This window comes from Lycium barbarum, chromosome 9 (genome assembly GCF_019175385.1).
Source record: "Lycium barbarum isolate Lr01 chromosome 9, ASM1917538v2, whole genome shotgun sequence".
NCBI lineage: Eukaryota > Viridiplantae > Streptophyta > Magnoliopsida > Solanales > Solanaceae > Lycium > Lycium barbarum.
Genome location: NC_083345.1, coordinates 105,977,372 through 106,048,374, shown reverse-complemented (window position 1 = coordinate 106,048,374; position 71,003 = coordinate 105,977,372). Strand labels below are relative to the sequence as shown.

Below are 71,003 nucleotides of genomic sequence, written 5' to 3'. Positions count from 1 at the left end.
TTGTTTTATACTGACCTGCACTTGTTGTTCCTTTATGAATGCAGAGTATCAGGTTGGATCTGTTTCTGTTACACGTGGCTGATAGTCGTTTCAGCATTATCCTCGAGTATCCATGGTCGTTCGCTGCCTTGAAGACTTTTCTATCTTTATGTCCTATTCTATTCATAGACATAGACACTTTATGTATTATTGTTCCAGACTTGTATTATTTCCCTCTTAGATTGCTCTTGTATTATTCAGACTAGACCTTGGGGGTTTTATTATTATTCCGTACTATTCTATATATATATATATATATATATATATATATCGTGAGACTTACGTATTTATTCTATTTCGTTGCTTGATTTAATTATTATTTCTTAATTGTAGTTGGGTTAAGGGTTCGCTTATCGAGGTGGGAGAGGTAAGTGCCCGCGCGGCTTATGCCAAAATTAGGTCGTGACAGGTTTGTATTGGGCCCTAGGTTGCCCGGTCTATAATACAAGAGCGTCTCGTGGACCGGTACGATGAGCTCCGTACTTATTTGCGAGAGGCTATAGGACATTTAGAAAATCTCACCTTCTTTCATTCTTTCGTGCTACTTTATTCCAATTGGTATCTGACTCTTATCCCTTCTCTCACAGATGGTAAGGACTCGAGCTACGGCTCGAGATCAGCTGCCAGAGCCCGCAGCTACGGCTGGCACCCGAGAGCGAGCGACAGCTAGAGGGCATGGTAGAGTGAGAGGCTGTGGGGCTACCCCAGCTTGGGGCATAGCTTTTGTGGTGGGACAGCGGCGAGAGAGGTCTCCATCTCCCGGGCCATAGTATCAGCTGGATCGAGACTAGGCCGCAAAGGATGGTATGACCCCAGCACGGACATAGCCTGAGGTTACTTCGGATCAGGCCATGCATAACACTACGACCAGGATTCTACTTCATCTTGATGCCTAGCAGGCAGTAGCTAGTGTTACTACTCCCGGCGGGGGTTCAGAGACCAGAGTTGGGACGCAGACCCCTGAGCAGGGACCTATGAAGGTAGCACATCCCGCCGCAGCTATGGCTCCTTGCATTGATGCGATACCCACTCCTGGTGATGATATTAGGCCTATGGAGGGCGCTGTTATAACTGCTTCTGATCAGGACCTTGTTGGAAGATTCAGGAAGTTAAAGCCGCTGACGTTTGCTGGTACTCCTTCTGAGGATGCTTATTCTTGATATGCACGAGTTGCTGCACCGTATGGGGATCGTGGAGACCCACGGGGTTGATTATGACTCCTACCAGTTTCGTGGCGACGCGAAGATGTGGTGAAGGTATTTCATGGCTTGCATACCTGAGGGTTCCCCTCCTTTAACTTGGACTCAGTTTTACGGAGCCTTCCGTGAGAAGTGTGTGCCTCGGTCTTTGCGAAAGGCGCGTAGGGAGGAGTTTTTGCAACTTGAGCAGAAGGGCATGTCTTTGGAGTCCTATGTGACCCGTTTTCTATATTTGGCCTGTTATTCTACTCCTTTGATCCCTACTGAGGCCGATAGGATCAGGCGTTTTGTTAGGGAACTAGTGGGCTCTCTACAGGTTCCTTGTCTTCCGATGGACTCATAGGGGATTTCTTCTAGTCCATTATCGACCATGCTTCTATGGTTGGGGGCGCTAACGCCCGTGCTTTTGGTGGTAGTGACAAAAGATAGCGTCAGACTGCTAGTTTTGGGGATTCTGGTTCGAGGGGCGCCGGTCATTTTTCGAGGCCACCTCAGCCATATTCCGGTTGTCTAGTGCATTCAGCGTTACAGGTTTCCCCTAGTGAGCCACCCAGGCGGAAGGCTCCTGAGAGTTCGTTCTCCAAACCAGTGGACAGGGCTGCGTCATCCGGGTCTTCAGTTTCTGCGTATCAGCATTCGACTCTTATTACCTGTTTTTCTTATGGAGAGGTTGGGCATGTTGTTAGGAGATGTCCCTGACTCAGGCAGAATTATCAGCCGCCGAGGACTCCAACATCATCTGGTGGTCGAGGTGGGGTTTCTCAGAGGGACAGCGCTCAGTTAAGCTGCGGTGCTTGTCATGGTTCTAGACGTGGTTCTCAGAGTGTGAGAGGGGGATCTCATACTGGGCGTAGTGGAGCCCATTGTTACTCATTTTCGGATAGGCCCGAGGCGAAGGCCTCAGTGCTGTGATTTCATGTACCATTTATGTCCGTCATAGAGCAGCATCTGTGTTATTTGATCCTGGATCCACCTATTCGTATGTATCTGTATTTCATGCTGTTTGTTGGCATTTGCCTTGTGATAGCATAGATATACCTGTTCATGTGTCTACTCTAGTCGGAGATTATGTGATTGTTGATCGAGTCTACCAATCTTATTTGGTTACTTTTATGGGGTACGACACTTGAGTAGATTTGATGATTCTCGATATGGTGGACTTCAATGTTATATTAGGTATGTCTTGGCTTTCTCCTTATCACGCGATCTTGGACTGTCACGCCAACACAGTCATCTTAGCTATGCCGAGCATTCCTAGGCTTCAGTGGAGGGATGCTCCTACTCTCGCTCCAAAGAAGATCGTTTTCTTCCTTTAGGCGAAGAATTTAGTTAGTAAGGGGTGTTTGGCTTACTTAGCTCATGCTTGTGATACGATGGTAGCATCTCCACGCCTTGAGTCTATCCCTATTGTGAGCAAGTTGGCGAAGGTATTTCCGTCGGATCTGTCGGGTATGCCACCCGATCGTGACATTGATTTCTGTATTGACTTGGATCCGGGCACTCGCCCTATCTCTATTCCGCCATATCAGATGACACCTGCCGAGTTGAGGAAGCTTAAGGAGCAGTTACAGGATTAATTGAGCAAAGGGTTCATTAGACCGACTGTCTCCCCTTGGGGTGTTCCTATGTTATTTGTGAAGAAGAAAGATGGGACCATGAGGATGTGTATTGATTATCGCCAGTTGAACAAGTCACTATTCGGAACAAGTGCCTTATGTCTCATATTAATGATCTGTTTGACCAGCTTCAGGGTGCTTCGGTGTTTTCGAAGATTGATTTGCGTTTCGGCTATCACCAGTTGAAGATCAGGGCGGAGGATATTCCGAAGACAACTTTTCGGACGAGATATGGCCATTATGAGTTTCTACTGATGTCTTTTGGGCTTACCAATGCCCCGACTGCATTTATGACTTTGATAAATGGCAACTTTAGGCCATTCCTTGATTCCTTCGTGATTGTATTCATTGATGACATCTTGGTGTATTCCAAGAGTAGGGAGGAGCATGAAAGCCATCTTTGTTCTGTTCTTGGTTTGTTGAAGAAATATAGCCTGTTCGCTAAGTTTTCTAAGTGTGAGTTCTGGTTAGAATCTGTAGCATTCTTAGGCCATGTTGTGTCTAAGGATGGGATTATGATTGATCCACAAAAGATTGAGGCTGTAAGGGGTTGGGCGAGGCCCACTACTGTTACTGAGATTCGTAGTTTTGTGGGTTCGCTAGTTATTACCGTCGCTTTGTGAAGGGTTTTGCTGCTACTGTTTCATCCTTGACCAGATTGACTCAGAAGGATGTTCTCTTCCAGTGGACGAATGATTGTAAGGAGAGCTTTCAAAATCTCAAGCTTCTTTTAACTACAGCTCCGATCTTAGCATTTTCCGTGGAGGGTAAGGATTTCACGGTCTATTGTGATGTCTCCCGTATGGGCTTGGGTACAGTGTTGATACAGGGTAGAGTAATAGCTTATGCTTTCCGTCAGTTGAAGGTTCATGAGAAGAATTACCCTACCCATGATTTGAAGTTATTGGTCGTGGTCTTCGCGTTGAAGATTTGGAGGCATTATTTGTACGGCGTTCATTGTGAGGTTTTCACTGATCATCGTAGTCTTCAACATGTGTTTACCCAAAGAGATCTTAATTCCAGACAACGCCAATGGATGGAGCTCCTGAAGGACTATGACATCTTTATTTTGTATCATCCCGGAAAAGCCAATATGGTGGTTGATGCCTTGATTCGCAAGGCAGTGAGTATGCGGAGTTTAGCTCGATTGATTGTTTCCGAGCATCCATTGGCCATGAAGGTTCAGACTCTAGCTAACAGTTTCGTCCGCCCTGATATTTCAGCTCGGGGCAGGGTTTTGGCTTGTATAGAGGTGAGGTCGTCTTTATTGGATCGGATCGGATCAGGACTCATCAGTTTGAGGACGCTCAGTTAAGCAAGATCCGAGATAGAGTTTTGAGGGGTGAGGCCAAGGAGGTCGTGTTTGATTCTGAGGGCATTTTGAGGATTAGAGGACGCGTGTGCGTTCCTCGTGTTGGTGATTTGATTCAGATGATCTTGTCTGAGGCTCATAGCTCTCGCTATTCCATTCATCCGGGGGCGAATAAGATGTACTGTGACTTGAGACAGCACTATTGGTGGCGTCGGATGAAAAGAGACATAGTTGATTTTGTAGCTAAGTGTGGTAATTATCAGCTGGTAAAGTATGAGCACCAGCGACCCGGTGGGGTGCTTCAGAGGATGCCCATTCCCGAGTGGAAGTGGGAGAGGATTACTATGGATTTTTTCACGGATCTTCCGAGTGGAAAGTTTAACTCCATTTGGGTGATAGTTGATCAGTTGACTAAGTCCGCTCACTTTGTTCCAGTTCAGGATTCCTACACCGCAGAGAAGTTAGCCAAAATGTACATTTGGGATATCGTGAGGTTGCATGGGGTTCCTATCTCTGTTGTATCGGATAGGGGTACTATCTTCAATTCCCGTTTTTGGATGGCGTTTCATGAGGAGTTGGGTACCCGATTGGATCTTAGTACAGCTTTTCATCCCCAGACTGATAGCCAGTCCGAGCGGACCATTCAGGTGCTCGAGGACATATTGAGAGCGTGTGTTATTGATTTAGTGGTCATTGGGATCAGCACTTGTCCTTGGTGGAGTTTGCGTACAATAACAATTATAATTCGAGTATTAGCATGTCGACTTTTGAGGCCTTGTATGGTAGGAGGTGTAGATCTCCGGTTTGTTGGTTTGATATGTTTGAGGCTCGGCCTTGGAGTACATATCTGTTGAGAGAGTCCCTTGATAGAGTGAGAGTTATTCAGGCCAAGTTTTTGGCAGCTCAGATTCGGTAAAAGATGTATGCGGACCTGAAGATCCGGGATTTGAAGTTTGCTATGGGTGACCAAGTACTATTGAAGGTTTCACCCATGAAGGGTGTTATGAGGTTTGGTAAGAGGGGAAAGTTGAGCCCCCAGTATATTGGTCCATTTGAGATTGTTGACCGTATCGGTGGTGTAGCTTATGAGTTGGCATTGCCGCCAGGATTGGCGGAGTTCATTCGATTTTTTATGTTTCGATGCTGAAGAAGTATCATGCCGACGGTACCTACATTGTTCGTTGGGATTCTATATTGCTTGATGAGAATTTGACCTATGAGAAGGAGCCTATTGCAATTTTGGATAGGCAGGTTCGAAAGTTGAGGTCGAAAGATATTGCTTCGGTGAAGGTGCAATGGAAGCACCGTCTTGTGGAGAAGGCTACTTGGGAGACCGAGTCCGACATGCATAGCTGATATCTTCAGTTGTTCACTAATTCAGGTGTTCCCCGCTCCTTTTTTGTTCTTCGCTCAAGGACGAGCGAAGGTTCAATTAGTATCTGATGTAACGACCTGTTTGGTCGTTATAGTCTTTTCGGCATTTTTTCCCTTTACTAAGCATTAATTAGCTCATTTTTTACCCGAGGGGACCGTTGGCATGCTTCATGAGGTGCCTATACCGGATTCAGGCAACTTTTGTGAAATATAGGCTTAAAGTGAAAAATGGTTGACCCAAAGTTGACTTTTCGATAAACGAACCTTTTTGAAATTCCGTTAATTTTGAGAGGTCTAGATGGTCGTTTAGTACTTGTGTGTGTATTTAGTTCGGTTCTCAATGCACTCGGATGCATTTTAGGACTTGGGTTGGAAATTAGAATTAAGATATCGGGAGTTGACTCGGTCAACGAGACCTCTGTTGGAAATTACGAGGCCACGGACGCGTTCGTAGCGTGTTTTTATGTGTGTCTATGTGTATGGTATGTGAGCAGATGACCTCGAGAATTAGTCGAAAAATTGGATCATATTGTGAAACTTGGGGTAAGTTTCTGGTGTCTAGTGTCCGCTTTGGCGGCACCAGCACCGCGGCAGCGGTGCCACTAGAGCGGTAACCCTGCCGCTGGAGCGGTCCAAGCATTTTAGGCTTGGCCGCTGAAGAGGTTCCGCTAGAGCAGTCCCACTGTCGCCAAAGCAAGTGACGGGCAGTGTGTATAATTAATGAAGCGTTAAAAGCCTTTAGACCCTCATTTATTTCCATTTCGAAATTAGAGCTTTTAGGGACTGTTTTTGGAGACATTTTGGGAATACTCTTGGAGGTAAATCTTTCTATCCCTCTTCTATTAGATTAATCCTAATCATCATAGATTCTCTCTTTCCTTTAATAATCCCTTAGTAATGGAAGATGAAAGTGGGTTTTGATGAACATTTTGTCTAGGCTTATTAATGACGAAATTGATGGTGTTTATGTTAGATTTTGATGGATCTAAGCTTGTTAATCATATATCTTCCATTTCTAGTGTTGACTTTCGGAATCAAAGAGTTAGGGTTTATAACCAAATTGGGGGTTTTTTGCGTCAAATTCAAAATTAGGTAATCTCTGAGTTAATTTAGCAATTAGTGGTTGGATTATGATCACCTAGTACTTAATTTGATATTTTGCTTCCGAATTTGCCTCGTTTCCCCAATTTCTAGGGTTAGATTGACCTAAATTGGATAGTAGCAATATTAGTTATCATTCTTCATGATTTCTAATCTAGATTTCGAATATGTCTAGACTACTTTGGTTCTAAGGCTCAGCGGAAAGGCAAGGCGATAGAGTGAGTTGTTGATGTTTGTGGTTCGACTATCCAGGTAGGTTATGGCTTACCTTTGGTGAGACTTCGTATAGCAAAGCACATATTTTAGATTATATTGTCGGAGGCAGCATGTGAACCTTCGGGTATGAAGTTGGGTTGGATATTGCCTTAGGTTGGGCCCTGTTATGTGTTTGGGGCTAGCCACCTTGTTGTGTTGTGATTTGATTGTTCTATTGTATTAGCTTGATTCCATGAGTTGTTGATAGATATTGGGTTATGTTTTACCATCTTGATTACGATGTTGTTGGCGTACCCACTGTTGGTACTTGGGATTCAGTTATATTGTTGGTACACCCACTGTTGGTATTTGTGATTCGGACATATTGTTGGCATACCCATTGCTGGTATTTGTGATATTGAGCATGATTATTGATATTGATACATGCATTGCACGCACTCTTATTTTTCATGATACACTGGAGATACTGATGATACTTGATGAAACACTTTGATGAGCTGGTCTCGATTTTACTTGAGTGACGTGAGATGGCTGATATTCGATATTAGTTCCGGAATCGTTGATTGAGTGAGTGTATGGACTCCGCGGGTCCCCAGAGTTGTGCCGGTGAGAACCCCCCGTGGGAAAAGATCCGGGGTCCCGTCTGTCTGTTGGGCAAAGATCCGGGACGGGTGGCACTTAGACTTCGCGAGTCACACTGGGTTGTGCTACTGAGATGTCGAAATTTTCGTCCGGAGTACATGTGTACACACCATTTGCATGGCGTTGCATTGCATTCATACGCTATTGCATTGCATTGCATTATGGCTTGATTTTGAGATGTTTGGTGTTGTACTTGTGATGTTGGATTTGGACTTGATATGTTCAGACTTGGTACAATTGAGATTAGATGCTTTACTTAGGCGATGACGTGTACTTGGATTCGATTACATTTGATTTATACTTGTTGATTTGTTTGCTTATCTGCTTTATTATTTGAATTGTGTTAGCTATGCCTAGTCGGCCGAAGATGCCTACCAGTACTGTTGTTTTTGTTACACCTCGGAAAATCCCCCGTACATGTACAGTGAACAGGCTAACAGAGGGCCTAGGGTATACGATGTTTTGATGAGTAAGAAGAAGTATTAGATGGCCCTCAACGAGGTTTCAAAAGCGTACGATGCAAGGAAAGAAAGTTGCCAAGTAAAATGAACCATCTATTGCGAATCGGACAAAGAATAATGAGTAACAAATTGGCGATGGTATAGTGATGCCTTAGAAAAGTGTAATTATGTCCCTAAGATTGATATTGAGGTGTTAAACAAGTGCCAAGAAGGTGCCATAAGGATCGGAGATCAAATGAGTCAACGAAAACAAATTTCGAAGGACTGGACAACATACGGCCAGACATACTGGCCGTATAATATATACGGACCGTATGTCTAGCCCGTATATCCAGCCCAGAACAACAAGGCTCACTGGACCAAATATACGGTCCCAACATACGGTCAGTAAATATTATACGGACCGTATGTTGGTCCGTATAAAGTGTCTTGCCCAGCTTTATATTTTTAATACAATGATCCATTTCATTTCATTTTTCATTCCATTCTCCTCTCTCTCTCTCTCTCTCTAGAACACTCTAGATTATTCTCCAAACACTTCAAACACAAGAATACCAAGGAAATCAAGGATCATTAACACAAAATCTATGAATCAAAGTGTATGAAACTTCATTGGAAGTCATCCAAACCAAGAAATCCAAGGAAGGTTGAAGTAGGGTTTTGGTGCTATAGAGGTATTCTCTTCCAAGGCTTGTTCAACCATCATTCAAGGTGAGTTTCATGATCATTCCATGTTTTTTAAGGTATTGGAGAGCTTAGATGCTTGAAATGTAGAGGAATATAGAAAATGGGTCAATATTGAGTGAATAGTGACATAATTGAATGATAGTGGAAGTGAATCATGAATGTTGGAATGTTGAAATTATGAATATGTTGTAAATGACTTGTAGACCATAAGATGAGTGTGAAGTATGCCAAATTATGATGATGAGCTATAAACCATAATTGTGAGTTAATTAGAAGAAAATGGTGGATTTTGCTAAAAGTACATAAATGACGATTGTTGATTGTGATATTGTGAGTGGGATTGTGAATGTTGGGAGTTGACATAGAACATGGGAAAAGTAGTATAAACAAGGAAGTGCTGCCCAATTTTTCCTAGAACTAGCGACGCGTTCTTATAGTTAATTAGCTAATGTACTTCGCATTCTTTAATGAAGGTGACGACGTGACATCGGAGGGGAACGAGTGACCGATAGCTTAGCTAAACGACAAAGGTATGTGAGGCTAGTCCTTTCCTTCTAATGGCATGAATCTCTTAGCTTTAATCCCTATTCCTTTCCTGAGCTCTCACCTTCTAAGAAGTTAAAATCTTATGCCTATGAATGTCTATATGAGATAAGCTATACAATATAAGGATGTTATTCCTTGCCTACACTCACCTTATGTACTAGTCCTTTCAAGGTGAGGCAGAATGTCCATAATGGTTCCATAATGTAACCGGGGGATTACGACCTTACGTCACCCCGATAGGATAAAGTTGATCTTGAGCCTTATATACATATCATTATAAGATGAGTATTTTATGATGACCATATTATTATGAGTATTTTGCATTAAGCATGTCATGAGCATTTTACACCGTGCCTAGTTGGCCGGGCAGTCACCGCCAAGGCGGGCAGCTATACGGAGACACCATGACCTCCGGGCATGGGCAGACACCACTAGTGGGCGGCATGAGATGGTACCCCGGACGCGGGAGGCCTGGACGCGGGCTACTATTATTGATTATCACACCGTTCCGATATGAACGGGCAGTTGTGTATGATGCATATATGTCATGATGATGAGTATGAGTAAGACAACATGCATTATTTCTTTTATGATCAGTAGTCAGATCCAGATGTTTATGTTGATGCTTCTCTATATTATTGATGTATTCTTTCACTGTAAATGCCTCCCATACTCAGTACAATGTTCGTACTGACGTCCTTTTTCTTTGGACGCTGTGTTCATGCCCACAGGTAGACAGGGAGGAGACATTGCTCCAGATTCTTAGAGTTGTCGGTTGATTGAGAGCCCTCCATTGCTCCGGAGGTGCCCATGATGATATTTTGTGTGTAATTGTATATGTCGTTCCATAGAGGCTCGTAGATACTCGTTGTGGGTTGTATGGTCTCATGGCAGGGTTGATGCAATGTACGATCACACATATATTATTTTTGCTAGTCCAAGGAACTCATGTATATATAGTATTTTGTTTATAAATGAAAGATGGTTTTCTTTATAAATTAAGCATGATTTGGAGATTGATTAGTAATGAGACTAAGGAATAGTAAGATGAGCGGTGCTCGGTAGTTAGCCTGGGTACCCGTCGCGGCCCCTAGTTGGGTCGTGACAGTTTTGTACTGACCTGCACTTGTTGTTCCTTTATTAATGCAGAGTATCAGGTTTGATCCGTTTCTGTTACACGTGGCTGATAGTCACTTCAGCATTATCCTCGAGTATCCAGGGTGAGCCTGGTCGTTCGCTACCTTAAAGACTTTTCTAGCTTTATGTCCTATTCTATTCAAAGACATAGACACTTTATGTATTATTGTTCCACACTTTTATTATTTCCCTCTTAGATTGCTCTTGTATTATTCAGACTAGACCCTGAGGGTATTATTATTGTTCCGCACTATTCCACTATATATATATATATATATATATATATATATATATATATATATATATATATATATATATATCGTGAGGCTTACGTATTTATTCTATTTCATTGCTTGATTTAATTATTATTTCTTAATTGTAGTTGGGTTAAGAGTTCGCTTACCGAGGTGGGAGAGGTAAGTGCCCGCACGGCTTATGCCAAAATTAGGTCGTGACAGGTCAGTTCCGGAGCAAGTGGTACATGGACACTATAGGTCCCCTGCAGGTCATGACTAATGAGCGAAGATAGCCGTTGGCATGTGTGTACGGTTGAGATACTATCATTGGTTCCATTGCATTGGATATCTTATTTTTGTGATGCATTGTTTATTTGTTGATGATTGACTCTTGATACTGTTGTGTTGTTGTGCCTACCTGGCTATTCTGTTGGTTTTATGATAGTATGCATGATACTAACCTTAGTCGGCCTATGATATCTACTGGTACATAGTGTTTGCACTGATATTACCTTGTTGCACCCTTTTTGAGTGCAGATTGTGTGCCGGAGATTGCGTGCCGGAGACTTCTTCCAGACCTCACATTTAGTCTGAGGCCATTTCCCGTTCAGATCAGAAGGTGAGCTCCTATCCATACAATGCCGCCTAAAGATCTTTCCTACCCTGAAGTCTACTTCATTTTAGACATTTATGTTATTTCAGACATCTATTATTTCTTAGACAGCTTTATGTTGTAGAGTCCTTGTACGATGACTTTTGAATTTTGGGGTTGTAATAGTTAGACTTCCGCATTTTTATTTTATTTATGGCATGACTAGACTGTTTTATGGTTTTATTTCTTGTTATGGATTTATAATTAGTTAAATGAATATATAGTTAAGGGGATGGTTCTCCCACCTGGGGGTTAGTGTGGGTGTCATCACAACGAGTTGGGTCGTGACACCATGCCACTTGAAGATCTTCCTTTATTGATGTCTATTTCTCTTCCAGACATTTATGATATTTATAGATAGATATTAAATCTTTAGATAGTTTTATGTTTTAGAGTCCTTGTACAATGACTTTCGGATTTTGGGGTTATAACAATTAGGATTCCGCGCTTTTATTTTATTATGGTATGACTAGTCAGTTTTATAATTATATGCTTGCCATTGATATATTAATGGTTGAACGAATGAGAATTTGGTTAAGGGGATGGTTCGCCCACCTGGGGTTTTGTGTAGGTGCCATCACGACGGGTTGGGTCGTGACAACTTTGGTATTTTAGTGTAGTTAAGAGATTGTTTTATCTGTTTGAGGTCACCATATGAAAGTTAGGGTTGTTAGCTTATTTCATAACTAACTAGGTTCTATTATTAAGCCTGAATATTGGCACAAGTTTAATGTGAACTAAGAGTGCCTATTTTGACTATGCGGTGAACATGTGTAGTCTCTGTACTCATGTAGTGTCTTCCCTGAGAGAAGTTCAGTAAATAGTGGCTGTTAAGTAATCTACAATGTCTTGTTCCACTTTGTTTCTAACTATAAAATGTTTTACATACACCTTGAATACTCTTTATGTTCCACACCTGAGCATGATTGTTAGTATTGGACCCTTAGGGGAAGTTCATGTATCTAAATGAGCATGTATGCTTATGTAAGACCTTGCGATGCCTATCCAGAGTAAAATGGCTACTTGTATGTTCATTATAGCTCATACCTTGCAACTGTACATTTCACTTTGCCTCTTTGATAGCATGAATGTGAAATAAGGACCATGCCCCTTTGCTAAACATGTCTATGATCAGTTATGACCATGTATATCCCAAATGATTATTTAGTTTGCCTGTTTATTTTATTTGAAAAATGACAATCTTTGTTGGCCTCAACCTGAATCTTGCATAAAGCCATGTATAGATCACCAACTCAACTGCTATAGCACTTGCTCTTTTCTCATACTTGTTTGCACAATTGTATTGACACTGCCTTTTTGAGTAAAGCATGTTGACTGCTGAGTTTTGTTTGTAGTAATGGTCATATTGAAGTTGATTTACTGAGGATATTGGTTGAATGATAAATCCTTGTATATCTTATCCCCTCAGTCCTTTTTGATGTTGTGTGTTGTCTATGAGAATTCAAATAGTACATGATATGTGTTTCCTACCTTGACATTTAACTATCTGTCCCAGAATTGAAGTTTGAATTTGATGTTTATTCTATTTGCTATGATGTTGGGACAAACTGTGCCAAGGATTAATTTGACATGTACAAGACTAGTTATTGCTTGTTTTTCCTTCTCTTCTATGTCAATGTTAAAAGAAAATAGCCTGAACAGTTATGTTTAAATGGAATCTGGGCATATTGGTTAGGTACTGTTGGCATAAAATGAGTGTATTGGCTCCTTTTTGAATACGATGTTGCATCTTTCGTTTATCTTGCTTCAAAGTTGTGCTTCTACCCTTTGTTAATTTTGTCTTGTGAAATCGCTATATATGATATATATATATATATATACACAGGTATACTGAATGTATTTAGCCTTTATATGATTTGGTATATATCTATTGGTATATCAGGTATACCCTTGGTGTATCTCACTATGACTTTGGAATAAAAGTGCTATGCTGATTAAGATTGGGTTTAACTCTTGGATGTTATCCTTAGTTACTACATTGGGCCCTTTTTTTATGGTTAGTGTATAGTAAAACTTACATAAATAGCTACCTTTTAGTAGCTTGTAACAAGAAATAGCTATAAAATTGTTATTTACTAAGCGTAGCTGATTTTTTAGTTGAAACGCGTGTATTTCATTTTTTTGAAATATAGTGAAATACACAGAACGTCCGACACTGCTGAGTAAAATTAGGCCGTATTTATGGAAATTTTTTTTTTTTTTTAATTCAGGGATTCAGTTAAAATCTGCCCATTAATCACGCGTAATGAATGTTCTTCCATAACAGATTACGTATCTCTCTCCACCTTTATCACAATCAAAACTTTTTGAATTCAAAAAAATACTGAAGATCTAAAAAGATCCAACTACAGAAGAATCTCTTTGAGCTCTGTTTTCTACATTCGAATTCTTCAAAATCAAGTTGAAATACACTCAATAAGATAAGGACGAGTGTATATATGGAATTTTAGTGAAGATCAAATTTGTATTTCAGATTCTACAAAAGGTATGTTTCAAATTTTCAATGATTTGTGTGATTTTTTTTTATTCAATTTTCTGTGATTGGAACGATGATTTTTTTTTCCAATGCAGTCACTGTTCTTCTAGTTTTGTTGAATTATCAAAACGAAACATGTCAAGCATAACAACAATGATCAGACACTCCGGTTTTTGGAATGAACAGAATTGCTTTGTTGATTACAAACTAGACGCAGTTGTCTTCAAAGATTATTGTTCATACGGTGATTTGGTTGAAACTATAGCAATTCAGTTATGTGTTGATATTAGCAGGAAAACGATATCAATAAAATATGTTGTTGAAGGAGACAACATGCCAATTGAAATACGCAACAATATGGGAGTAAGGGTTTATGTTGAGCTTAAGAGAGAAAACAGGGGATTTGAAGCATATCCGTCGTGTGTTAGCATAACTGATAATGATCTTGAGAATTTTATGTCCGGCGAATCTGCAGTTGGAGACGATATGTTTCAACTTGAATTTAATGATTATATGTATGCTATAAACGTAGTTGATTCAAATGATTTGGATGCGTCAGATTGTGCTAAGGCTGTTGTTTTATTTCAAAACAACGATGACTTGATAATTTCGAACAAGGAACATAAAGATGTTTTTGTTGATCAAATCTACAAAGATAAGGACACTCTGAAGAATGTTATGGCGAATTATGCAATTCGCAAAAGATTCAATTTCAGGACAGAGAGGTCGAATGCCGTAAGGTATGTTAGTCACCTAAAAATATGAAATACATTGAAATATACTATGAAATATATATGAAATATAGTGAAATATACTAAGAAATGCATTGAAATACAGTGACGTAAATTGTTGTATTGCCATTACATTTCAGTTGGATTTAATTAAATACAGTGAAATACGAACTGTTTGAATTATTTAATTCCATTATCTAACCATTTCAGTATATATAGACAATGTATTTAGGATGTTGTATGTGTTTGAAACTTCAATCTGGTTGTTCTTTTCTTGTATTGGTTTATGTAGTTACACTCTGGTATGTTGTTCAACTGATTGTCGTTGGAAATTTAGAGCTTCAAGTATAGCGAACTCTGAAATGTTCAGAGTGAGATCTTTTCATGACGAGCATACGTGTCCATTGAAGGACAAAGTGTATTCCCAAAGGCAAGCAACAAGTTGGTTGATTGGTGCGTCAGTTGTTAAGCCAAAAATAGCAAATCACAAGAGGAAATATACACCTGGTGATATAGTAGACGACGTAAAAAATGAGTATGGCGTTGATGTTTCTTATATGACGGCCGGGAGGGCTAGAGAAAAGGCAATGAATGAATTAAGAGGGGAACCAACAGAATCATACAGAAAGTTACCGGGATATGTCTACATATTGGATAAAACATACCCTGGATCACATGTGAGAATGCACAAATCACAACAAAACGAGTTCTTGTATTTGTTTATAGCACTTAAAGCGTTCATAAAAGGCTTCGAGTGTTGTAGACCAATAGTTGTAGTAGATGGTTCCCACCTTAAAACTACATATAACAGTACTTTTGTATCAGCCAGCACGTTGGATGGTGCAGGTAGATGCCAAAATGTTTAAATACATTTTTTTCTGTTTTTGGTATATTTCGTTGTATTTCATTATATTTCTAATGTAGTTCCAATATGCTTTATGCTATATTTCACTGTAATAATACACAAAAACATGTATGTGCAAGTAATATTCTACCATTGGCGTATGGTGTGATAGATTCAGAGAACGATAAGTCTTGGACCTGGTTCTTTGAGCAGTTCAAACAAGCTTATGGGAATAGGGATAACATGTGTGTTGTATCAAACAGACATGAGAGCATCATTAAGGCGGTGAGTAGAGTGTATCCAACTGTGCCACATTTGGCGTGCATATGGCATTTATGGAAAAATGTGACCACGAAATACAAGTCGAATGGTGAAGTATTGAGTACTGTATTCTATGCACTTGCAAAAGCATACACACAGGCTGAGTTTGATAAGCTGATAGAGAAGATTGAGAAGGTTGATTTTCGGGTAAAAGAGTACTTGGAGGATGCTGGAAGGGAAAAGTGGGCTCGACTGTATTCACCCGTTAACAGAGGATGGACAATGACGTCAAATATAGCCGAATGTATTAATGGAAAATTGGTAGCAGCAAGAGAGTTGCCGGTTTTCGATTTTCTTGAAGAAGTGAGGAAGATGTTTGGGAGATGGAATTGCACTAATATGAGGAACGGTACATACACATTCACAACACTTGGGAAAGCATTCCAGCAATTATTATCAATAAACGAATGTAAATCTCTACGTATGACGGTATGTTACTATTTATTTTGTTGAAGTCTGCCTACATATATTTCAATATATTTCAGCATATTTAGAAGGTACTTAAGTAATTCTGTTTGGATTGTATATTTCCATGTATTTCATATTAAGTAATTCTGTTTGGATTGTATATTTCCATGTATTTCATATTACTTATTGTTGTTAATATTCAATGTATTATGGTCTGACACATTTCATCTTGATTAGGTTGAACCATCAACTGAATATGTGTATACCGTAAATGATGAGGCAAGGCGATTCATAATTGATCTTAAAAAGAAAACATGCAGTTGTCGGATGTTCCAAATGGACGAGATACCATGTCCACATGCATGGGCTGTATTGAAGAGTAAAAGTCTTATGCCTGATGAATATTGTTCAGACCTATTCAAAACCAAAGACAGTGATTAAGACGTATGATGTGCCTGTGGATCCTCTGTCTGACGAGAGTGAGTGGAATATTCCCAAACACATAAGTGATGAAGTTGCTTTGCCACCAAGATACAAGAGACCCCCGGGAAGGCCAAAGAAAAAGCGAGATAAACCATTAATGGAGACGATGATTGGTAAACGTAGGAATGCTTGTAGTACTTGTGGACGTCTTGGTCACAATAGACGTTCTTGTTCCAATGAGCCACGTAAGAAGTAGATGTTTAGATTGTAATTGTTTTTTTTTTTAAATACCTTATCCCCAAAAATATTAAATAAAGAAATTTTTGGTTCATCGTTGTATTCTGTAATTTTTGTCCTATATTTTCATAATAATATTGCATACAATTCGGTGTTAACGGACATTAAAATGAAAAATAAGTGAAATGTTTAAGAAATATTAAGTTGCATTAAGACTGGAATAACCAGAAGCAGGTGCTGGAATACAACACTGATTTTTTGTATTTCACTATATTTCGGTGTATTTCCTTTTGCATTTTCACTATATTTTTTTTACATTTTACTATATTTCTGTGTATTTCTCTGTATTTCAGTGTTCAAAATGAAAGAGTATTCCAGTTGTAAGAGTATTCCAGTTCACCTGGAATAATTTGTCGAATTGAAGAGTGGGTATATAACATTGGAATATATTGAAAATACACCAGAGGCTGTTTTCATTAAACGATAAATAAAAATATGGGAGACTTAAACAAAAAAATAGTCGTGAAAGAAATTAGTTAAGTCATTGATGAAAAAACACTGCCATTTGTCAATTCTTTACAAAACAACACAACAAAATGTAGAAAAATGGTCAGCAAAACAGTATTGTGAAAAACGATTGAACATTAAAACCTAGTGGACTAATTAACAACTACTGTGTCGACCGCATTGTAATCTATGGCAGGCCTAACTGGTCTTGGCGGCAGTTCATTGTCACTGAAGGCATTCAAATCAGCCTTTTGCCATCCGTATTCCCATAGTAATGCCCCGTATCTATTACGTAGTGTTTCTGCATCAATTTCAGATGGAACGCCTCGTCCAGAACAAAAGTATTCAGCAAATGCGGCAACATACACACCACAATCCCTGAAAAAATAAAAAATAAAAATGATTATTGGTTGAGAATTTTGAAAAAAAAAATGGAACTCTGATGTTGAAAGACATACATGCTGCCAGAGGCTTGTTATGGCAGGTCGTTCACATACATGACATGAAAGTCATCAGTCTGTTGTTTGCCCTTGTATGATGGGTGGTTAATCCAATCGATGCCTTTTTTTTCTAATAAAATCCAGACAAATGTAGATGATGTGGCAATAGGGTAGCTATCTTGTGTATTTCTCTTCTAACAACAGCATCATGACCAACAACTCGGTATGAGTTGTAGATGTACAGACGCCTGCACGTAAAAGAATATTACATCAGCTCGGTTAACAGGTTGGTAAATTAAATTTCATACGGACCTTGTAGGATAGAAATACGAGGAACATACAGGGAGATATGCAGATTTAATGAATTTTTTTTAAAAAAAAAAGTAGAAATACCTGTCAGTGAATGGCATTATAATCAAGATCCAGTGATTTTCCTCTTTGATGTTGACAGGGATGAGAACACAATCAACTGTATGCCATGGCACATTAGCCAGCATCCTATGCCCGTTAATGTACTCGCATATTTCGTTCTCTGAACTGGCAACACTACTGTTCCCCTCCGGATTAGCATATGCACGATGAATTTCATCAATTTTGGAGAAGAACATACAGTCAACAGTTGTGAATTTGAATCTGTTATCCTTGTCGTACTTGCCTTTCGTCCGCAAGTAGTAAAAATTTACATCAATATGCTGTAAAAAAAACTGAAATTAGTCTAATGGATACTGGTTAAAAAAATGAAATAAGCTTCTGCAGAAAAATATGCAGTCAAGATGCAGGAAATATAGAGAAATACACATAAGGAATATCGAGAAATATGGGAAATATAGAGAAATATGGGAAAAGAGGGAATGGGAAATATAGCACCTCATCATTCCAAGACTGTCCATTCATCGATAAGAGATAGAACCAGTTTTTGTCGTCAACATGTAACACACCAAAATTGAAGCCAAAATTGATGTCATCTGGATCCAAAGCTTGCTTATTGTTTTTGTAACGGCTTTCCTTACCCTTTCTAAATAACAACAATCAGTTATTTTCATTTTGAACAGTTTACTTTGCTGAAAGAATGAATATATAAATTAAAAAGGTAAATACGTTCAAACTTACTTTTTATCATGCCTTAGAAGTAGATCCTGTTCAAGCCAATTCTAGTATTGTTGAATAAGCGAAGTATTTCGCGGGCCATTAATTGGATCTTCAACAAATGGATGCTTCTTTTCAAATATGGAAGGTGTGGGGTCTTGAACAGAAGCTTCTGCAGAGCCGTAATTGGTCATGTAAGGTGAACTGAAGTATTTACTAGGTTTGACTATCCTAGTTGGAATAACATCTAGTTGAGCAATTACAACTTCCGCATTAATCACTGGCTGTTGTATTCCTTTATCAGCAGACATTACTGGCATAACAAATCCTTTGTGACCAGTTTGATGAAACACAGATAATCTTGACGAACCTATTTGGCTTGGTAACATTTCGTCAGGGATCAACCATTGTGACTTAGTAATGTTCTCATCGAACCTGTGTGGAGTCTCTAAAATTGAATGATCAGTGATGTCCCCGGGTTGTATTCCCGCACCTGCTTCTGGTACACGAGTTTCTAGAGGCAACTCAATGAGCATCTCTGCGACCATTCCCTAAAAAAAAGGAGATTTAATAAATGTTAAGTATAGCAGTATCTTGAAAAGATCTATAAGATTGAATGTAAAATTTACCTCTGTTGAATTGAAAGATCCTTCGTCCGCCCGATTAATCTCTTCAGATGAAGCTTTACGTGTATCTGCTCTTAAATTTCCGGCGGTTACTACAATTTTCGGAACTTCCTCATGTAACTTTGGTCCAACACCCTTTTGAATAAGAAAAAATCAAAATTTAAAACAAAATCATAACATAAAAATATAAGGTTGGAGAATTACTAAATACACAGAAATAGGGCCAGGATTAGATTGATTCTGTGGGGGTGGAAATACATAGAAATACAAAAAAAAAAAAAAACGTTTGTAAAATAGACAATTGTACCAGTGAAATACAAACGAAACGCCATAAAATACGAAAGTTTGTAAAATAGAAAATACCGAGGAAAACATAACTTTAAAATTTAATACTGGAACATGGCAACCATATACTTTTTTGTGCATACAATGCACAACAACATAACTTTAAAAGATGGATTTCACGTCACAAACTCATTTTACCTTAATTGACTCATCATCATGTTTCGGAGGAGATGTTTGAATGGTAGAATCATGTCGTAAGTTTTCTTCAGGCGTTAACTGTAGCCCAGCATCAGTTTGATGCTCCGGCGCCTCACTATCGGCAGCCTTCACATAAAAAAATGAATTAATATAAATTGTATTTCGCAATAAGAGTCTAAAAATGTTAGTTCAATTTCTATTTCACACGTTTACCTTGTCCGCAGAATTGTTCACCTTGATTGCTTCAAATAGCTTCTTGAAGTTGTCATCCATGAAAGTTCGAAGCTTGGACAACTCACTTGTGAACTCACCAACGACCTAATATTTAAACAAAAATAGTATTTCAATTTGTTTAGAAACAGTAAATTAAATACACCAAAATATTTTTTGTTTCGTAACTAAAAACACTTACTGATTCCTTGAAAACTTGAAAATCTTTCCTTAGCAATTGCATTTCCTCTTTCATGGAACTAGTAGGGACATCACGTAGGACTGTGGTGTTTTGGGGTCTATTCATTTGTTCATTCAACTTTGGTGAAGCAGACTTCTGTAAAATAGGTTTTTGAGCAACCTTTTGATCCTTGTGATTCTTCTTCACAGTTGTCTGTGGTTCGGTGTGGATTTGTTGTTTCTTAGATGTGGAAGCTGTTGTATGAAGTTGTCTGCGTCTCTTTGAAGGTGGAGAATCTGTCTGATTCGTCCGTTGTTGCTGTTTGCCCTTAGAAAGGTGGGGGGGAGTAGTACTGAAATCATCAAAGTCATCCACTGGCATAGCTGTGACTTGGGTACCTTCATTGGCATCAACTAAGACATTTTTTTCTACTGTATCTCGACAGACAACAACATCGGGCAATTGGAGGCTCTCCAACTCACTGCTAGTGGGGATTGTATTTGCAAATGTATAGCTCTGAAGAAGAAAGAAATAAATATTTAATTAGTGTGTTATAAAACTATTCACACTTACATTTTGAACACTGAAAAATATAGAAATACACAGAAATATAGTGAAATTTAAAAAGTATGGTGAAAATGCAAAAGGAAATACACCGAAATATAGTGAAATACAAAAAACCAGGAAAAAAAACCAGCAGAAAAGCAATAATACGACAGTAGAACAGTGGAGTACAAACTAAAATCAGTATTTAATTAGTGTGAAATAAATATTTAATTAGTGTGTTATAAAACTATTCACACTTACATTTTGAACACTGAAAAACATGGAAATACAAAGAAATATAGTGAAATTTAAAAAGTATGGTGAAAATGCAAAAGGAAATACACCGAAATATAGTGAAATACAAAAAACCAGGAAAAAAACCAGCAGAAAAGCAATAAATACGACAGTAGAACAGTGGAGTACAAACTAAAATCAGTAAGGCATAATTGCAAAATAAAATGCTATGAAAAAACATAAAAATAAGTTAGAGTGTTCGAATATTACCGACTGTTTGCCGTCTCTAAAAATGCCTTCCATCAAAATATTATATTTGGGCTGACTGTCGATGGACCTCCAATTCAACATTCTTGGAATGGAATTTCCGGATTTAATAGCGAGATACGATGGAACTCTTGAACAACACTCATAAAGCCAAACTTGCATAGCCAGTGGCATCCCATGGATCCTATAATACTGTGTTGTGGCAGAATACTTCTTGCTGATGCTTCTAATCAACTCGTTAAAAGCTTCTTTGCCCCATGGATAATCTACATACCTTCCATCCTCAACCACTTCAAAATGAACCCTTGGTATATTCGTTTTCCGAGGCTCACCGCAAAAGATGTATGTATTTATAAAAAACAAAATTGCAAACTTAACAGCGTCCTCATCATTATCTCCCCAACACTTATTCTTAAAGCAATCAATGAACTCCAATCTTTTTACTTTACTCCTAGTTCCACCAAAATAATCATCCATAATCCTATTCGATTTTTCCTCATCGTATGTAAATTCACCTTCATCGGCTACACAATTTAGCCCGCTCATAAGGGCAAATTCTCTCATGGTAAATCTCAATACGGTACCATTTATATCAATTGTAAAGCAATCAGAAGTGCTCTCCTTGAGCTCTCTTACCATGAAGCACCTAAAAATTTGTGCTTGAACCTCCAGGTGCTGCATTCCGAGGAATTTCCCAAATATTGTCTTGGAAAAGATCTCTAACTGTGCAACAGTTAGCTTACTCTTGATATCTTTGAACACCTCGATATTAGTGTACCGTTGCATCGATGGAGCCTCTTCAGGATGACTCCTAACATAGAATTTAGGATCCTAAAATAAAAATGCAACACTAAGTTAAGGCTGAAACAATTGTATAAAACATAGACACACACAAGAAATATACTGAATTGCATATCCAAGAAAAATATACACACAAAAAAAAATTGCATAACACAACTAACACATCTTTTAAAATCAATAAGTACAGAATAGTAAACATATGTACTTGTGAAAATACATAGAAATATAATGAAATACAATTAACCACGAAAAACAACTTCCACAGTTATGTTGTATATGATGTAAATTACAGTTGATGCACATATAGATTTTATTAAATACACGGAAATATACTGAATTGCATATCCAATTATGTCGAAATATACAGAAATATAGTGAAATACAAAACAACAAAATCGAAAAATTTCATCAATACCTGTTCATCCTCTTCCAGATCTACATCTTTAACAACATTTTTACCCTTAACGTCTGAAGAAGGCTTGGTTACTTTTCTCTTATTTTGTTGAGCAACTTTAGAACCTTTTTTTACTGGTACATCATCTTTTGGCTTGCTCCGTTTTGGAACTTCAGTTGGAGGAAGTTGACGCATCCTTGATGGATCATGAATCTTCTTGCTTCTTCTCTCAGCAGCAATTTTAGCAAATTCTCCTGCAATTGGAAGTTGTTGTTGTGAAAATCCCAAAGAGAAACTAGGACCATCATAAGCATGAGGACTACCTCGAGTATTCCTACTTGGAGTATCTCTTTCCGCCATTAAAATGGATAATTAGATCTTGTTTTAAAGACTCTAACAATGGCTGAAAACAGAAAAAAAAAATGAAAAAGAAACAAAGAAAACGATGAAATATAAGAATAAATATAGAGAAATACAACAAAGAAAGTAAAAAAATTCTAATAAATTATTAAAATTCGTTACCTACACTGTGTGGGTAACGATTAAGGAAGATGGAATCGTGATAATAATGATGATAGATAATGGGCGTATAATACGGTTGAAGATATTGAAGATGGGAGAGAAATTAATTTGAAAAGAGAAGAGATTGGGAGTTATTGGGGAACATGGGCCGTAACTTTAGGGAAATACAGAGACGCTTGTAGATTAGTTACAACCGGTAATTTTGAAATTAATTTAAGCTATTAACAATAAATAAAATAAAAGGTAGCTATTATTAATAAATAAGTCTTAGAGGTAGTTATGTCCAGTAAATTTTCCTAGTGTATATTTGTTCTGGGCATGTTTCCGATATTTTCTTTATTGGGCTTGTTTTGCTTCAAAATTTCATTCTTAATCTGGGTCTGTCCTTTTGCCTTAACTAATTTTCTGCCTTAACTAATTTTCTTGTATATATATATATGGGACTGAAATACATGTATGTATATGCCTATATATGTGATTATGTTTCTTTTTAAGTTCTTGTTAGTTTATTTACCAAGTCTAGGTTCTCTCTAACCGCCTTTTCTTTTTTTTTCCTCTTTGTTTTGCATGGGAATCCATATGGGCCACTTGGGCATTTCTACATGAACCAATGTTGGGTCAAAGGCCCGCATACTTTCATTCCATCGAGTCCGGAAAATGATAAATTGATTGAAGGTTCAACCATTGGTGAAAATGGCAACTAGTGGGCTTCGATAGGTCCACTAGCCTAACTCTTCTCCTTTTATTCCTTTTATATATATATATATATATATATATATTTCTATATGTATTGCATACGTAAACCAATGCTTGTAATTATTGAAATCCGAATGTGTTAGAACTTAGGAATTCGGTGTAGAAGTTAGAAAAACTTTCAAACATTTTTTTTTATTTTTTGGAACAATGCATGAAATTGGTAAATCGGATTTTTTTAAAAAGTCTTTGGAAAAACTGAAAATTAATTATACACACACACACGATCTACGGGATACATAAGGAAGAAAAACTATTTTGGGCCTTTATGCCTTTGGATAAAAATGGGATTGTCTTGAGCTTTACTTTTTAACCAAAATCGAAAATTCTGATTTCCCTACACTTGGATTGTTTTGGATAATGAATAAAAGACTGATTTTCTAGAAAAAAATGCAAAGTGTTGCAAAAACTGATTTCCTAAAACTTCAAAACTTAAGGTCTTTTAAAATCTTTTGGACCCGAGCCCAAACCTTAAGACATTGAAACAAGAGAAAATGCACTTAAACTTTATTTTAGGGTAAGGTTTAAAAGTAGGATTTGATTGACCAAAAATTGGACAATAGATAAACATAAAATGCAACACCTTTTCATACTTGTGTAAACCAATGGCATATTTATAAAAGAAATACACTTAAATTTTTTTCTATAGAATTATAAAGAATTAAAACCAAAAGCATTTGAACCAAATTAAGTTGGACTCTACTTTAAGAGGAATCTTAAGTGTGTCTTGGTTCGGAAATGGAATGACTTTAATACTTTATACACATTTTAAAATCCGACTCCTTTTGTCTTCCAGTAAATGAAATTTTGCCAAAAAATGAGTTATGATATGTCATGATAATTTATACAAGGAAATAAAATATTTTTAGCAAATAATTACAATAATTACATATTGAAGTTCGTAGGTCAACCGTATTCTACAGATCCTTAATACTGGTGCTTAAAACCTTCCCTAGGGGATCACCATAACCCTTACCTCAAACTCTGGTTTAAAAGGATTTTTTTCTTGTTTGATAAACCCTGATTTTCCTCATTTCCCTTATAAATTAGCTGTCGACTCTAAAAAATACAAAAACCCAAAGAGAGTCAAGAACCTCGAAGTAACTTTATGCACCCGCGTAAAAGTGAACCGTAACAGCTTATGTTAACTATGACTAATATATTTAAATTAGGGTAATAGTCTCAAGTTTCTTTGACATAATAGCAAGTTATGCTTTTTCGGTGAACATATATTTAATATAAACTCTAAAGAAAGCAAGAGGAGGATACTACAAGATAAAAGTAAAGGGACAATCAATCATTTATATTTTTTAACTCAATGGAAGAGAGAAAATTTCTTCTCATGACATATGAGGATACTACAAGAAATGCCATGTATTTCTCTCCATAAAAGCATAGTATAACATTATATGCTCCTTTAGAGGGTGCAATGAATGATGGTCATGACACATTTCAAATTGTACCAAAAATAGATAAAATAAATTCAAATTTTAAAGGTCCGAATTAAAAATGCTACAAGAAAAAGATAATTAAATATTCAAAGAAGTGAAGTCCATTTCCAAACCAGAAGGTAGAATTACTAGTTAAACCAACTGTTACATACGCATGCTGAGTGTGCAACATATTATATATCTACTCTTCTGTAAAGCATAAAAGAGGAATCAAACATGGCAGGTAAACTATAATGGTCCAGCTCTCCATCACTTCTTTTAACTGTTACTAAGCTTTACTTGTAACAATGAATTGAACAACCATCTTTGACATCATTTCTCCTCACTCTCGAATAACGAAATTCAAGATACGTCGTCTCTTGCATCCTAATATCAAAGGAGACCAAGCGAGAATATTTAGTTACAAGAATGACATTATTAGGATTTCAAGACTTAACATATAAAAAGCATGACATGGTAAGAAGATTGTTCGAAATCCCTGATCGGGTCCTACCCATAAGATAAACATATGCAACAACTATGATCAAGAGGACAATAGAGTGATCAAGCAATATCATATTTAGACTCCAAAAATTAAACGGGCTTGTAGCATCCGACCATTCAATCTCTGCAAACACCTCATTGCCAAAGACAAACGAAAGAATACTACATTTTTGTTGTTCTTCCTTTAGCAGCCAATGCTAAATCCATTCAGATAAATAGTTTCAAGGAATTCTATACTGTATTTCTATACGAGGGTTTCGCAATTTCAAGGTAGAAGGATTCTTCATGAATCCCACAAATAGAATATACATATGCATATGATCGAGGGATTATATGACTTATGATGTCCTCCCAGAAGGATCGGAAACAAACCGCCTTATAGTCATCAGTTATGGGTCATATATAATCCCAAAATTATAATCGAGTACTCTAAAAGATGGTTGAAGTTCAAAGCTAGGTGCAAGAAAAGGTTCCATAATGCCAAGGAGATGTTGCCTGTGTTACCATCAATTACTCTCTCAATTAAAACTAAGCTATTTACAAAACCTAAAAGGTATGTCATACCTTTGAACCTTTGGAGATAATCAGAATTTTCATTTACAACTGCATCTAAAAACGAAGTTAAAGTGATAGGATTGAGATTGAAATTGGGATTAAGAGAAAATCATCACCTGCGGGGCATCCAGCATCTTCACAAACCAGGTATTCGAGGATCTTGTTCTTACTTCTCCAATTGTACCGCTCGCTGACGAAGCTAGGGATCTTGATAGTTTTGTACCATTTCTTGCTTACGCATTTGAATCGCAACATGGACTTCAAAGGCAACCTCAGTAGAATCTCTGTTACTAAATCTTGAGGCCAAGGTTGACTGCCATTATAGCTTGTGGCCATAGTAGTACAGAAACAGGGCGATAAGAACAATGAACAACAAAGCTTAACAGAGGAAAAAAAACCCTTATGAAGATAGGAAAACATATAGAGTTAATTGATTGAGTGAATTACTTTTTAAGAGTGTCACGACCCAACCGGAGGGCCGCAACGGGCACCCAGTGCTATCCCACCCGGGCACCCCTTATCATTCATTTACCTTTACATCTAGGTGAGCCACATATTAAGTCATACATTCTATCCCATTGGACAATCAATACATTTATATCATCATTAACAACTATGCCCATATCAATGTACATGAGCCGACGAGGCTAACAAAATGATATCCAACATATAGGCCGACAAGGCCAAACACACCTAACCATATACACATGTCTACGAGCCTCTAAGGAGAGTATGTCATATCATATAGGCGGGACAGGACCCCGCTATGCCCATAAATATGTACACAAAAGAATCAATACCAAAAGCTATAGCTCCGAATGAAATGGAGCTCCGCTATGCAGTCCCTGAGAAATATAGCTATGGATCAAGCCTGTCTTCCTGGCCACCTACGAGCATGACGCAGCGTCCACCAACAAAAGGACGTCAGTACGAAGAATGTACTGAGTATGTAAAGCATGATCAATATCATTATAGAAGCATAATAATCAACATAAGAGATAGCATAATATGGAAGAGAGTAGTATCATCGTCATAAGCACTTACTTGCCTTTCATAGGGACTTTTCATTTCTAATGCGTGATTGTGTACATACATCCATATCCGTATCCGTATTCATATCCGTACTCATTTACATCTCGTATCCATAATCGTATTGATATACATATTCTTATCATATACATATCCATATCATATACATATCATTTACATAGCATACCCGACCACGAAGGTTTGGTGTTTCACGTACCCGACCATGATTAGGCTCGGTTATCATACATACCTGGCCAATCAAGGCTCAGTGTTACACATACCTGGCCCTACCAAGGCTCAGGGTATGTATATATATATATATAGTATACATACATATATGTAGTATACATACATATACATATACATACATATTTAAACTTGCCCCTCCTTTTCCTTTTTCTTCCTTTTTATGGTATAGTCAAACCTCCCTACAACATTTGACTGCTATAATGACTCATGGTTATAAATCTATAGCAAAATTTGGCATCTATATAATATTTAGCTGTTCTAGGTAAAAAATAAATAAATAAATATATATATATATATATATATATATATATATATATATATATATATATATATATATATATATATATATATATATATATATATATATCATAAAACCTAATTTTTATAATGTTAAAATAATGACAAAATTATTTAGATTATAAATCTCAAGGATGAGAATATATATTCATATAATATCTTTTGTCTTAAATAGTGTATTAAATTATGAAAATATTTGATCAAAATCTCTAGACATATTATTGGTAATCTTAGATATTTTATTTCTATAAATATGATTAATGATAGTATATATCAATAAAGAAGATAGGTGTTATGGAGGGTAATTACAAAGAGCCAGTGTTTTAAAGATGGGTGTTACTGTTAAGTAAAAAGTTAGTTTGGAAAAAAACTTGGTAAATCCTTAATTTTAACTTTCCACGTGACATGTTTAAGACCCTGATATTAAATGACTTTTTGGTACATTCTACATATGTTTAGTTTAAGATCATAATATTCAAAAACATTCTTTATTTTCTTAAGGGTCGTTTGGTATGTGGAATGGAATAAATAAGGATATTTCAAGGATTGAGATATCCCATAAAAATATGGAATAGTAATTTCACCACTTTAGTACAAATGGTGGGATAAAATAATCCCGAGACTAATTAATACCCACTATCAAACGCAAGATAAAATAATTCTGCATATTATCTTGAGATTATTTTCTTTATTAGAGAAAATGACCAAAATAGTACATTATCTTTGGGTTTGGACCTAAAACCATACATGTTCTTTTACATGAAGTATTAATAGTCCATTATATTTGCATAATAGTGCACTTTTAGTCAACTCCCAAATATTTTATTAAAATTTTAACGGAAAAGGGCAAAAATACCCTTGAACTATTAGAAAAAGCCTCAAAATATCCTTTATCCATCTGTTTTGCTAAAAACACACCTCAGTTCAACTCTTTGACTCATTTATGCTCTTTCACAGTCAACACTAAATTAAAAATAATATATTTAAATTACACATGGCATTTTATTACTAGTCCGATTTTCTAAATCTGAAAAAAATGAATTTTTATAAAATCTAGAACAACTATTCTTTTTTAAAAAAATGTGGTAAGCCCCCTTTTAAAATAAAAATAAAAATTAGGGTTGGATTTTTATTAACAAAGGTGGACTTTTTTAAATTTGGATTTTTTTTTTGAAGGGTAGAAAACCCATTTTTTTAAATATGGAAAATTGAATTTTTTAATTAAAATTTGAATTTTTTAAATATGAAAAACTGAATTTTTTAAGTAAAATGTGTAAAACTAATACTCCATAATTTTCTTCTAGATTAAAAAAAAAGTTTTCTGCTTTTTTTTTTTAAAACGGTTTTTCCACACTTTTGTAAAAAAATCAATTTTTCCAGATTTTTATAAAAATTCAGTTTTTCAGATTTTAAAATAAAATCCACTTTTTCCTTTTTTTTATTTTTTTTATTTTAAGTGTCCTAAAAATAAAATCATGAAAATCTAAAATTTTTAGGACAGAAAAAATCAATTTACTGATTTATATATAAAAAAAAAAATCCAAATATTTTAATTTAAAAAATCCAGTTTACCATTTTTTTTCCAAAAAATTAGTTTTCTGATTCTAAAAAATAACATTTTTCAGATTTAAAAAAAAATCAATTATTTAGAATGCCATGTGTAATTTAAATAATATTTTAAATTTTTTAGTGTTGACCGTTAGTCAAATGGCATAAATGAGTCAAAAAGTTGAATTGAGAGGTATTTTTAGCAAAATAGATGAATGAAGGGTATTTTTAGACTTTTTCTAATAGTTCGGGGCATTTTTGCCCTAATCCTTAAATTTTTAACAAAATATTTGAGAGTTTGACTAAAAGTACTAGGGCTGCTTATCGGGCGGATCGGGCGGTTAATTATGTTTAACGGTTCGGCTTATCGGTTATCGGCTTTTAAATGTACTAATCCGTTAGCCAACCGATAAGATATCGGTTGGTACGGTATCAGATTAGTAATTATCGGGCAGTTAACGGACGGTGTATCGGCTAAATCTAAAAGCCAATGAAATATTGATGCAAATTTGAAAAATACTGGAAATTAAAATATTGATGAAATTTATACGAGCTCTAGTGCCCCTAGCCTTAGCAATCATGGTTCTTCCTGTATAAGGAGGACAAACAAAAGAATCACCGTCTTAAATGACAACGTTCAATTAGAACAATTTAGCACTCTTTTTTTAAGCTGAAATTAACTTCAAGTATATTGCAGGAGACCGAATAATGTTTATCTAGTGGCAGTTATTTCCTAAGCAAGTGAATAAAATAGTGAATGGGGCTTTAGCATTAGGGTTTACGGTAGATATTTTATATATCTAAGACTAAAAAATAAATATAATAATTTTTAACGGGTTAACGGTTAGCCCGATAAGAAAATTGAGTAATCCACCCCCGCACCGATAAACCATTAACTGTAAGATTTTAATCCGTTCACCAACCGTTAATCCGGTAACCCAATACTAAAAAGCCAATAAGCCAATTATGCGATTGTGTTATTGGTTACGGTTCGGTTTTGAACAACCCTAAAAAGTACACCACTTATGCAAACATAATAGATTAATAATGCTCCACGTAAAAGAGCATGTATAATTTTAGGTCTAAATCCAATGATAATATACTATTTTGATATTTTTTCTTCTTTATTATCCAACCAACCAAACGAATTTTTAATTCGTGTCAAATCAAAACCAGACAATCAAATTGGAACACGGATTTTTATATAAGATGTGTGAGTGTATGTCCAAGCAATTGTGAAAGCAAAAACATAGTGAACTTTGTAAACATAACATCACAGTTCCAACAAGTGAGGAAAAAATGGCAAGTGCAGCATTTGTAGAATTCAGTAGTCTTGTTCCTCGTCAATCAACTCTCAATCCTTCACAATTGCAACATTTCAAAAGTCCCCTTTTATCGCTATCTTTCCATAACACAAATATTTCTTCTAAATTAACTGCTTCTCTTTCATTCACTCAATCTCAAGGTTAGTACCAATTTTTATCTTATTTCTGTTTCTGAGTTTGTATTTATTTTTTGTTTAGTACCAATTTTTATATTCTGGGTTGTTTTTTTGTTTGTTTGTTTGTTTAGTAAGTACTAATTTCTATTTCTGGGTTGGTGTTTTTTTTGTTCGTTTAGTAAGTACAAATTCTTATCTTATTTCTGTTTCTGGGTTGTTGTTTCTTTTGGATACAGCTTTTGAAAGTATTTATACCAAGTAGCCCAATATACAATATTATACAGCATTATACTTGGGGAAAAGGGAAAAGCAAAAACAACAACAACAACCCAGGGTAATTTCACAAGTGGGGTCTGGGAGGGTAGGATGTACGTAGACCTTACCACTATCTTGACCTTTGTGGGGTAGAGAGACTCTTTCCGATAAGACCCTCTGCTCAGAAGAAACGTAGTCAATGCAGGATTGCAAGAAAACTAGAACAACAAAATATCAGGATAGAAAATAAATAGAGTAACACATAGTAATACAGACATAAAGATAATACTCTACGTGATACCTAAGAAAGGAGAAGAGTAGGTGGAAAGGCTAGCCCCCACTTCTGTCACACAACGCAACAAAACTCAACTACCTACTAACTTTCAATTCTAATCTTTGATGTCCAAATCTGCCTATCTAAGGTCATGTCCTCAGTCAGCTGAAGCTGTGCCATGTCCTATCTAATCACCTCCCGCAGTTCTTCTTCGGCCTACCTCTACCTTTCCTAACTCCTGCGACCACCAATCGTTCACACCTCCTAACTGGCGCATCCTCACTCCTCCTCCTCACATGCCCGAACCATCTCAGTCTCGCTTCCCTTAGCTTGTCCGCCACGAAGACCACTTCGACATTGTCCAGTATAACTTCATTCCTAATTATATCTCTCTTAGTGTGACCCACACATCCATTTGAGCATCCTCATCTCCGTTACCTTCATCATCTGAACGTGAGCGTTCTTAACTGGCCAACATTCTGCCCCATACAATAATGCAGGTCGAACCACCACTCTGTAGAACCTACCTTTCAGCCCAGGCGACACCTTCTTATCGCAGAGCACCGCGGAGGCGAGCCTACATTTCATCCACCCTGCTCCAGTACGGTATGCGACATCATCGTCAATCTCCCCATCCCCTTGTATTTTTTTTTTTTTGAAACTGGTGATGTTGTATTCCTCAGCATTAAGGATATGCCGGCAACCTTAAGAAGACAAAAAGGGGATAGGTACTACTTACAGAGAGCCTAACAAATCTACAAGCTCTGATTCCTCTATTTCTTTCTCTTTACACCAATAAAAAGATACAATACAATTCCATTTACTATGTGAATGGAATTGGACCTATCTTCAAAGCTTCTAGTATTCCTCTCTCTCCGCACAGTCCACCAGATACAGTGTGGGATAATTCTCCACCATTTCTTCTGGCTCTTGCTTCCTCCTCTTCTAATCCAGCAACCCAGTAGATTTGAATGGAATTGGACCTATCTTCAAAGCTTCTAGTATTCCTCTCTCTCCGCACAGTCCACCAGATACAGTGTGTGATAATTCTCCACCATTTCTTCTGGCTCTTGCTTCCTCCTCTTCTAATCCAGCAACCCAGTAGATTTGCAGTGTGCTCAGGCATGGTCCATTTTGTGTTTGTGAGGGTAAAAAATAAAGCCCATAACTGTGCAGTGAATTTACAATGCAGAAAGAGATGGCTGTTGGTCTCATCTGTTTCCCCACATAGTGGACATCTGGAGACAATGGTCTGTCCCTTTCTCTTCAAAATTTCATGAGTCAAACAAGCCCTTTAAACTACCAGCCATGTAAAGCATTTCACTTTAGTTGGTGCTATATTTTTCCAAACATTTTTCAACAAAATTTGTTGGTTTTTGTTTTGTTGTGCATTGTCAATTTCATAGACGCTTTTAACTGAAAATTGCCCATCCTTGTTATGTTTCCATCTTATAGAGTCTGAATCTGATGTAGTGCCACTGAAGCCCTCCAATTCATGCAGCAAATTTGTACCCTGTCCACTTCCCAATCATTCAAAAGTCTTCTAAATGATAAATCCCACCCTTGAGTAGTCCAATACTCGTTGACAGTTGCCTCAGGATTATTGCACCCAAGATACTTGAAGCTTCCTCTTTTGGGTATAGTTTGTGCCTCGATCTTCACGGAAAAGGGAAAAGCATTATACATAATGTATCAACCTATAAAGTGCATGAAAGGTGTTTATACACAAATATGTGCTAAATCGGGTGTTTATACACCCCCCCCCCCCCCCCCCCTTCCCCCTTTTTTTTTCTAATCTTATTTCTGTTTCTGGGTTGGTGTTTTTGCTACAAAATTGTGAATTTCCTTTTTTTTAATTGACTAGGTTTTGGGTTTGCAATTGAGAGCCAGTGCAAGGAACAAGAACGTGGGGATTTAGTTCAAACATCAGCTGTTAGAGAGTTGAGTGGTTCTCTTACATCTGCTCAGGGACATCGATTTGCTATTGTGAGTCTGTTCTCTTTTTACCCTTTATTTATTTTCTATTATTGCATAGCATTATAGTATGCTTCAATTTTATTACTACGGTTGTTTCGTTTACTTTAAAATGTTCATCATATCTTCTACTCTTGCATTTCTTTCAAACCATTTTTTGAAAAACGATTTTCTTGAGCTGAGGGTCAATCGGAATCAGCCTCTCTAACCCACAAAGATAGGGGTAAGGTCTGCGTACATTCCACTTGTGGGAATATACTGGCTATGTTGTTGTTCTACAGTTAAATCTGATTTTCTTTGGTTACTCTCCCCATAGTTGCTTGCTTACTGTGTACATTTTAGTAATCTCTTCAGTCTCAATTTGCTTGCACTGTTTATTTTTTGACTGTTCTTAAAAGATTGGTACTTTTCTAGAATTTGAAACTATTTAGTAGGCGTTTGGCTATAGATTCCAGATATTTTTCACTTCATTTGGAAGTCATGAAGTTGGAATCGAAGATGGAGTAGTGTTTGGTTATACTTTTTGCAAAGGAGACAAGAGAGCACTTTATTGGATTTTGTGAAGATGGAGTTGGAAAACAGGTTTGGAGAACTTCTCCAAATTTGGAATCCAACTCCAAGTTCGATTTGGAAATTTTATAACCAAACTCTAAATTTTGAAAATAAGTGAAAAATTATTCCCAAAAAAATTGAATAATTCTCATGACTTGTTTCGAGCTTTATTCATTAAAAAATGAATAGCAACAGAGAAATTGGTAAATTCTCATTATTCAATTAAGAAATCCAATTTTTGATCATTAAAGATTTCAAGAAAGTAGCAAGAACTGGATGTAAAACAAGTATTTTGTTACTTAGATTTCATTACATTTTTCTCAAAAGAGTACTTTGTCAGTTAGGGTACTTTTATGCATATTTAGCTTATGTGTAAAAGATCTTTCTTCATGTTCCTTAAAATTTGTGTCACTGTCAAACACATTGGGACTGAGGCCAGTGGCGGAGCAAGGATTTTCACTAAAGGGGGTTCAAAATATGAAAAAGTAAACACGTGAAGAAGCCAAAGGGGGTTCAACGTCTACTATATATACATAAAAAATAATTTAACCATGTATAAACAGTGTAATTTTCCGCTGAAGGGGCCCCTCCTCCCACCGCCCCTGACTGAGGTAGTATTAAATTAATGTAAGGATTTTTACCGCAAAAATCAATTATATCATATGTAAAGGTATAGTCAATATAGCTATACTTAGGCATCCATCTATTTCTAGAAAGGAATTTGGGATGTTGGCATTGTCTCAAGCATTCCAGAATTTTCTCTCTGCGTGACTTATAATAAGATAATTATGTTTAAGCTATTGAAAGTCCCTTCCCCCTCCCCCTGCCCCCAAATTATTTTGATGAATTTGGTCTGTTGCTCTGCTGTGTGTTTGGTTTTACTTAAGGTCATATTGCAGTTGACTTTGTTAGAGCTTCCATATTTTAATTTTTGTTGGTTCTTTTCTGTACTATTGAAACTGAATTGCATCTTTGTGGTTCTAAAGGTGGTGGCTCGTTTTAATGATCTGATCACCAAGAAGCTTTTGCAGGGAGCTTTGGACACGTTCAAAAATTGCTCAGTTAGAGAAGAAGACATTGATGTACGTATTTGGCAATTATCTCCCTCATTTGTTCTTTCTACTGTCGCAAAAAATTACATGATTAATTGATTATAGCATGTGGACCAAGTCACTGTTAGACAATCATTTCTTCATGGACTTCCTTTAGAAAAGAACCATGGCATAATGGCGTTATTATGTTTTAGAATATTTCATATCATAGATTTGACACAGAGTTTAGGCATGTTTAACAGTCTCTTCCATTTCATGGCATCATCTGTCTTTTCCTCATAATGATTTGTGTGCAGGTTGTGTGGGTTCCTGGTAGTTTCGAAATCGGTGTTGTCGCGCAGCAACTTGGAAAGTCAAGAAAATATCAATCAATATTGTGTATCGGTGCTGTGGTAAGCTTCCTCAGAATTTCATGTTGCTTTTGTTCTGTTCTTGCTTCCTCCAACTGCTTCTTTTGATGGTCTTTTTGTATATGACTATGGAAAAATGGATGATTGCAATCAGTTTGCTTTTGGATTGTATCAACTTAAAATTGATGAGATCAGCTGTCACCATGTCTATTCTTCATGATTAGAAGATTGAACTTTGTTACGACCCCTTTCTCGAATTCAATGAAAAAAAATGATAGTGAATATAAACAAAACTCAAGCATGAATGCCAGCTTAGAAGACTACTTTTGCGAGATACGAAAAATAATCAATGGAAGAAAGAAATTCAGGTTTGAATTCCCTATTGAAGTTTATGTTACTCATGATCCATCAAATGATACTCTTCTGCTATTTTGGGGGTAGTATGGATGAGGAAGGGAAAAACCTATTGGAATGTGCTCTATTTGAATGATATGATTTTTCTTGCTCGCTATTTTCTTGTCTAGTCTTTTTTATTTACTTATAATCTTTCTGGTCAATACACTTAGTGTTCTCAATATAAACAACGCTATATAAAGCTAAGAATCAGAACATCAAAGGTAAGACGAGAGAAATACCTACTATGTCGTTGGTTATTTCTATAAACCAAACAATCTATCTTTCTTGTTTCTGCCTTTTATCTGAATACTGGCATGCCTAATATTCCTTTCCATACTTGATTTTGGTATGCTTTACTTGAGCCGAGGGTCTATCGGAAACAACCTCTCAACCTTCACAAGGTAGGGGTAATTCTGCATACACACTACCCTCCCCAGACCCCACTTGTGGGATTACACTGGGTATATTGTTGTTGTTGTTGTATGACATGCCTAATATTTTCCATTACTGGTTATGTTATTGTTGTACTGACATGCCTAATATTTTCCATAGTTATGTGGAAGTCAATTCGGTTGCTTCTTGTTGCTGTATGGATTATTATCTTTTAATTTTCTCTTTTTCTGTGTGTTTTGTGGCCAGTAGATTAAAGGTGATACCTCTCACTATGATGCTGTGGTTAATGCTACCACGTCTGGAGTACTTTCAGCAGGTTTAAATTCAGGTAAAATGACCTATTTTCGGCATTGTCAATCTTTCAGTAATTATTTTCTAATTATCTTGTTAAAATTTTGAATCCTTACTGCACCCGTGCCGATCCAATATAATTTGGGTGTGGGACTGCACCAATTGGGTCACCCCAACTTGGGTGTTTTGACTACACATATGACCAAGAAGTATGGGCACGTTTGGCATTTGATTTGATTTTGGGCTTATGTCATACATATATTCTCATAAAGAATTGGAACAGTTTGCTATTATACGAGGGGACTTATGAATAAAATCTTAAGTGTTCACCAAAAATTTAATTATACTAGTTTTAGTTTAATAACTTCAATTAGTTGTCAAAATATATACTTATATATGTCGTGTTTATGTCATACATATATTCTCATAAAGTATTGGAACAGTTAGCTATTATACGAGGTAACTTACGAATAAAATCTTAAGTGTTCACAAAAAATTTAATTATACTAGTTTAGTTTAATAACTTCAATTAGTTTCATTGGTTGTGTCTTAACACCAGTACCCGTACTCATATCCGCATCCCGAATCCTAAGATTTAAGTGATGACAAATTCGACTTCTATATCTGCACTCAGTTTGGGTGCCTAGACCCATGTCCGAGTAACATAGCGAGATTAGTTTCATTGGTTGTGTCTTAACACCAGTACCCGTACTCATATCCGCATCCCGAATCCTAAGATTTAAGTGATGACAAATTCGACTTCTATATCTGCACTCAGTTTGGGTGCCTAGACCCATGTCCGAGTAACATAGCTCGCTTTTAGAGATGTATACAATTAGGAATAACTTGGTCTTCTAATCATTTTAGTGCATATAGCCTAGTCTTACCCAAACTTTTGCATGACTTGCGACAAAATTTCCTTTTCCTGAATGGCTGGAAGAGGATAAGGAACTCTATTCTTTTTTGCAAATTGATTGTTCCATTATAAAATAGAGTTCCTTATCCTTTTCTTTTAAGGGATTTAGCAGACTTTTTTGTGTTCCCAATGTAAGTTTTGTTTGGGTGTCCGAGTAAGAGTTGGTAGTTCATGGGTATTTATTGTATTGTGATGTGTGTCAAACACTGACATGAACATATTTTTTAATTTTTTTGATGACGGGGAAATCTGTTCGGGGCCAACCCTTAAGACTAACCACAGCCTTCTAAACTCAGTATAATTGGCCCTCCCTTCTACCCTTCTCCACTTAACGACCATGCTTAGTTCGGATGGTGTAAGGCTCGAACCTGTGACCTATGTCACATGTCACTCAACCTTTGCCACTTGAACTAAGCCCTTGGGGCACATGCAACTTATTTTTCTTTCACTAGTTTAAAGATTAGGATCTACAAGTGAGTACCATTTTTTCTTCTTTTATATATTGCTTACTTTTAGTATGAACAAAGGAATTTTGGTATTCCATGAATACTGGTAAGAGAAAGTATGTTAACTTATAAAAAGGTATGTTGTTAACTATTGGAGTGTGTGACCTATTAAGATATCTCGGAATTCATGTATGAATGTAATTGTCAAGCTAAAAACCACATTATTTAATGGGAAAAGGGTCAAAAATACCCCTCTACTTTGGAAAAAGGGCTAAAAATATCCCCCGAACTTATTTTGTGTCAAAAATACCCCTCTCATCCTTAAAGTTTTCAAATATACCCCTGTCTTGATAGAAATTATCCCCCAAAACAACTCGAAATCATTTTTTAAACGTAGGTTAAGGGGATCTTATGGGTTATTATTTAGTTGGGTCGGGTTTAAATGATGGAGCAGGTTTAAAAAATGATTTCGGGTTATTTTGGGGGATAATTTCGTCAAGACAGGGGTATATTTGAAAACTTTAAGGATGGGAAGGGTATTTTTGACCCAATAAGTTCGGAGGATATTTTTAGCTCTTTTTCCAAAGTAGAGGGGTATTTTTGACCCTTTTCCCTTATTTAATTTACTTATTCAGAAAAGAGAACCACATGATAAATCTGATTTGAGCTATGTAATAAATCTATATTCTTGGAAATTGTGAATGTTGTATTATTAAAGGCGTCAAACAACTTAACATCACAAAATGGTTCGTGTTTCAGGGTGTGAGTTGCTTAAGTAATTGTATAACTGTAGGAAGTTTGTGAGTCATGGTTTGAGACATTGAACACGACTTCCAACTTGACCTCTAAAACAATGTATCTATTTTGAGTTACTGTGCAAGCAAGTTGTCACGTGTCAAAACCAGGGGGGTCTCATTTTTTCCATGAAAATTAAAGACAAAAATGTAAATGGTAAGATTCTTTTTTTGGCTGATTGGATGGTCCAAGCTCATCTTGGGGTGTTGGTGCCTTCGTTTGTGCCAATCGGTCACTCATGTCAGTTAACTGTTTTTCCTCCTCTAATCCACTGCACAAGAAAATGAGATACTTTTGTACTTTTGCCATACTTCGTTGATAATAAGAAGATTGGCCTTTGGTAAGGACTATAATGCTATAGCAAATTCTAAATCTTTATCAAATCCTCCAATAACTAAAGCTACTTCAAATTCAAAAGTTATTCTATAATGATTATTAGTTGCTTTCTTTTTAGTTTACTTTTGCATTACTGATGAAAATTAATGTCTCCTTAACGTGATGAGTTGCAGGTACGCCTTGCATATTTGGTGTTCTCACATGTGATACCTTGGAGCAGGTAAATTTGCTTGGCAATCAGTTCTGTTTTACACAAGCATATTATTAGGATTATATTTATAGTAAATTTGCTTGGCAATCAGTTCTGTTTTACACTAGCATATTAGTAGGATTATATTTATAGTAGCCACTAATTGGTACAGCGATTTGCAGTAATATGTCATACCTATATCTTTTCTTTCTAACTTCAATTAGACAAGTTGAATCTTGGACATAACTACAAGTGATATGATCTTTTACAAATGTGTCCTAACTAACATATATAGTTTTAAACTAAAATACTAAAGCTTAGAGCTTCACCTTTAATCGTTTTATCGTCACACCTATGGACCAATATATTCTGAAGTCTACGTGGTACATGACTTAACCATGTTAGGCAACCATCTTTCATTTTACCCTCTTTATGTGGTACTTTTACGATCGGTAGTATATTGTAATTTCTAAGTTGTCCAGCTTAAGCATAAATGTAGACAAGAAACATCTTATTTGACTTCTGAACACTAGTTGGCATGTCTTTCATCTAGTATGCAGCTTGTTTATCCAGGTAGCCTAAATGTTCTGGAGAAAAATAAGTTGAACAAACTTAAGTGATGCTGTAACTCCCTCTGTCCCAATTTACGTGAAGGTGTTTGACTGGGCGGAGTTTAAGAATGAGACAAAGACTTTTGGAACTTGTGGTCTAAAACAAGCCATAAATATTTGAATAGCTATAAATCATCTCATCAATGGTAATTTGGGAAGTTTAAAGCTAAATGGTTACTAAATGTAGAAAGGTATCATTCTCTCTGGTACTGACTAATGAGGAAAGATTGCTACATAAATTGGGACGGAGGGAGCGTTAACTATTAATTTCTGTGGATCACTATAAGATAAAAAGGGCAGCCTGGTGCACTAAGCTCTGCTATGCGCGGGGTCCGGGAAAGGGACGGACCACAAGGGTCTATTGCACGCAGCCTTACCCTGCATTTCTGCAAGAGGCTGTTTCCATAGTTAGAACCCGTGACCTACTGGTCACATGGCAGCAACTTTACCAGTTACTATAAGATAAGATCTATAATTTACTGCCTCTTGAATCTATATATATCTAAACATTATTCTTGGCTTGCTGGAATGCTGATCATAACCCCTCTATGCAAAGGCAAAGCCAGGATTTTTGGTTTATAGATTTTGGACCACTATTATGTTTGCTTATTGTGTTCTTGATATATTGCTTGTCATATTTAATGATTTTAATAACACAAATATAAAGTTTGAGCCAAAATTATTGGGTTCTACCGAACCCATATCCACCATTGTGGGTCCGCCCCTGCCTCTAAGTCTCCCCTTCCTGTATTATTTTCTCTATCTGCTTTTTATGCTGTCCAGGACAGTCTCTTTATGGTTTGATAGCATATCATATGATGAAATTTTCATAATATTGTAGGCATTCAACCGTGCTGGTGGGAAGGCTGGGAATAAAGGTGCTGAAGCAGCATTGACAGCCGTAAGTTGTCTGTAACTGTGTCGCATTACATATTGTTGTCAACAAGTTATCAATCTTGTCTGATTTTGGTCAAATTGCCTGCCCTGTTATATACTTCTTTCAACTGCTTGAACTTTCCCAAGTGTCACTTAGAGGCATAGCTGGACTCCTGGTGCAAGTTGTAGCTTTTATGTAACAAGATGAATAAAACACGAAACCTGAGAAGATAGGACTTTAATTTTTCTCTTTAGCAATTGATACCGTCTATATCCAAAAGTTTTGGGTAGCTAAATATGTGCATACGAACGGTAGTTCTCCCTTAATTTAGTGACACTTTTACAGGCTGAGACGAAGATGATACATCATCCAATCTGTGACAATAGTTAAGCTTGTAATGAAAGACTGAACCCAATGTCAGTTTAACTGGAAACTAGCCTGGAAAAAAGTGAAACATCTGGTTAAGAACTCTTTTAATATCTTCTGTTGCATACAGAACTTCAACTTTTAGGTCAGGCAGATTTTCAAGTTGATTTTAATTTTAGGTTGTTAACTTAATATAGTAGTTTGGAAATGTACTTTGAAATGTCCCATGTTCAAATAGGCGCTGACCGGTGAGGCCTAATGATCAATGATGCGGGATAAAAACCATGGAAGATCAACCCTCAAATCCTAGGGTTCAGATACTAGAAGAGATACAAAATACTGCTCCCTCCGTTTCAATTTGTTCGTCTTAGTTTGACTTAGCACGGAGTTTAAGAAGATAAAGAAGACTCTTGAATCTTCTAGTCTTAAACTAAAGATGTGTAATGTGTTAAAATGCCTTTTGAATCTTGTGATCTTAAACATGCCATGTATGATCTTAGCCCTTAGGTGTAAAGTGTTATTGCTAACTATAGAAAGTGACATTCTTTATTAAACAGACTTAAAAAGAAAAAAGTAAGACAAACAAATCGAAATAGAGGGAGTAAGTTATTTCTCTCAATCTACCTAAAGCCTTTATTCCAATCTACCTAAAGCCTTGGCGGGCATAATTACCTAGTACCTATGCTGGCGGAAGGTAGCAGGTAGTGGAATAAGCGCCTGTTTGGATGGGCTTATGCCTATAAGCTGCAAACAGCTTATAAGCTAAAAAAAATAAGTTGGGGTAGTCTAACTAACTTATTTTTTTTGGCTTATAAGTTGAAGTTGTTTTCAACTTATAAGCTGCTTTAGATAAGCTAAGTCAAATGAGCCCAATTATTTTTTTGAGCTTATTTTAAGCACAAAATGACTTTAAGCTGGTCAGCCAAACACTCAAAAAAGCTGAAAACAACTTATAAGCAACTTATAAGCCAATCCAAATGGGCTCTAAGTAAGGTGCTCGAAAGCTGGTCCGGACACCACCCTAGTAAAAAGAAATGTTCAAATTTCATTTGATTTTCTTGGAATTGTTGCTTAGTGATACTGTTGTTTCAATTGTTTCAGATTGAGATGGCATCTTTGTTCGAGCACCATCTGAAGCCATTACAATAGGAAAAAGATCCTTTTTGGCTGCAGCTTTTCTTGAGGAACCAGAATTGCCAATTGCTCTAAATTGTTTGCAGGAATAATATTCTTGAACCAAACTGCAGTTGTTCAATGTTGTACTTTTAAATAGTAATAACAATAATCTTATTTTGTACTGAATTTTATGGACATCATACAATAATAACATTTCACTATAACGGCTAAGTTCTTTTTGGAAACGATTTTTATGTTATGTTGTAGTATATGTTTTCTATAATAGCATTTCGCTATAGCAATAAAAAAAAAAAAATTAGATAAACGACCATCCTATAAAGAGGTTTCACTATAAATCCTCCTAAAATGGGAGGGGAAAAAAAAAATAAAAAAAAATAAAGAGGTTTCACTGTACTTGTTTCCATGGCAATATTTTGAACATGCTTAGAATTTTATTAGGTCTACCTGGCCACTCCACCCACTCTTCCTCCAAAATTGGTAGACAAAAGCAAATAAATGGAGTGTTGCAGATGCTTCATCTTTTGTTTCTTTAATTTTTTCCTTTTTCCTAATTTTAACGGATACACTCTTCTACTTCTCCATGTGGTTAATGTTTATGATTAATTATCAATGTACTAATTTGTGCAAGTTTGGCATCAAGGTTAGGCATATAATAAAGTTCCACTTTAAAAAACTTGCTTCTTGTCTTTTCCAATTTTTAAAGGATATACTAGTATACTGTCCCATTTGCTTATGATTCATTCTTTAAATGGTGCTAATTTTTGTAATCAATGTTTGGTCTGGAACATTTTTCCCCCTTAAATTGAGATTGTAGAATTAAGTTAGCTTACCCATTTGAAGCATATAAGAGTTGAGTTACCGTCAGTAAATTTCAGAACATTAAATTAAGAGCTCTTAATTTTGTTGGATCAATTTTTCATTAATGTGCTTAAGAAATAAACTATTTCTCTTAAAATTACCAATTGTTAGGAACGTTTGAAAGTTCGAAATTCTAAAATCTTGTGCATAGTAAATATAAAATGGTAAATTTTTGATAATTAAGTTTTTCGTACTAACAAAAAGCTTCTCATTATTAGTTGTAAAGCTAATTATGCTAAAGACTAACACTATTATAAAAGCTAGTAGTCCATCTTTTAATATAAAATGGATTTAAAACTCCTTAAAACATGCTTGATATAGAATTTATAGAGGGGACAAAATAACAGAACACACGAAAGCAGAGATAATGCCTACCTTCGGATCCACTTCATTCCCATTTGCCAAAATACAAAAAATGTTCTTAAGATTCCTTTCAAACTTCAAATATTGCCAATCACATCATGCTAACCAACCCCTCACTCTTCCAACAGTGGCGTACAAAGAAAAATATTTATTGTCATAATACGACTTGTAAATGAGTTTGAGTCTAGGACTGTAATGCTTTTAAGACTTTACTTCCGGTCTCAAATTGATAGTATTTATTGTTTATTACTATTAAATAATGTAGTGCTCTTAAGACTTTACTTCCTGTCATGAGGTTTACTTTGTAAAGTGACGCAGGATGACACTCATAACTTAGCTTGTTTGGATGGTTGTTATACGTAGTTTCATAATGTATCGTATTGTATTATCTTGCATCGTATTATATCGTATGTATTATATTGTATTATATTATTTTGATGAATACGACGTTTGGATAGATTGTATGATTTCATGTCGTTACCTAATGTCACACATCAACAATTTAAAGAATAAACTTACAACATTATAAAGAAAAGTATACGGAGTATAGTTATTATTAAAAAAAGGTAGGGTAAAATTTAAAATAGGATTATTAAATAATAAGCAAAGTCATAATGAGGGGGAAAAAAGGTAATGATGCGACCACACCAAATCGATCATTATATAAAATGAGACTTTTCGTCGTTATATTACGGCAAATTTAACGGTACGATACAATTAAATCTAAGTAATAATCAAGTCAGACAACAATGCAATAGGTCCCACTCACTGCTTCCAACCCCGCAATGAAAAAATGAGAAAATGAAAAATATTGAACCGATTGAAATAACATGATTATCATATGAGGGAGAAAAAGTTGAAAACTATATTTTATATGTAAAGAGAAGCTTAGAATCAAAGTTAACTATCGAAACCATCAAAAAGGAACAAAGAAAAACCTTAGAAACATTGAAAAGAGATTTATGATAAAACACATGCTCACTTTAAGCTAAGTAATTAAAGGGGACAGTATTCTGATGGATTGCCTGTTTTCATATACCACAGGCAACACTAAATATTCCCTCCTAAAACTTCCCTTTCTTAAATTCCTGTCTCATCACATAAAGGGAAGATGAAGCAAAGTATACCTATTAGTAGGGATATAGAGATTTTGACATAGAAAATATTCAGTCATGTCTCTTCCTACTTGGTTGAATCTCAAGATTAAGTCCCCTCATTGTGGTTACAAGCCTACATCAAGGCTCATTCCGGCTTCTGTTCCATCAAAGTTGAATCTATCATATACACAGCACTCTGAATGTCCAAACATTCCAGGTCCTCCAGCAGACCAGGTTTACATAACATTTTCCTTAAATATCCACACGTTTACAATATTTATCACGCACTCTGCCTTGTAATTTTGTGTAACAGCTCGCACACTGCTGACAGTTGAACTAGAAATGGGGTTCACTGTGAAGCTTGTGTTAGTCAAATGTCGCATTGAGATGGGAGGGGAAGTTAGGATCCATCAAGGGCAGGTTCATAATTCAACTGTCGAGGCATTTTGTAGTTGAAATCCAAGGGGACAAACCGTGAGTCCTCAAAAGTTGGGTCAGAGTGGACAATACTTTGGTAGTCGGGCTTAGATCATCATATTTTGTTACCATCTCTAGTGGTTCTTAAAAGAGTAAAATGTCAATGTGAAAGAATCTATAATGTAGATGTTCTTTCTTCTCCAATCAGTTTTTAAAAGATCTTTACTCTGCCTTGTTCTTCCACATATTAGCGCACGGACCACTTGTGGTTGAACTCTAAAATGTTCATTGTGAAATTTCCATTAGGAAAATCCCACATCAGAATGGGAGGGGAAAGTTAGGAGGCATAAATGGCAGGTTCAAAATTCAACTGTCGAGGTGCCTTTTGAGTTCAAAGCCATGGGAACAAAATCTTGAGGTCCCGAAAGTTGGGCGAGAGCGAACAATACCTTGACAGTTGGGCCTGGACTGATATATTTTGTTACTATTTTCTAGTGATTCTTTAAACAATAAAATTTCAATGTGGAAAGAATTTGTAATATAGATGGTCAATTTTCTTCCTCTTATATTTTTTAAAGATCTTTGCTATTGTTGCCAGAATGTTGCAGCAATTGTGTTTGGAGATGGATCCAATTCAAGACTTTATCCATTGACAAAGAGAAGATCAGAAGCTGCACTTCCTATTGCAGGAAACTACAGACTAATTGATGCAGTTGTCAGCAACTGCATCAATAGTAATATAAAGAAGATTTATGCACTCACACAATTCAACTCTGCTTCTCTGAATTCCCACCTTTCAAGAGCTTATTCAAGTGCACGCATCGGGAGCGAAGCATTAGTTGATGTGATTGCAGCTTATCAGAGTCCTGAAGGCAAGGGATGGTTTCAGGTAAAGGAAAGAGAAAAGAAAACAGTTTCGAGCCTTTACTTTTGTGTATGTTTTCCAAATATTTATAAATGCTAGCTAAAACATTGCCCCTTGAGTAGCTACCAATACGAATAAGAGAAACTCTAGTATATCCATTTCTATCCCTTCACTGTAGGGATATTTTTCATTTTTGGCCCATCGGCTGAAATTAATTATGCGCGTTAGCCAAAATATACAAAATATATACACCGATATACAAAACATGTATATATATACTTAATATACAAAACATATACATTTGCCAGCTACTACTTTTTAGGGCGGTCTAAGAAGGTAATTATTCCTTCAAACTATTCTATAGATAAAGGAATGCATAGAGTTGAACATAGTAAAATAAGAATTTGAAAGATTTCGCAGGTTCTCTCCATCGGAACAATAGGACCCTTATGCTTCTTTTTGTTTTCTTGTATTCTCAGGGAACCGCTGATGCTATAAGAAGATGTTTATGGGTACTAGAAGAGTATCCAATTGTTGATTTTCTGGTCCTTCCTGGTTACCATCTTTACAAAATGGATTTCCAGGAACTCTTAGAGGTCCACTGCAACAACAAAGCTGATATAACTGTTGCAGTGTTAAACAAAACGAGGAGCGACGATACAGAATTAGGTACTTTCCAACTAAATTCTGAGAATCAAGTCATTGCATTCAAAGACTATCCAGAGAATAGAGTATGTCTCGTTTTCTTTCTCCACTTACTTCCAATTGCTTCATTTGTTTCTTTTCCATGAACAAAACCAACGCATTATTTCAGGAACAAAATTCTGAGAAATCCAATGATCTTTCTCATGATAAATTTGCCAGCATGGATATATATGTTGTTAACAAATATACCATGATAAAGCTTCTGACTGAATATCACCCGATGGCCAATGACTTCAGAAGAGAAGTTGTACCAGGTGCAATTTCCATAGGAATGAATGTAAGAGTCGTGTATTTCCATATATCCGAGCAACTTGTTGCTCTAAGTTGCCATTCTTTAATATTTTTTTCAAAATTTTGAACATAAAATATCTCCTTTCTGTTGTGTAAAGATATTCAATTGAACAGTTCTTTGGAACAAACAGGTATATGCACACAAATTCAGCGGCTACTGGGAGGACATGAGAAGCATTGAAGCTTACTACCAAGCAAATATGGAAAGCACAAAGAACACAAAGAAAGCATATAGGTCCGTATCTTCGAAGACCAATGTCTCAAGAGTAAATGCAGTGGATACCTTAAATATCACCTAACAAAATTTTCACCTTTGATAGCAGTTTGTATGACAAAGACACTCCCCTATATACTTTGCCTCGACACCTGCCTCCAACTCAGATAACTGATGCTGCTATAACAGATTCTGTGATCGGAGCTGGATGCTTTTTCAATGTATAAAAGTGATCAATTGTCCTTGACATTTAGATAAAATTTATAATTTTTCTCAAGAATTTGGTCTTACAAACATCTTTCTTCCGTACTTATGTGTTTTCCGAGTGCAGAGATGCAACATCAGAGGTACAGTGGTTGGCATGAGGACAAGAGTAGGAGATGGAGCAATAATTGAGGATTCAGTAATAATGGGTTCTGATACCTACCAAGTAAGATACATGAATAAATTTCATTTGGCATTCATGGATGATCATATTGAGGAAATGAGACTACAGTCAGACCTCTCTATAACAACATTTCAGTATAACAAACAAGTTTTCTTTGGAACATTTTTCATGTTATGTTATATTATATGTTCTCTGTAACAACATTTCGATGTATCATCCAAAATATATCTGGACAAAACGGAGCAATTATTGAGAGGTTTGACTGTATATGGATCCAGTTCATTTCCAAGTAAAAATTTGGAGAGATCCTTCATATTTCTATGTTCGGTCCTTATCTATCATGGTAATAAGGAGCATTAAGTTTCTAAAGGAAGGATATTTAACTTGGTGAAAATATGCAGAGTGGTCGGTCGGAGGAGGATATGCACATTCCTATTGGAATTGGAGAAGGCTCACAGATAAGGAAAGCAATAATTGATAAGAATGTGAGAATTGGCAAAAATGTTAAGGTACTTTGGAGAAATTCCTATCAAGCTCAAAGACCATCTTAATTTCTTCTTTGAACATGTATAGATACTAAGGATAAGATGTTCAAATGCACAAAAATATTGCGTTTAGATCTTTGTTTATTTCATTTTATTGATCAAACTGCATTCATTCTTTATTAATCTTTCATGCAGATTTTGAATAAGGAAAATGTCCAAGAGTGCAATAATGAAGCAAATGGTTACATTATCACTGGAGGCATAGTTGTAATTCTGAAGGGTGCCATTATTCCAGATGGAAGCATTCTGTGAGTAATATTGGAGATGGACAGATATTATATCATTCTTTCAATGATTTGATAGGGACACATAGCTGCAGGGAATCAAATTGTATACTGAGATTATTTTTATCATCACATATATCATTCTTTCAATGATTTGATAGGGACACATAGCTGCAGGGAGTCAAATTGTTGTCACGACCCAACCCCGTAGGCCGTGACTAGTGCCCGAGTTGGGCACCCTAACGAACTTATCCAAATCGAATCACATACAGATAACGTATATAGGCACAAATATCACACACTGCCTCAAATTATATCAAACTGTCTTAGACATATTTCAAACACAACCATATGTATATACATATATCAAAAAGCCGGCAAGGCTGTCAAATGTATCAAAAGCCGACAAGGCTATCAAATGTACCAAAAGCCGACAAGGCTATCAAATGTATCAAAAGCCGACAAGGCTATCAAATGGCACAACGGCCCAAAACACATATACGAATGCACGCCGACAAGGCTGCCATAACGAATGGGATCATACCAAACACACCCGTACAGAAGTAGGCACACACACCCACAAATACGTCTACAGACCTCTAAACAGACCAACAGAAACATATGGCGGGACAGGGCCCCGCCGTACCCCTGAACAAATATATACATATGCATCGAACAAGTATATATACCAAAATGTAGGCTCCAAAATAAGAGGAGCACTCCAAACAGCAGAAGAAGGTGTCCTAAACTGGTGAATCACCAAACTGTGCGTCTGTACCTGCGGGCATGAAACGCAGCCCCCCGAAGAAAGGGGGTCAGTACGAAATATGTACTGAGTATGCAAAGCAGAGAATACAGGAACAAATCTGAGGCATAAACGAAATAGTAGTACAGAACATAAGTATAAATCCAACATTTCAAAATGTTTACTTTCAAAATATATGTCATGCATAAGGTACAGAAGAATATGGTCGCCCGCCCGTCGATGGCGCCATAACACAGCATAACACCAGAATGTTTCAAATCTCTGTATCCCCGTCACATATCGCATCACAACATAACGCCATACACAGCATAACACCAAATATATGTGGAACCCGACCCTCTTTTGCGAGTAGCTCGGTGAACCATAAACACAGCATAACTCCGGAGTATATCAAAGTGCGCACGACAACAGAACCGGCCCGGGAACCGGCGAAAGATATAACAAAACGCACGAGCAGAGTCATGAGTAACCATATGCATAAAATCATTATCATAGACTCAAATATAAGTAAATGACCATACTTGAAATTCGAAATGATAATCATACCAAATTCTTTCAAAAGTCGTCCGAATTACATAAAGGAAAGTCGCGGGACCCACGGACGGGTATTGACCCGAGTCGGGCCTGCCTATGGAAAACATACTCATTATACATCATGCAAACTCCTATAAAAATATTGGAGCAATCCGAGCCTTTATGCAAAAGATATGGCATTTCGTAGTTACGGAATTCTTTAAAACAATTTTTTGTACAAAGTTTGGAAATCAATGCTTTCGAAGACATAATGGTTCATACTTCATCACAACATACATAAGAATGCTAAGAAATATATATAAGGATCATAACGTGCTCGGATTTCGAATTTGGAATTTCCTCGAGGCTCGTGATATAGCCTATTGAAAACTAAGGCATGCCAAAAGAAAGAAGGGTTGCGCTTTACATACCTTTTGCGTTTAGTCGTATTATATTTGTACTTGCTGCCCAATGGTACTTATCCTATATCAAGATATCAAGAGCTACAATTAGTCTACAACGGAATTTAATACGTATTTTGACGCTCACAATCCCTTTCTAACATTTAAACGACGTTTCGTTCGCATTCAAACCAACTAGTGCTACAAGCTAACATTGCTAATCATTCTTTCATATATCAATCCAAACTTGTTTAACATGGCTTAGGGGACATAACAAAATCAGCCCCATATGCACTACCTACACCATTGTTATCACTCTTTCTCTTTACATCCATGGAGTACAACAACCACAACAACAAAGTGATTAATACACTAATTTCTTATGTTTATCCAGCCCCTTTTTCAATGTTAGACCAGCCATCATGAACAGCCCATACTCCAGCAAATACACTACATATATTGTACATAATCATAACTACAATCCCTACATTTCGACTCAATAAGAGCAGCCACGAAAATTACAACAAACAGCCCCCCAAATGTCACCACAAAACAGCCACGAAATTTATAACAAGCAGCCCCAAAACAGCCACAAAATTCATCACAAAACAGCCATGAAATTCATCACAAAACAGCCACGAAATTTATTACAAAACAGCCCCAAAATAGCCCTTATTTACCACATAACATTGACCGATAATCTCACGAACATCTAAGAATATACCAAGCAGATCTCACACACTTCGCATACGATATTTTATACGCTTCTTTCCTCTAAGTTTGATGATTCACATCAGCAACAACACAGCAACAACATCAACCTCTATATGCAAGAAAACTATCGTAACATTACAACAAGTTCTAAAACAGCCCCGTCCATTATAACGTCACAATACAAATCTTAACTATCCTTAGTTCTCCAATTCCTCAAGAACAGCCCCTAACTACAATTTAACCATAACAATGACAACCTCAAATAGCCATATAATCACATGAGATTTTCCACCAAAAACCTTATCAAAACAGCCCACAACAACAACAACATCAACTATTAAATGCAAGGAAACTGCTCTAATTTCACAACAAGTTCTAACATGATTTAAACTTTCCTTTCACCTTTTACACATAATCCATAACATTAATAACAACAACCATCCATGTACAAGAATTACTTCAATTTTGTTTCAATAGGAAACCCAAAACAGTCCATCAACACTATACAACATCGAAATACAATTTTCGACCTTTATTCCACAAAATCACAAACACATGGAATCAAGTATAATTTTTACCATTGACAACAGCCCCTATACATGTCAATAACCATATGTCCAGCCCTTCAACATAAACAATTATCTACAAATATCATACCATAATAGTGACAACACTAATCAAACTCAACCCAATTAAAACAACTCCAAATCTGCCCATTTCTAATGCCAACTTTAATCAAACAATTTTTCTTACTTCCAACTTCACATAATACAACTTAATAGATCCATTACAACATCATTAACTCCAATCTTATAACAAAAGAAAACGAAATCTTACCTTAACAAGTTGGCTTTTTAATTTGGCTAGAAGTTGTGAAATGAACTAATACTTGTTTTTGTTGCTCCAAATGACTAATCCACGTTATTATAGCCTTCCTAACTGGTTGGAATACTTTGAAAATCTGAATTTTTTGATCAAGAAATTCGAGCTCCAATGTTTTTGCTAGCCATGGCTTGTGTCTTCTCTCTCTCTCTCTAGCTTGTTGTGGAAGATGAAATGAGGGTTTGGGTGGACTTGTGAGTCATTATTTTCCCATTTAGATGCAGCTCATGGGCTGGACACGTGGCCACCCAAAGGCTTGAGCCAATTAAATTTAGCCACATGTCTTGGTGGGGCCCACTTTGTGCACTAATGACTTGTTTAGTGAAAAAAATTAAATTTTAACCCCCACTTAATAATCTAATCATGGTAAATTAATCCCAACTTTTCATTAATATTTATACACTAAGTAAAATTCATAAACAATTCATTTTCTAATAGAGACCGGAAATTAAAGATTTTTCTGTTTCGTGCCCGAAAATGATCCCGTCTTTAACTTGAGTCGATTCTCTTGCGAATAACTCGACGTATAAAAATACGGGATATAACAAATTGTATACTGAGATTATTTTTATCATCACATATCTTAGTTCACTTTGGTTGATAGTTCAGATTTAGATCATACAGAATCATTCTGTGATGACTTGTATTCATGTTAAGGGGAATAAAGTTTCCAAAATCTGGAATTTTTTTAATGAAAAATGCCAGCTTTGTTCTTTCTGAAAAAGCACTGCTAAAGGTTGCCTTCAGACTTTATGGAAGAAAGGCAAGATTAATGGTCATTTTTTATTTGGGAAAGAAAAGGAAGAAAAAAACAATTTGTCAAAAGAGATTCTGAAATAGACCCTAATATCAGAAAGAATATACTTATGGTTCCAATGGGTATAGATACATTGAGAGGATCAGCAAGATATATCAGAGAATTAGGAAAAAGAATTAGTTTGGAAAATGCAAAACTACTATTGTTGCTTTATTATTTTTTCTTTCTTTCATCGATAAAGTGTTTCTGGTACACAGGTTAGCTCGCGAATAGCACAAAAATAAAAAAAGAGACTAGGAAAGACCCTTGATGAGATTGAACCCTGCATCGCCTGCAAGTGAAGTTAAGAACAAATAGTCTACAACTTCACTCTGAATGTTTTTGTTATGTGGATACTAAAGTAAAAGAATTAAATGAATGCAAGTCGTCTGGCCCGTGTTTACTTTCTTTACTTTTCTTGGGGACAATGAGAAGAATTATTTTGCAGCAAGAGGACCACAAAACAATGGCAGCAACATCACATTGCTTATTTAGCTGTAAACATTAACTCAAAGAGTACCTTTATCCTAATTGGACTTTGAGGTTTGTCACTTGATGTACTCCCAACTCCGAAGTACAATGCACTGAAAAAGTAGTAAAAGGACATGTGCATGTTTATGTATTCCCAGCGTGCTAAGATACCAAAAGCCTGAAAATTCTCTATATGCATACAATTATAGAAGGTGTAGAACATGAAAAACTAAAACAGCTCCTCTACTCTGATATTGGATATCACGTTTGATTTCATAAGACTACCAACATTTTCAATCAGATATCGCATTTGAAGTTATGACTACCAATCATCTACTAAGCCTAAACATTCTGCAGGCAACAACCAAAAGGCACGCTCTATTCCAATGCCAGGTTATCCTCCCTCTAGACATGGTATATCATGCCAACTTCAATAAGACTAATCTGAGGAATGTTAAGCACCACAGAAGGACCCCTACAGTTCTTGCGCAGAAATGAATATCCAATATCAACAACAAACTTCTTTAAGAAAGAGGATGATCTCCTAGCTTTCACATAGGAGTGCCCCATTATATATGCAACCCCTGCCTCCTTTGCTCGAATTAAGTCTTGAAGCTCATCCTTAACAGCTGGATCCATGCCAGGGTTTTCTGGCAATTGAAACCTAACTCGCCGCCTCCTTATTTGTGGGTTCTCATCAGCGTAACTAGATCTTAAACTCTGGAGGGTCAGAGACTTGCTGCTTTGCATGGAATCCCTCATTCCAAAATCCTCTGAGACAATTAATGTTGAAGTCGACTGTATCGTTTTTTTGCTTATAACTGCCATCCTTCCATCAAGTGATGGAGTCTCGGAGCTGGATAACTGTGGTTCCACAGCTTCCATGTGGATAAACTCTGCTATACTTTGGATGAGAAGGTCCTCAAAGTCCTCATCATCTCGCTGTATGTCCTTATAACCATACCTAACAATGCAACGATACATGCGATAGGGTCTTGGACAAATGCGACCAATGAGGAAGCGTTCCTCAGGTGAGACATAGGGTACTGGAACAGATTTGACGCATAAAAACACCAGCACACTGTGAAATGCAGGGAGATTTGTGAGAAAGTGAGAGAAGATAGATGGGACCCCTGTTGCCAATTCTGAGTATACGAGGCCTATCCCGGGGACACGCACAATACCAAGGCTGGGGCCCATGCCAAGGAGCCATTTTAACGGAACTTTGTTGTGCAGATCAAAATTGTACTTCTTGCGGGTTCCATAATGCCAGACAAACATGACAAATAGGAAGACAAAGGCGAGCACAAGGGAGACCCATCCTCCCTGTGGAATTTTAATGAACGCGGAAGACAGGTACACACCTTCAATGAACCAGAAGAACAGGAGAAAGCAAATGGCAAGAAATATGTTTCTTTGCCAGACAAAGATCATGACCAGTGTGATGAGAAACGTCGTGATAAACATACCTGTCATGCAAGCTAGGCCTGAAAGGAAAAGAATTCAGATGAGAAAACAACCAAGAATTATAAAAGGCTATATTAAAATAAAGATTCAATTGTCGACATAAATAGTTAATTTCTACGTAGTATCTACAACAACATGAATTGTAAATCAGTGTCATGATAAAAGAAGTCACAATGACCACAAGGGAATACTCTCTGTACTGTTTTTGAGAAAATAAAGTAGATTCTTTTCTCCAGCTCAAGCAATTAGAGATCCCTTCTTGTTCCCCTTTTCTCGTTTTAGTTTATCATTCTATTCAAAAGAGACTCCTTTTTCCCACGTGGCTTATAAATCCCCGTCACGAGGTTTGCAAAGAAGAGTACATTACTAGAGCTAAGCAGCACATTAGAAGATCACAATCATGTAAAGCAATCAGGTCCAGCGAAAAAATTGCAAACAGAATGAAATTGGGATTTGTCAGCATGATTGGAATAGTTGGGGAGAAAACATGATGGAGACTGTAACTCTACTTTATATTGGAATTAAATGTTTTTTTAAACAACTAACAAAAAATTATACAGTCATAGGGAGCATCAAAGATCTTCAATATACTGTTAGGCTTACCATATGCATTTCCAATTAAAAGTGTGTCCTGGAACCCAACAGCCACGGAAAGGGTAAGAATCATAAGGATCCAATTTATTTCTGGTATATAGATTTGCCCTTTAACATGCTTAGAGGTGTGGACAATCTTGACTCGCGGGAAGCAACCTAGTGCATTCAATTGCTTGACTATGGAGAATGTAGCTGTGATGATGGACTGGCTGCCAACAATGCTTGCAAGGGTAGCAATAGCAAAAACAGGCCAATATACACTTTCTGCATGAAAGCAATGAGTAGTAGTTGGGAAATTGAATATAACTTCATCAACAATCTCGATAACGCTCTCATTCAGAAGTGAAATAAAGAACTAACCAGGTATTGAATTATAAAAGCTGTTTGGAATAGCATCAAGATTCTTGGACAGAAAAGCAGCCTGACCCATATACTGTACCACTAAGCAAGGGTATACAAGAAATGAAAAGGCAATCTGCATAGGGAAAAAACTTTCAGATTGACATGGACCAAGTTCTAGAATACTAATCAACTACTACATTGAAAGATGACTGAAGGAAATGACCACAATAGGCAATAGAATCTGCCCAGTCACAAGGATAATCAGCTTAGGGAGGCCTATTTCACAAAATATGCCATTTTAGCTGCATTTTGGATTTGTTATTTGTTGATTCTCCCACATCGGTGTGGGATGAGTGTTTAGACTCCTTATATGGACTTGGGCAATCCTTCCCTCATGAGCGAGCTTTTTGGGTTGAGTTAGACCCAAGATCTATTCTTTACTTGGTATCAGAGTCAAGCCCATCCCAATTCATGCCCAGCCCAATTCATTGTTTACCTGATGTTGGGCTCCTATCTTATATTGTCCACATTCCAAATGTCCAGTTCTAGGCGTGCGGGGTGTGTTGATTCTCCCACATCGGTTGTGGATGAGTGTTTAGATTCCTTATGACTTGGATCTTTCCCTCATGAGCTAGCAGTTAGACCCAAGATCCATTCTTTACAATATTAATATTGTCAAATTATTTTCCAATCTTAGGCACAAAAGTTACTTCAACTGGTTTCAAATTCTCTCCACATAGATCTCATCTGAGGTCCCTCTATGATTAAAACAATTCATTATCTTAATCCGTATAAACCTTGTTTGTTTGCTAAAAATGGATCTTTTACATTTTCAAACTGTTCCAGACTTAAATATTCACTATTAAAATGCAACCAGAAACCAATGAGCCTGTTGCTTCCCAACCCAATTACTTTTGTCCTAGTGCTCAGGGTTTGCCACGAAAGGCGTGCATGCTGGGTTAAATAAAGAAAGAGCACAACAGTTTCCTGAAGCTGCAAACAGGCTGACTTACCCTCATTGAGCAGGACGTGAAGTGACCAAGATCTGCAAACATCGCTTCAGTACCTAATGATGGATAATGAATTAGAAAAAAAGATTCTAAATTTTAAAGAACATGTTATCTAATCCTTTTTTACTCCAAGTAAGTATCTGCATGAACAACTGCTCTTCATTCAAAGACTACTTTTTTATCTTGGATAAAAGAGCTGATATCTTTGATGTACCTGCAACAGAAAGGAGGACACCTCCAAGAGAAATCCATCCATGTTTTCTTGTTTCCCTAAAGAACTTGATGATATAATAGGGAGAAAGAGCATATACAACCTTGGGATTCCAAAATATAATGTTGTAGAGCCCAATCCCAAAAATTGATATCAACCAAACGATTACTATCGGTGCAAACAAAAAGCCAACCCTATGGGTCCCAGCATGCTGTAGAGCAAACAGACCAACCAATATCAGGCAAGAAAGCACCAGCACTTCACCTATGATGAAAAGCAATTTAATGATCAATGTCTTGGATGGAAGTCACATACGAGCAACTTAAAAGTGATAAAATATTTACCCAAAGAGGTAAATCTAAATAAATCTACCGTGAGATAGGTGTTCCGCAGCAGCCTTGATTCCTGTCATGGACGATATAACTGCCACAGTAAAATGATTCCTTGTTAATAAATGTACTAAATTGACAAAATTAATGCAAGATTTCTGATTGCATTTCTGCACTAACATAGGCTTAACGAGGTAGCAAATATGTCATGCTAAAATTTAATATGTTGTCTATCAGTCTCCAACCGAGAAAGGAACCAATTTCATAAAACCAAACTAGTAGGTCTTTTTTTTTTTTTTAACTCACAGCTTTTGCATTACAAATGTACACCGGCTGATGCATGTAAGAAAGAAACTACTGTTAGAATTATCAACCTGACATTGCAGGCGTTAGAATACCATCACCAATGATCATGCAAGCCCCCAACAATACAATAACGAGTAAAATTGTACGCGACTTCTTGTGTTTCTCAAGAAATCTCTTTAACGCTGAACATGATGATGTGGACTGCCCAGTGAAGCCATATTTGTAAGCGGATAGCTCCTCATCAGCTGCTTGTTGGTTGGAAAGTAGACTGAATTTTGCATGTCTACAGAGTAGAGAGTAAAGAGCAAATGTACCACCTAGTAACATTCAAGTATAATCGATCAACACAATCAGGTTCCACAAGTATTAATGGATTCAGAGCCTTCTTTTTAACATACCTTCACCATTATCATCAGCACTCAGGACAATAAATACATATTTGAGCAAAGGAATGAGAGTTATTGTCCAGAAGATCAACGAAAATGCACCAAATATTGTTTCTGGAGTCTGATAATCCTGCAACTTCCCCACAAATATACTCCTATAGACATAAAGTGGTGAAGTGCTCAAATCTCCATACACCACCCCAAAACTCTGGTATGCCAATAGTAGATTTCTGGAAATATCCACCAAAGGGAACTGCAAGGCCAAACATAAGAGCCAAGCTCAGTTCATATATAATCAGTAGGTAGATAAATTCTCAAATAACACATGTTCCAGAAAATGTACTTGACAAATGAAAACTTTAAATTTATGAATTCTACTAGAAAAGAAGCAGAAAAACTTTTCTGTTAACTGAACAGTAACGTGTATTATCTGCTCCACAAATTTCAGGCTATGTGATTTCTGTTGGAACTGTTCAGTCACAATGTACCCGAAGCTTGAAGTCTTCTTTGTTTAAAATCTCCTAATTTGGATTATTTGGATGAATAAACGCTCTACGCATGGGAATCTGCTAGTTTTTGGCTGCTGTAATATCTGCATAACTTATGTGGGGTCTGTATATTGCTTTACACAAGATAGACTGTGGAATGAGAATACTTGCAGTGATATACCCAGAAAAGTCTTATTCTTTTCATTTGTGCAAGGGAAGTGGAGTGAAGGGGATTTGCAACTAAGGTTATTTATATTTCCCTCCTATGGGAGAAATATTAAACTTGTCAAGCGTTACTTGTACCAAATGCCTATCACTTATCAGAGTAAGTTAAGATGAAAGCAAAGCAAAAGTAAAATAGAAATGCTATCCACCTTTGAGGCCAACTTCCTCTTTTTCCTTTCTGATTGGGGTTGTTCAACTTGTTCCTCTTCTCGAACTGTAATGATCGATTCCTGGGCCCCACCTGCAGACGACGGAGGTGATTGCTCCACATTATGTTGCATGCGCTCAATATCACCTTGATACATCTATTTACCTGCCACTTGGTTCAAATAATACATGTTAGTTGAAGCAAGGGAGCTGTCAAAAATAAACAAAGAAACAAGTTAAGGAGACAGGGCAATAACCAAGGGACAGCACCCCCAGCCCACTCCTCCCCCATCTCTCACAAGACACATCTCACGCCTATGAGGCGCTATAGTTATCCAAGAAGACACTTTTAACAAAATGTGCAAATTAAGCTGTCACGGATATAAGCAAAGAAACAACAGCAAAAGGTAAGCACTAGCAGAACTATCTTATCGAATGGTTTCTAAGCACTTCTAATTCATAATTAACTTGGAGAAAGAGCAGAATTGAAATGAAAGATTTAAATGCTTAGTGATCGCAAGCATCAAAAAGTGGATCTTGTAAAACCATTATATTGCCAGACACCAACAATCTCAGTTTGATGCAAAGCAACTAAAAGCATCGAATGGAAAACTGAAAATCCGTCTCTAACAGAAAAAAAAAAAACTTACATGATACACAAGAAACAGATATCCTAGAGTAATCAACTGAAACATAAATAAAAGTAAACTTCTCAGAATTGATGACAAGAGCCAAGAAAAAAGGTTGGAAGAAGATTATCATGCAAGGCATATAGCCAAAGAAGTGGTGGAATTTGTTCATTTCATATACACACACCAACTGGCAGCAAAGATAATGCTAGAAAACGGAATACAAGTAACCTTCTTTGAGCGATTGATACTCTATTTATCTCAAATTGCAGTTTCTTGCCATTCAAAAATATACAAAACAACATGGCCATTAAGTTCCATTTGCAATTTAAAAAAGCTCAATGAAACTTATATTTTAATAATCTCCTGAAAAGAGGCTTCTCTTTTCGTTTTCTTTTTTTCTTGAAAAGGGGTGAGGGATTCACAAAGCAGCAACAAAATTTTCCTCAAGTATAAATAAATGTAATCTGGAATTCTCAGCTAAATGATGGGAACTAGCCAACTTCCTTTTTGCCAAGTCTTTTTCTTTTTAATCATCAGAGTATTTTTTATTTTATTTTTTGAAATTTCATCTTAAAAAAGTGTTTAAAACATCAGAGTATCTTTCCTAAATCAATAGAACAACAAACAAACAACAATTGCATCTCAGGGGTGGACCTAGTGCATTAGAACCCAGTAGCTTTGACTCAGATCTGTTAAATTATTCATTAAATCAGCACATAAAATAGATTAGAAAAAAAAAATGAAATGAGACGTTGCTTGATAGAATCACGAACTCGAACGCATAAAGTTTAAATCCCAGTTACATCTCTTTCCCAAATTACTTCATTATCCAATCCATTCCACATGAGCTCATATGATTCATCATAACTTGTATGTACTAATTTTTCTAGACCTTAACAATAGAATCTCAAACTAATGAAGAGGGATCAAAAAAGAGCAAAGCAAATGGTAAAAAGAAAGTCTAAAATAAAGCATCAAAGTCGTGGAACAAATGAAACCAACCAAGTCGTGGAACCAATGAAAAGTGGAGTGACCACACTTCCTCTTAGAAACAAGACTGTATTTTCTGGCAACGGCGCAATGAATGGCGGTGACATAAATGGGGTTACGGTGGCTATATTTTGTGTGTGTGTGTGTAGGGAGAGAGGAAGGAAACACGTGATTGAGATAGTGATGAAGTTACTAAAACTGGGGTCAAGATTAACCCTTCTTCTTCTCCTTCATGTTCGTCCATGATTGGTGATCTTCTACAACACATGGCTCCTCCTACGTGGTCTACCATTCTCATGCAGTTGGTTGCTAAAATTCTATGGACATTATTTACTCTTCTGTTTTAAGAGTAATTGAGCACACCTGACTTGGTTTTCCATACAAAAACTTTGTATTACTAAAAAATATACTAATAATTTGCATATAACTAATCCAACATATGGTATTAAACTTGAGATAACGGTCAAGAAACACACTTGAATTATTTATTTTTTTGGAAGTTTCATATACCCCAACATCAGTTGTTCCCTTGTCCTACACTTAGTTGAGTAGATAGTGATAGTTCAGGTGGAAAAATGAAATAACTTATAGTTGGCCTACATGTGTTTTAATACATAGATAGATAGTGATAGTTTAGTAGGAAAAGAGAACGACTAATAGTTAAGGTGTCAAACTCGCAAAAATGTGATAGTAAGCGTGTTTTTTACTTAACTTATTAAACTTACATAAGTTAATGCGGAATTTGCAGTATTGCTTTAGTAACATACCTCTATATATTAATGACATAATACAACACAACCCCTTAAACTTGTCAATAAATTTCACTTAGACATTCAAACAATGACTTATTTCAATTGAACGCTTGAACACATGATAAATTAAGGGTTCCAACTCAAAAATTTGAAAACTAAAAGTTTGCGCTTGTTCTCCAACATCCGTTACGTAAACAAGTTAACCACTTAAAATATAGCAACTCCTTTAATTATACACATTAGCTTCAATAAGCCGTAAAATCATATGCGTGTTCCATTTGATGTTGATGTATATGATTAAAGGATGATGCATATTTTATGTGATTAAATTATTTACGTAATAGGTGTTGTAAGCACGCAGAAAATTTTCTAAAATATGAGTCGAAAGTGTCTAATAGAAATACTTTAGGGATAATTTCGGAGACCTCCCCTCAGGTTTTGCTCCGTTTCACTCACCTCCCTTGTGGTTTACGATATTACAGTTACCTCCCTTACTTTGATTTTTTTGTAACGATTCTATTAACCTATTTATTAATAATGTTAAAAAATTAAAAATTGACAGATGTGCCCTTCTATATACCTTCATTTAATTAATCTTGTATATTTATTTTATTTCAAAAATATTGTCAAACCTCATCGACTGTTATTTTAAGAAGTTTTTTAAGTCAGATTAATGTCCCAAATACTCTAAAAAAAATCGAAGAAACGCCAATGAAGATTATCTCTCAAATTTCTTCAACGATATCCCATAGCCAGAAAAGAAGTATGAATTTTAATAGGGAAGACTTGCATACTCATGGCCATGGGCACTGCATTTGGAGTATACTTGTATCAAAACTATAACGTTCAAAACCTCAACAAACTCATTGATGTTACCTTTGTTAAGGATAAAAATATTGAATAAACATATATCTTGCAAACCCAGGATGTTACTTAACAAGGTTTAGCTCTATGAAAATTAACTTAAGTGCAGATTCATGCAAAATCTATTGGGGAAATTCTAATAAATTCTTCTTTTCTTCTTTTTTTTTCTTTATGCCTGTGGATAGGGTGTTAGATTTTGGTTTGTTTAGAGATATAATTTCTGCGGAATCGATATGATTTCTTCTTTTAATTAGTCTTAGTGTTGTTAAAATTAAACATTCAGGGATAATATTTTGACTTCGTCATTGATCAATTCGATTTCTCTAGAATTTTGTTTTGTGTAGAAGACTAAAAAGGAAGAAGAACATGGATGATGGAACTTTATGTTTGCGGGAAAAAATTGAGGAGGATTCTGGATTTCCAAAAGAAGGAAATTAGGTTTTACTCTTAAAAAATTGTGAAAAGAGATTCATTAAAACTAATTAATGTGAAGAGTTTAAGTTTAGAAAAGGGCACATCTGTCAATTTTTAATTTTTAACATTATTAATAAATAGGTTAATAGAATCGTTACAAAAAATCAAAATAAGGGAGGTAACCGTAATATCGTAAACCACAAGGGAAGGTGAGTGAAACAGAGCAAAACCTGAAGGGTGGTATCCGAAATTATCCCAATACTTTATTATGAATTCAGGTGCTCAATTAGAACACGTCATAGTTCGATTATCAAAATGAAATTTATTCACAAGTTTAAAGAGTTGTCATTGTATTTGGCCTATATTATTTTATACAGAACCAAATAGAGATTACGAGTATATGCACTAGCAATACTTGAATACGGGTATGTCTAGACAAAAGTTATTTATTCCAACGTTATTATTCCTAAAAGACCAAGCATTGTTGTTCGCAATATGAGGAAAGAAAAATAGATCAATACATGCATCAAACCATGTTGATTTATCATATTTAAATGATAAATTCAGGTAGAAATACAAATAATAAGTAAATAAGATGAGAAATATGTAAAGACACATGTTATGCATTTCTTGATTTAGAGTGACAAATATTTTCGTACTACATCCGCTCTCACACAAATTCAAAAAGGAAAAACAATGAGGTTCATCCTTAATTTGGTAATAGTAACACGTGTTATATTGTACTTTCCCTATCTCAAAATTATTTGTTGTGCTTACTAAAAATAGTTCTCTCAGATTATTGTCGTTTTAGAAGCTCAAGGCAAAATTAATTATTTTTCTCAATTTTACCCTTAATAGGATTTTGTCATTAATGGAGTATATGATAATAAATAGAGTAAACATTTAATAGAGAGAGAGAGAGAGATTATAAATTAGACATAAATAAGGTAAAGCTAGTAGAATATCTTCTTAATTAATATTTTTTAAGAGGGCGTGAAATAAAAAAATGACAAATAATTTGAGACAGAGTAGTTTGTGACGAATTGTGTATTCAACAAATATACGAGCAAGAATTCAAATTCAACGTTGCGACATGTGACCAATGATTTGAGCTTGAAGCCTTAAGCTGAATGACTCTTGACTTACTTCTTTATTCAAAATTTAAATATGAAGGAGGACTTTGAATACTTTGTTAATCAGAATCTCTATCGTAATTTTGATAGAATTTAAGTTTTATGTATTGATAATGTAAAAAATATTAATCATCTTTTAAAACGTAATTTTATATAATTTTATTTAATATTAATAATTAATAACTTAGAATAGATATATGATAAGTAACCTATAATAATAATAGGTTTAGTTAAATTAATGAAAAAAAAATTTCATTACACTGTAATATATAAGACTTAGAATCATTTCTTAAATATTATTTGTATTGTGGAGGATCCTATTTATAGTAAGCGGAAGAGCGTAAGGGGAAATTTCATAAATGTACAGTTGGCTGACTTACATTGCAAATATATAGCTCAAAACTTACATTGCAAAAATATAGCCCAAAAAACACTTTTATACAATGTTATACACTTATATACAAAAGACAGGTACATTATGTATATAGATGAATGAAAGCGTATAATTTGTAGGTATATACTCTAAAAAACATATTTATACAATATTATATACAAAAATACGCACTTATACACATTTATACACAATTATACAGTATTGTATAAGTAAAGTATAAAATATAGATCTGGACTGATTACATTATGTATATGGGTGTATAAACATGTATAATAGTGTATAAAAGGTGTGTATACACCCTTATACACCCACTACCCCTGCACCTACTTGTTTCTTCACCTTCGGCGACTTCCCCACCGTCGGCATGACCCGAGATTTCTCACCAAAAGTCATCATCGGAGCTCCATCGTGCAACAATCACAACGCCACTACCGCTGCTCTATCTCCCGCCAAACAACCTGGACCAAACCCAACGCCACCAGTGATTCTCGTTCACCGTCAATGCCTATTTGTCAGTGACATAGTGGTGGTCGGAGGTTGCTCCTGTTTGCCGGAGTAGCGGAAAAGACAAATAGAGGCTGCTAACAGTGTCTAGCTACCTCAGATGGAATAGATCTAGGGTTTTGGTAGTAGGAGGCGGAGGAGAGAGAGGAGGCAAACTAGATCTAGGGTTTGTGGGGGAGAGAGAGCGCAAGAGAGGAGTAGGATTTCTTCGGCGGCGGCGGATGTGCAGTGGTGGGGGCGGCACGGGAGAGAGAGAGAGGAGGCTGGGTAATTTTTTATAAGATTTAAAAAGGTGGATCAATTTTGGTAGCATTGTTACCCTAATTAACATACAGCATAATTAAGTCTATATAATTCTATTGAAAACGAATTACTTCATTTTTTTTAAAAGAGAACTAAAAAAAATAAGAAATAATTAGTTCGAAACTCAGTGAGGGAATGAGATTCCAACAATATCTCCTGCAGCACACGTATAAATGCTAAAAGCGCATGTAATATCTCCTGTATTATATTTCTATTATCATTAAAATAATTATAAATGGATTCTTAATCTTATCCTGATATAGCTAGGTTTAGCCCTCAGCTTGTTGAGTCTCTATCTCTATTTGATCATCATCTCTTATAGTTGTGTAAGACCACTTCTCGAACATCCTCTTTCCCTTATATAAACACAGGTATACTCCAATACAACATTTCCTTACAAATTAAACATGTTTACATTGGTTTGTCTCCTTTTTCAAATTTTAGCTTGGCGCACAATAAAAATTAAAGCTTAAAATTGGAAATGAAAACATACGTGGCTCAAGTCAGATATCTAAAGAACATAACAACTTGTTCAAAGATTCAGATGGTGCAACCATACAAAGTTCATAAACAGAAAAATAAATTATTAGAGGGTCATAAACATTTTTGCTTAAAGTAAATCACCAGTATAAGGGACTTTTGTGTCAGGCAGCCAAAAATCCCCTACTATAAAATTGGAAACCGTAAAGATGCTAGCATTTGTGCTATCAATCACATGATAACCTGGCCAAGTTACCCTATTGCTCGTGTTAGATCCAGGGCCTGTGTTGTTATATTCAGCATAATATAATGTACTTAGTGCAAAATCGCCGGACCAAGCTGCCCAACCAGCAGGATTTATCAAGCTATCCATGAAGGATTGCATATAAACTGTTCTAGAATACTCCTTCCATGGCCTACCTGTTAAAGAAAAAAATTAACTAAGTTTTCTCTCTCTTATAATTTACTAATTTTATAAGTATGATCTAATAACACACTTTAACATAGTAACAGAGAGTGTGTAGGTTGTGTGTCTCAATGGACACACTATTATAAAGAATTTCAATTTGTTTGGCCCGTAAAAAAATCAGGCTAGAACTTGGGTAAAGACATAATTAAGTAAATAAATATTTTCTGTCTAATAGTTTAAGCTTTTAGACGATATAATAACTCATTTTAACATTACCTAAATATGTCTTTGTAGTGCCGTTGCTTGAGGCTAGATCATCCGCAGCTTTTATGGTGCAATTATGAATGGATGTGCCAGTATTCTGGTTTACATCAGTCCTTCCCTGTGCAGTTATTGCATTAAACTGGCCTTGCATTGGAAGTCGAGGATATATGTTACAGTTTTGGAAAACTACTGCAGCATTTCCAAATATGAAATCGACAGTTCCATATATGTCACATTCCCTGTAGAATTGTCTCAGTGAATGTGTGTATAAAGTGTCTTGATACCCTTCAAAACTACAATTGTAAAATGTTGATAGATCAGCACCATTACGAACCGCCACTGCTTGGTGTTTTATTGCTCCAGCTGTGTTCTGAACGGTAATATTCACTCCCAGAAATCCTTGCGCAACCACAGCTGCATCGTTTATTTTTAAATTAGTTTCAGTTCTATGCATTGATGGTGTAAAAGTATTTATAACAATTATCTGATTTTTTAGCTTTTTGCACACCTAATAAAAAAGATATTTTGGAACACTAACTATGAACGTTATTAACTGTATTAACCTTTATCTCTTCTCAAATTTACTCATAGGAAATTATAAAGACTTTTGAGAAATTTGTGTAGATAATTTATTAGCAAGGGTAACTTTGAAAAAATAATTTAGTGCCTTATTAGCTTCTGAAAGAAATCAATCATTTTGAACCAATAAAAAGGATCCCAGAGACTAGATAGTATAATGATTAACAATTCAATACTTACCGAACGTGGCAGAATTAAAGGTTGTCCATCCATCAACTACGCTGCGATTACCAGTGATAATGGTCTTATTAATGCCATCACCAACAATCATCAAATACTTCTTGTTGCTAGCAATGGAAACATACTCTTGGTAAACACCTTCAACCACATATATCATGTAATAACCGTTGCCTGCTTTTGTATTATTTGGTGCATCTGCAATGGCATCATTTATAGTTGTGTAATTCCCAGATCCATCTTGATTTACCACAACCATTCGTGTCACGTTGACCGCAGTACTTCCACTAATTTGCAAGAGTTTTCGTCCCTGGAAAATCATTTTCTCCTTCCAACTTTGCTCCTTCCAACCGTTTTTAAATAGCGCGAGAGACACACTATACATCATGCTACCATTAGTAAGTGTAGGGAAAATGTCATTTTTTATGTTTGAAGCTGAAGGAGTGATTTGAAGACTGTCCAAACAAGTTTGTTGATTGGTTATGGATGCACTAAGTAAAGTTGTTACATCATCAAATTGTGAACCTCCAAGGGTATTTCCGGTTTGACTAGTAGTACCTTTGACATTGGATAAGAAATCCTTATTTAGGCCAAGGAGTACTTGACAATCTTGGAGGACAAAGATGGTACTTTGATCATAATAAGATGCATTTTTGGAGTTTAAGTAACTATTGATTGAATTGAGAAAATGTGTACTTGCTAAAAAGGATTGGTGGATGGACAACTTTCCTGAGTCATATGTGTTTGTGGACTTATTTTGAGGAAGAAAATATTTGCAAAAACTAGGGAACGAAGTTATATCACAAATTTCATTTGTGGAGGTGGCATCCACAAATGAGTGAAGTGTGAGGATCAGAAAGAGAGGGAGACTTTTAGGCAAAAAGTTTTTAATTCCCATATTCGTAACTATGTATGTATTGTACATCTAATATGTGCTTATATAGACATTGCTACATGCATTGAGCTAATATTGAAGACTTGAATGAATTCGCTAGCTGGAAACGAGATGATGAAGACTTAATTGCGATAATGATAGTTGTAAATATATATTTACTTTATACCATTATTCTTGGGTAGAAATACCGTTTCTCTTCTTAAGATATAGAAACTTGAATAAGGATTTGTTATCCAATGTCAAAGGTAGTACTCCTTTCCCTCCCAATAGATTGAAGTCTAAAACATGGCTGTCATGAGTTAATACTCCTTTCCCTCTCAATTTTATGTGGCATACCTTCCTTTTTAGTTAGTACAACAAAGAATGTCACATTTCTATAATTAAAAATAACTTAACTTTAAAATTTTCCTTTTACCCTTAATGAAATGATTTATAGCTACACAAATGTCTAAAAGTTTATTTTAGACCACAAATTTCAAAAGTCCTTTTTTCTTTTTAAATTTTATGTCAAGTCAAACGGTGTTATATAAATTAAGACGGAGGGAGTTTATAATTGCAAGTACAGACAAATTAAACCTCTTTATATAAGAGCCCAGCTAGTGTGTACCAATATTTTTTGCCTCTTATAACGATTGCTCTTATACACATATATTAGCACTTCTAACATTTTAAAGGATCTTATGGTGGATCATATAGACAGGTCTTGACTGTATTACTTGATACATAAAGCTCCAAACTCAAAGGCCAAGCCACCACTATTTTCACATCATTAAGAGTATCTTATTTTTTTATTATTATTATTATCTACTTTTCATGTAAGAATTTTTTCACACATCCAATAATCTCCCTCTTAAACTAAATTAAACATGCTCCATCACCTCATGGCTGATTTGGGAATTAACTTTGTATCACCCGTCCCACATCTTTGACTGTCCAAACTACAGGTAAAAATTGTAAAATGACCCGTACTTATAAATTTTTTGTGTATGTGTCTTCAAGCTATAAGTAAAAATATTACACCAGGTCATAAACGGGCAAATACAGTAAGTCAGATCCCAACACCACCACTCCGTCATCCCACATTTTTTATATATATACTATATATGAATCTTGAAGCAAAATAAAGTCACCATTAATCTCAGTTCTACTACTACCATATTATATGATTTGTGTTGCAATTGGGGTAAGGAGTGTGTTTAAAACAATAACATGGCTGCTACTAAGTTTGCTCCGATATCCGAGGAGAATAATGCTAATATTTAATTCATTGAGACCACTATTTCGCACTTTTTATAGACAATATGGATCTTGAAGCAAATATAGTTGTAATCGCTATTTTACTCTTATGTTATAGACTTTATACACCGTGAAAGCAGATATTTCTTTGCACTATCAAGTCACATTTACTTGTTCTAATAGATAACTTGTTTTAATTTTAAGACTAAGAATTATATCTTCATGGAAGATTACTTCACTACAAAAAAATGGGTAATTTGTGGAGGTTGAAAGCTGCAATTTATGGAGGTTTTAGTCTCCTCTATCAACTAGCGGAGGCTAAAACTTCCGCGAATTGCAACTTTCAACCTCCGAAAATTACCCCTTTTTTTGCAGTGCTTGCAAATTACTTTTTGACAATCTGATCATGTAAAGAATCTTTTACATTGACAATGTACCCTACTTGAAACTAGGGGTGGGCGTTCGGTTTTTCGGTTCGGTTTTATCAAACTTCGGTTTGGCTATTTCGGGTTCGGTTTATTTAAGGTGGACACCAAACACCGAACTAAACTAGTTCGGTTCGGTTCTTTCGGTTTCGGTTTTTTAAAGTTCGGTTCGGTTCGGTTTCGGTTTTTTCAATTCGGTTTTTTTAATATAATATTAGAAGCGATTTCATTGACACTAATTCATATTCTCAAAAGCAATAAAACATAAAACTGATAAATTGAAATCAAAATCAAACAAACAGGATACACAAGAACAGAAAACTATAATCATGACATAGGATTACTAGGTGTTTTATACATACCGTAAGAATAATTAAGAAAACACATAAAGGACATACATTAATCCTAAAGAGACATCCTAGTTACCTTTCTTTGTTAAGGATATTTGATTTTTTTCAATTGAAGTGGAAAATTAGGGATACAAATGCAAAAGAGGACTTATTACAATTGGGTTTTTTTTTGCTTTAATTAATGGGCCTGGACTTTTTTAATATTTTTGGGTAATGTATTAAATTTCGGTGCGCGTTCGGTTTTTCGGTTCGGTTTTATCAAACTTCGGTTCGGCTATTTCGGTTTCGGTTTTGGTTTTTTGACAATGGACACCAAACCAAACTAGTTCGGTTTGTTGAAGTTTCGGTTCGGTTCGATTTTTCGGTTTTCGATATTTATGCCCAGCCCTACTTGAAACACAAGATGGGGTGGAGGAGCGGGGGGGGGGGGGGGGGGGGGGGGGGGTTGAATTTTCCCCCTTTAAAACTTAATCCCTTTTTAAAACGTAGTCGACTAAGATGCATCTTGAGTCAGCTTAACCTGCACATAATCAGGGGCGGAGATACAGTGCAATAGGGGGATTCGGACGAACCCAGTAACTTTTGCGTAGACCTTGTATTAGTACCAAAAAAATCCAGTGAATATATATGAATATAGTAGAAGCGAACCCACTAATTAACAAAGGTAGTGGATGGTTCAGTGGTGCCTAATTGGCTTGCAAAGCCCTCTGTCCCATGAGACGTGGGTTCGAAACCTAGCTTCGTTATTCTTTTATTTTATTGTCTAGTTCGTTGGGTATACATAATCAACGCCTCTACACATAATAGATAGATAATTAAATTCCTAGTCTGTCTTGATCGTGATCCATTATTTGAATCCCTAGTTTTTGTTCTTTCTAAAATTATGCTCCAAAGTATATGCGAGAAACAACATACAGAGAGCGTGGGTAAGCCTGGCAACCGGTCCAGTTTTACCGGTAACCGGACCGGTTAAACCGGAACCGGAGCTGGTGGAACGATTTATCGGTTCCGGTCAACCGTTTATTTTTACTGGTCCTGGTTTGTATTTTAGGGACCGGATAACCGGTCAAACCGGAACCAGACCGGTTAAACCGATCAAAAATGATTTTTTTTTTTTAAAGTAGTCGTTGCCATTGTGGGCTGGACCGTTGGCCAACGGTCCATTTGCAAAAATGGTCGTTGGCAACGGCTCCAAACTCCCCTTTTGGTCCCCCAATCCCCCAAACTTTTTTTTTAACACTTTAACCCATCCCCCACCCCTATATAAACCCCTCTCCATTTCCATTTTAATCCACACCAATTCACTCTTCTCTTTCTCTCAATTATAGTTACTTTGCATTAATTAGCCACTTTAAATTTCTCTCAATTAAAAATTATAAAGTTTTATTCTAGTTTCAATTATTAATTTTGCAATTATAAAAAAAAATTGTTGGTGGAATTGGTGATTTTGCAACAATCCGAAGTAGCTCCAAAGCTTTGGTGGATTTGCAATTCTAGCCGCGTTCACTTTGTTGGAAATTAGTCCGGCAATTTGGTACCTTCGTTCCAACTCTATCTTTATTTTCCGCTATTTAATTTACGCAATTTAATTTGTTGCAATTTATTTTCTTGTGATTTATTTGAGTGTGATTTAAATTAATTCTATGTAATAATGGTGAAGAGATTTAGACGTGGTGTCGGTAGTAGTGGTATTGTTAGGGGTGGGTTTAATGTGGAAACATTTGTGAACGAAACACCTAATTTAGGTATTAATGTTGGTGGAAATAATCCACTTTTAGATCATGTGGCAATGTAATAACATTATACCGACACTTTTAATGAAATTGATGATGATGATGAAGAAGAAACACAAGCCCTCGAAAATCCCATAGGAGATACAGGTCCTGCACAATCACATACACAAGACAAACCGCCAAGAACTCGTAAGCCAACCGCTAAAATTTGAAAATTTATGACTAAGAATAAGGAAAGACAAATAGCTACATGTAGTTTATGTAAATAAGAATTTACTTTTAGGCAACAAACTAGTAAGGATGGTGGAACGGGTACACTAACGGGTCATATGAAAGCTAAACATAAGGATGTTTGGGGAGAGCAAACGGATTCAAATGTGGGGGGTACTCAAATGACGATAGACCCACGAATCGGTAAAAAAATTTGCTATGACAAGAAAACAGAGCGTGTAGAAATAGCT

The 71,003-nt window shown here is 36.2% G+C and overlaps 6 protein-coding genes and 2 long non-coding RNA genes across 11 annotated transcripts in view; 3 read left to right on the top strand and 5 right to left on the bottom strand.

Annotated features, from left to right (window-relative positions):
- LOC132609265 (F-box/kelch-repeat protein At2g43270-like) overlaps window positions 1-277 on the top strand; it is a 9,592-nt gene extending 9,315 nt beyond the window's left edge. The window contains exon 3 of the mRNA XM_060323162.1: window positions 45-277. Coding sequence (XP_060179145.1) covers window positions 45-82 — 38 coding nt within the window. The 3' untranslated portion in view covers window positions 83-277. The remainder of the gene's footprint in view (window positions 1-44) is intronic.
- Window positions 278-17,338: 17,061 nt separating this feature from the next.
- LOC132612121 (uncharacterized) lies at window positions 17,339-22,814 on the bottom strand. Its single transcript, XM_060326457.1, has 11 exons — window positions 22,476-22,814; window positions 21,263-22,090; window positions 20,234-20,728; window positions 20,035-20,139; window positions 19,822-19,947; window positions 19,342-19,473; window positions 18,877-19,263; window positions 18,737-18,762; window positions 18,494-18,641; window positions 18,020-18,318; window positions 17,339-17,564 (listed from the first exon to the last, which is right to left on the bottom strand). Exons 1-11 carry the CDS (start codon window positions 22,812-22,814, stop codon window positions 17,339-17,341), a joined length of 3,111 nt encoding a protein of 1,036 aa, XP_060182440.1.
- A 2,372-nt stretch (window positions 22,815-25,186) lies between these two features.
- Window positions 25,187-26,707, bottom strand: LOC132611360 (uncharacterized). Its single transcript, XR_009571605.1, has 2 exons — window positions 26,335-26,707; window positions 25,187-25,546 (listed from the first exon to the last, which is right to left on the bottom strand). It is a non-coding gene; the product is annotated as an uncharacterized LOC132611360 (long non-coding RNA).
- A 3,795-nt stretch (window positions 26,708-30,502) lies between these two features.
- LOC132609264 (6,7-dimethyl-8-ribityllumazine synthase, chloroplastic) lies at window positions 30,503-42,196 on the top strand. Of its 3 annotated transcripts, none has more exons than XM_060323159.1 (8): window positions 30,503-30,806; window positions 33,176-33,297; window positions 34,860-34,919; window positions 35,186-35,281; window positions 36,278-36,356; window positions 38,986-39,032; window positions 40,455-40,514; window positions 41,958-42,196. In XM_060323159.1, exons 1-8 carry the CDS (start codon window positions 30,641-30,643, stop codon window positions 42,003-42,005), a joined length of 678 nt encoding a protein of 225 aa, XP_060179142.1. In that variant the 5' UTR covers window positions 30,503-30,640; the 3' UTR covers window positions 42,006-42,196. The 3 variants fall into 3 exon arrangements, with proteins under 3 accessions (XP_060179142.1, XP_060179143.1, XP_060179141.1); XM_060323160.1 differs by having other exon boundaries at window positions 30,504-30,806; window positions 34,869-34,919; XM_060323158.1 differs by having other exon boundaries at window positions 30,505-30,806; window positions 34,824-34,919.
- Window positions 42,197-44,250: 2,054 nt separating this feature from the next.
- Window positions 44,251-48,139, top strand: LOC132609262 (inactive glucose-1-phosphate adenylyltransferase small subunit 2, chloroplastic). Its single transcript, XM_060323157.1, has 9 exons — window positions 44,251-44,545; window positions 45,327-45,617; window positions 46,073-46,324; window positions 46,408-46,575; window positions 46,721-46,824; window positions 46,913-47,024; window positions 47,135-47,233; window positions 47,593-47,700; window positions 47,872-48,139. Exons 1-9 carry the CDS (start codon window positions 44,387-44,389, stop codon window positions 47,986-47,988), a joined length of 1,410 nt encoding a protein of 469 aa, XP_060179140.1. The 5' UTR covers window positions 44,251-44,386; the 3' UTR covers window positions 47,989-48,139.
- A 156-nt stretch (window positions 48,140-48,295) lies between these two features.
- Window positions 48,296-51,419, bottom strand: LOC132609263 (uncharacterized). Its single transcript, XR_009570769.1, has 3 exons — window positions 51,192-51,419; window positions 49,671-49,722; window positions 48,296-48,738 (listed from the first exon to the last, which is right to left on the bottom strand). It is a non-coding gene; the product is annotated as an uncharacterized LOC132609263 (long non-coding RNA).
- Window positions 51,420-52,203: 784 nt separating this feature from the next.
- On the bottom strand, window positions 52,204-59,863 carry LOC132609260 (potassium transporter 4-like). Of its 2 annotated transcripts, none has more exons than XM_060323156.1 (10): window positions 59,643-59,863; window positions 58,011-58,180; window positions 57,161-57,401; window positions 56,831-57,079; window positions 56,500-56,550; window positions 56,131-56,391; window positions 55,920-55,972; window positions 54,925-55,039; window positions 54,574-54,828; window positions 52,204-53,990 (listed from the first exon to the last, which is right to left on the bottom strand). In XM_060323156.1, the coding sequence occupies exons 2-10, from the start codon at window positions 58,164-58,166 to the stop codon at window positions 52,909-52,911; spliced, it is 2,463 nt and encodes an 820-aa protein (XP_060179139.1). In that variant the 5' UTR covers window positions 58,167-58,180; window positions 59,643-59,863; the 3' UTR covers window positions 52,204-52,908. The 2 variants fall into 2 exon arrangements, with proteins under 2 accessions (XP_060179139.1, XP_060179138.1); XM_060323155.1 differs by having other exon boundaries at window positions 58,011-58,174.
- A 4,735-nt stretch (window positions 59,864-64,598) lies between these two features.
- LOC132612120 (pectinesterase-like) lies at window positions 64,599-66,801 on the bottom strand. The gene is made up of 3 exons (XM_060326456.1): window positions 65,907-66,801; window positions 65,160-65,561; window positions 64,599-64,894 (listed from the first exon to the last, which is right to left on the bottom strand). Exons 1-3 carry the CDS (start codon window positions 66,799-66,801, stop codon window positions 64,605-64,607), a joined length of 1,587 nt encoding a protein of 528 aa, XP_060182439.1. The 3' UTR covers window positions 64,599-64,604.
- Between the last annotated feature and the right edge of the window lie 4,202 nt (window positions 66,802-71,003).

Excerpts from the sequence above, each read along its gene's own strand:
- LOC132612121 (XM_060326457.1), bottom strand. The coding sequence starts at position 22,814 with ATGGCGGAAAGAGATACTCCAAGTAGGAATACTCGAGGTAGTCCTCAT. Across the intron at positions 19,948-20,034 it reads TGAACAATTCTGCGGACAAG|GCTGCCGATAGTGAGGCGCC; the intron begins GTAAACGTGTGA and ends TTTTATGTGAAG. Across the intron at positions 18,642-18,736 it reads CTTCTAAGGCATGATAAAAA|AAAGGGTAAGGAAAGCCGTT; the intron begins GTAAGTTTGAAC and ends GTTGTTATTTAG.
- LOC132609264 (XM_060323158.1), top strand. The coding sequence starts at position 30,641 with ATGGCAAGTGCAGCATTTGTAGAATTCAGTAGTCTTGTTCCTCGTCAA. Across the intron at positions 33,298-34,823 it reads AGGGACATCGATTTGCTATT|GTGGTGGCTCGTTTTAATGA; the intron begins GTGAGTCTGTTC and ends GTGGTTCTAAAG. Across the intron at positions 40,515-41,957 it reads CTGAAGCAGCATTGACAGCC|ATTGAGATGGCATCTTTGTT; the intron begins GTAAGTTGTCTG and ends CAATTGTTTCAG.
- LOC132609262 (XM_060323157.1), top strand. The coding sequence starts at position 44,387 with ATGTCTCTTCCTACTTGGTTGAATCTCAAGATTAAGTCCCCTCATTGT. Across the intron at positions 47,025-47,134 it reads GAGCTGGATGCTTTTTCAAT|AGATGCAACATCAGAGGTAC; the intron begins GTATAAAAGTGA and ends TTCCGAGTGCAG. Across the intron at positions 47,701-47,871 it reads GAATTGGCAAAAATGTTAAG|ATTTTGAATAAGGAAAATGT; the intron begins GTACTTTGGAGA and ends TCTTTCATGCAG.
- LOC132609260 (XM_060323156.1), bottom strand. The coding sequence starts at position 58,166 with ATGTATCAAGGTGATATTGAGCGCATGCAACATAATGTGGAGCAATCA. Across the intron at positions 56,551-56,830 it reads TCTAACGCCTGCAATGTCAG|TTATATCGTCCATGACAGGA; the intron begins GTTGATAATTCT and ends TTACTGTGGCAG. Across the intron at positions 55,040-55,919 it reads TCACGTCCTGCTCAATGAGG|ATTGCCTTTTCATTTCTTGT; the intron begins GTAAGTCAGCCT and ends TTCCCTATGCAG.
- LOC132612120 (XM_060326456.1), bottom strand. The coding sequence starts at position 66,801 with ATGGGAATTAAAAACTTTTTGCCTAAAAGTCTCCCTCTCTTTCTGATC. Across the intron at positions 65,562-65,906 it reads CTTTAATTCTGCCACGTTCG|CTGTGGTTGCGCAAGGATTT; the intron begins GTAAGTATTGAA and ends TAAACGATGCAG. Across the intron at positions 64,895-65,159 it reads CACTACAAAGACATATTTAG|GTAGGCCATGGAAGGAGTAT; the intron begins GTAATGTTAAAA and ends TTTCTTTAACAG.